The sequence below is a fragment of the Lolium rigidum genome, chromosome 4 (genome assembly GCF_022539505.1).
Source record: "Lolium rigidum isolate FL_2022 chromosome 4, APGP_CSIRO_Lrig_0.1, whole genome shotgun sequence".
NCBI lineage: Eukaryota > Viridiplantae > Streptophyta > Magnoliopsida > Poales > Poaceae > Lolium > Lolium rigidum.
In genome coordinates, this window is record NC_061511.1 from 226348460 (window position 1) to 226420548 (window position 72089).

The window sequence follows — 72089 nt, forward strand, 5'->3', positions numbered from 1 at the left end:
TATCGGCTACCACAAGGCAAAACCCCGGCAAAATCACCCCCCAAAAAAGGATTTTAGGCGGCAGAAGCCAAAAATCAAACACCGTGTGCGCGTAAACTCCAGAGATTGGTGGTGATTCCAACATTAGCTGCCTCTCTCTGCCGCTGGGTCCCTCCCGTATAAGCCTCAGGCTCAGAGAGAGGAGGAGGAGGGAAAGCACGAATTAGCAAGAGACAAAACGCGGTCCTAGGCGCCTAATTAGGATCCAGGTCGGAGCAATTAGCTTCATGACCACCCTCGCCAACAAGATTACCGCCACTCTCCTCGCGCGCTCCTCGACCCTCATGATGCCCTCCGGCTCCGCTCCGGCGCGCCGCTCATTGCGGATCCGGCAGGACGACCACCGCCGCCGGCCGGCAATGGTGTCTTCTTGCTCTTCAAGAGGAGGGTCGGGACGGCAGGAGGAGGAGGAGACTCCGCTGGTGGTGATCGTGGGCGCCACGGGCACCGGCAAGACGAAGCTGTCCATCGACGCGGCGCGCGCCGTGGGCGGCGAGGTGGTGAACGCCGACAAGATCCAGCTCTACGCCGGCCTCGACGTCACCACCAACAAGGTGTCCCTCGCGGACCGCCGCGGCGTCCCGCACCACCTCCTGGGCGCCCTCCGCCCCGACGCCGGCGCGCTCTCGCCAGCCTCCTACCGCGCCCTCGCCGCCGCCACGGCCGCCTCGGTGGCCGCCAGAGGCCGCGTCCCCGTCGTCGCCGGCGGGTCCAACTCCCTCGTCCACGCGCTCCTCGCCGACCGCCCCCTCGACGCCGCCGACCCCTTCTCCGAGGATCGGTTGCCGCGGTACCGCCCGGGCCTCCGCGTCCCGTGCTGCGTCCTGTGGGTGGACGTGGACGCGCCGCTGCTGGCCGAGTACCTGGACCGGCGCGTGGACGACATGGTGCGCGGCGGCATGGTGGAGGAGCTCCGCGAGTACTTCGCGGCGACCACCCCCGCCGAGCGCGCCGCGCACGCGCCCGGGCTGGGCAAGGCCATCGGCGTGCCGGAGCTGGGCGAGTACTTCGCGGGGCGGTGCAGCCTCCGCGCGGCCGTCGACGAGATCAAGGCCAACACGCGGGTCCTCGCCGCGGTGCAGGCGTCCAAGATCCGGCGCATGGCGGATGGGTGGGGCTGGCCCGTCCAGCGGCTCGACGCGTCCGCCACCGTCCGCGCGCGGCTGGCCGGCGCCGGACACGCCGCCGAGGCCGCCTCCTGGGAGCGCGACGTGCGCGGACCCGGCCTCGCCGCCATCCGGGCATTCCTCGACGACGAAGCATCCCTCGGCGATGACGCCAACACCAGCAACGCGAGGGTGGAGGAGCCGACGGCGCCGCCGCCGCTGCTGATGCGGTTGCCGCGGATGCAGTGCTGCGACATGGTGGTGTGAAGCAGCTGCTTTTCGTTCTTCTGGGGCAGAGAAAGAAAGAAGAAAGGGTGGGGGCTTTTGGACTGGAGGGTTTTTGGGAGGCTGCCCTCCGGCCGAGTCTGACACTGCCCGGTGGGGCCAGCCATGGACACCGTGATCGAGAGCACACAGGGAGATAGCCTAGCTAGTGTAAAAAGAGAGATGCCAGCCGGGGGTGCGTGTAACTTATATTTACTGAAGTGAAGAGAAGGGTGTGAGTGAATTCTTTTCTTCTTACGTAATGTGGTCTTCGTCTGTTTCCTAACTGCACCACCACTACACTGTATCTGTAAGTATGCAGTCGTCATGTAATGTACCATCACTAATCCACTCCACTCTGTTCAAATTTTGAAATGTAAACACTACACGCGTACAGTCTAGAACCTCCCACAAGTTTTGTCAATCTGCACCGCGCGCATCACCTGCTCCATCCACCCATGGTTTCTGAGCTCATATATGAAGAAGAAGAACATGAGGTGGCGATGCATACATGGCACGGTGGCGTACACTTGGCATGGGTGTTTGTTGGGATGATTGGACGGCCATGCTTAGTGTGTGATCACTGATTAGGGGGGGAGTGTACGTTGGGCGTGTGAGTTGGTGCGTGGCGCTCTTGCTGTTGCCAGCTAGGAAAACCCAGCCCGGTCTCCTGCTTCTTTTCCTTTCCCTCGCTTTTCTCGCGGGCCACGGCATCTGGAAGCCTACGTGTACTTTAGTTCGTAACTTCGTATCCCTGGCAAGGTGCTTGCGTACTGCTGTCCTGGTCCAGTCACCAACCCAGTGGCATGCACCCTAGCCTTCTCTTTTCTACACTTCCATACTACTCTAGCTCGTCTCCAACTTCATATTTTCGCCACTCCTAGGATCCTACCTCGTGAGAGCATCTGCACCGGCGAACCCTGATTAAACAATAGCTGACATCAATTTGGGTGTTCTAGTGAGAGAAAATGCTCACATCGACGCTTCTAATAGAAATCCACGTCATCTCGGGCCCAACAAAAGCACCAGCCCAAAGTAACGGCGATTTGCACAAAAATAACCCAAAAGTGGAAGAAAAGCACAGACTGACCCTCCGGCGAAACTATTTCACCCATCTAACCCTTTCGTGTGGCGCCCCTCTCAGGGGCGCCACACATGCCCATGTGGCGCCCCTGCTGCCGGCGCCGCAAACCCATCCGACGTGGCTCGTCGACGCTGAGCTGGCTAGCCGATCCGACGTGGCAGACCTTGTGGCGCCGCTCCTGCCGGCGCCACACATTGAATGTGTGGCGCCCGTGGCAAGGGCGCCGCACATCCACTTAAGTTTGGGCCGCGCCGGATTCGCCGGTGTGGTAGTGCACGCGGCACGCTGTGTCGTCGAACACCTTGACGATCATATCGCCGTCCCCCTCGTAGAGGAAGGTGAGCTGGCAGCCGGGCTCGAGCGCGAGGTCACGGGCGAACTTGTCCCACCCCGTGTGCGGGTACATCTTGCCCCGCCCGTCGAACGAGACCTCCACGGGCCGGCGGCGGGCTGCGCCTAGCCTCCCGTAGGCCGCAACTGCGCCGGCTCGACGCCATCAACGAACTCGGCGAACTTGTCCGGTAGCCGCTTGATGCCGAGTGGGTCGTTGTCGATGCGGAGGAGGAACTCGAAGCAACGTTCCTCATGCGAAGAAGAGGAGGATGCAGGTGACGGTGAGCGTGGAGCCGTTGCTGCTCCACCGCGGCGGCCCCTTCCCCGGCCCCGGGGGCGTCCAGGGCCGCGGCCTCGACCGCCTCGCCGGCCACCGGGACTGGCCATCCTACATGTTCACATGTTTGAACCATATTATGACCCATTCCACTAACAAATATGAGTTACTCCATCACAAATACTAGCCATATGTAACACATTTGAATGCATACATACATAGGGTTCATACACATACATGTAAAATTTCATATCTAGGTTTCAACAAATCTATGGTTCAACACATGCATACATGAGGCTACCATCTCCAACACAAGCACTACAATATAGAGTGCACAAAAAAAATTCCATGTCTAGGGTTCATGTCCAAATCTAGCAAGATCTATGAAATTAGTGGATGAATGGAGAAGATTCGAAGGGGATTACCTTGACAAATGGATGGGGAACGATCTACACGGACAGATCTGAAGATTTGGTGGTGGATTTGGTGGGGGGAGAGTGGGGGAGAGAGAGGGCCGGGCGCCTGTGGAGAGAGAGGAAGAACAGAGGGAGGAGGAAGAAGAAAGGGTCGGGCTGGGGGCGCGCGTGCGGCCCAAACTTAAGTGGATGTGTGGCGCCCTTGCCACGGGCGCCACACATTCAATGTGTGGCGCCGGCAGGAGCGGCGCCACAAGGTCTGCCACGTCGGATCGGCTAGCCAGCTCAGCGTCCACGAGCCACGTCGGATGGGTTTGCGGCGCCGGCAGCAGGGGCGCCACATGGGCATGTGTGGCGCCCTTGAGAGGGGCGCCACACAAAAGGGTTAGATGGGTGAAATAGTTTCGCCGGAGGGTCAGTCTGTGCTTTTCTTCCACTTTTGGGTTATTTTTGTGCAAATCGCCCAAAGTAACATTGTAGGAGGGGGGCTATCGGGCGCGCTGGCACCAACTCTATACCAACATGGTGTGTGAATGGCGACCCCAATACGTAGCCAACACGTGTGCTATCGGCTTGTATTTTTTGGGGGTCACTGGTGGAGATGCGCTGGCTGTAACATGCTCCAATACGATCACTAGCCCGGAGAGGAAGACAACGAGACCTTACGCCGAGATCGTTCGCGAGATCACGGAGCCGAAGAAGGAATTCAGAGACTTGGTTTTCTGCCATAAAGGTTCTAATGTAACTAAGCAAGAATCAAATGATGACAAACCAATTCAGTGATGACCATGCGTTAACCCAACTAACTGATGAAGATCGGGGGCAACATTAGCATTAATCCATATGCCTAGGAAATGAGAGGAATGGTAATACACAATTTAAATAGTTTCTTGCCCAAAGAGGAATTTACAAGATCTGGGGTAGGTGGTTCTAAAAAATGACGCTCGCTCTCGCGATTCCAATCGAGGGTACTATGCATTAATTAGAACTACTTAGTGACGAAATTTCAACTTCTTATCGGGGTCAGCTAGCCAAATCCTCTCAAGGTAGCTCCATTCATGTTTGCTGTGAGGTTATTGAACTGTTGTTTGTCACTGGTTGTTTCGGGAGAAAACCTACGAACACGGAGAGAAATGAACTCCATAAAATTCTAATAAATGAGTGAAGGTTGACATAAATAGTTTTTCAAAACAAAGATTCAATTTTGAGAAACGATTATAAAATCTTTAATTTTTGCAATGACATACGGTTGAAGGATGTAGCTAGAGCATTCAAATACTTAATATCCTATTTAAACTTGCTGAGTACGCTCCGTTCCTTCTCAGAATCCTTGCTTAGACTTGGCTGCCAAGTAGAAGCTTTAGAGAACCTGAAGATGGAGGGAATTTCTACTACGACGAGCCAAACTTATCTGCAGGAGTCAAATGCATAGACTACAGAATTGACTACGACATCAATGGAGATCAAGAATAGCATGAGCACTAGAAGGGCAATAGTAGCTTAGACGATCGGAGAAGCATACACATCTATTAAATAAGTTGTGGAGCTCCAATGGTTGTTTTCTTTTTTTTGAAATGCGGGAAATATCATCCCTGCTTCTGCATCCAAGCACGGCTTTTTTATTAAATTATTCACAACACCTTACAAGAACAGTTACAAAGATCGAACCGAAACCACCAAAATTAACAATAGCTCGCTAATCCTACATCACTGATGGGGGGGGGGGGTCAATGAACGGAGCCAACACCCTGACATCACACCAACGCGCATCATCAAAAAACCGAAGGCCTCGACAAGTAGCCCAATGGCGAGCACGTGGCACAACCAGTCCGGCAGTCGGCGCGTACCATCATACACACTCCAGAAGTCCTCGCCGCCACCTTCTTCCGCATACCCATCTTCAAGAGAGATCAATGCAATGACCTTGCGAGGCCAGCTACCAACGCCACCACGACGCCAGACGACACCACCATCCTGCGCACATCCATCACGATGCGTCCGTCTCCGAGGCTCCGCTGCACCATGCCGCCGAGACCCGCCAACATCGGCGCAGTAGATGGAACACTGCTCCACCAGATGACTTCCTCCAGGTATCACTTGTTCCAGAATGATGCCCTCATGAGGGAAAACATCACCAGAGGTGCCGCCATCATCTGATCCGTATCCAGATCTGGGGTTTCCCCCGGAACAATGAGGTTGAGGTCGGATTTGTAGCAACGATGCCTTCAACAAGGTGATGACGCCCGAGGACGCCACCATCGTCGGCTCCGACCGAATCGGAGCCCGATTCTCACCAGCCAGACCCCACCCCAACGCTGCAGATCAACCTGAAGAAGAGTCGATGCCGTCCGCCACACCGCCGATGTGGCGCCGTAGTACCCGGCTGCACCACGCCCAAGCCCTCCTTGCCGGTCAGCCGCCGCCAACGCCGGCCGCCAAAGCGGTTCGAAGGGGACAAGGGGACGAGGAGGGGCCCCGCCGGCGCCGGCGCTAGACAGACTTTGCCCGGGCGCGCCCCTTGGCGGCGGAGGAGGAGGGAGGAGGCAGGTGGATGGGGTGGGAGGCGCGGCGGCTAGGGTTTCCTCCCCTAGTTTAGGTATTCCTTTTACTTCTAGAATAGCTAGATTTATTTTTTGGTTACCACCGAATTCTCTGTAACTCTTGATGTGCCGGATCACTGTACGTAACTCTTGATGTAATTTTTGTTTACGAATTCTTGTGTGTTTTCAATTCCTTCAAATCAACCATTCATTTTGTAAAGTTGATGTATTTTCACAACCATCCGTTGTACTCATATAATCATTTCATATTCTTATTTTTTTTCCTACGTTTCCATAATCTGAGAATCAAATAGGCCTATTTTTTTTTTTTTGGTTACAAGCAAGTGCATAAAATAATCAGCTAAGAACACAGATGAAAATGAACGATTGTTCCACTTCCACCAATTGAGCCATCCATTTGGGAAAACCATTGACTCTCACAAGAAAAAAGACATGGAAAGATAATCGACGATTTACTAAGGAAGAGAAGAGGTCACATCGCGAGCATGTTAACGATATCTTATCAAGATGAGGACCCAATGTACAATATGGCTATTAACACTGATCTCAGCTGAGAGTGGAGGCAGCCGTCACCCCTGTTTCCTTTTCCTATCGAAGAAAAGTACTCACTTCTTATTATAGGACGTTAACTCAATTGTAGACTAAATTGAACTGAAGTCCCACCACTTATTATGGATCGGCGGGAGTATATGAACATTGCTAGTCGGCCGGTGGTATATATCGTCGGTAGTACTTGCGCGCTTCCCTACTACAAGGTTATATGTATAATACTCCTTCCGTTCCACCAAAGGTATCTCAGCTTTATCAAAATTTGGATGCATCTAGACACTGTCTAGTAGATAGATACATCCAAATTTTGACAAAGTTGAGATATTTTTTGTGGGACGGAGGGAGCATATGTGTCCGTAAAGAGTAAAATTATTATTCGGCCAGAAATTATCACAAACTTAATTAGTTCTTGATACGGTGTCCTAACCTATTCTCTCTTGACAAGAGCATGCTAATCTGGAAAAAAATGCACTCTCAACATAAAAACAGCAGGAATATTCTATTTGGCAGCAGCTACAATCAGTCGTTAGTAACTCCTTTGTGAATTGTGACGAACTAAACCTTGAAAAATATTAAAAGGATAACATCACTTCATGATCTGGCTGAAAAATCAACTCTTGTACCAAGTAATAATAGTCCCATCTCGAATCCACATCACAACCATAGTGTTACCAATCGCTCTGCCAAATGCATCGCTAACTCACACATTCATCTAAACAAAATGCTTGTATGCAACGATTCACTTATCTTCATATCTATCTATAGAATAATATGTAACTTTACTAATAAGATCTTGGGACAAAACATAAATATTCAATAAAAGCTGATGCATCTATTACCCTAGTAAGAGCCACCGAGGCGCGACATGAAGAAGGTCGGCCAATCTATCTCAATAGGCATAATAATCCCGTGATGAGCAGGACTAAGAAACTGGTCAGTTGCCTCTTGTAGTTTTCCAGTGTCCAGGTGAGCAATGTACAGGCGATCTCTCCCCTCCTTGATGAGCAAGGTCTCGCTCCTCTCTCCGGACCAAATGCATGACGGCCGTTTAAGGTGTATGATTAGCTCGGTCAGGTTTTGGTCAATCACCCTAGTCTTGCGCCAGTCTACGTCACCATCTGCACTCGTGTGTTGTTGAGTCCATATCTCTAGACGGCGGCCACTGTACACGAGGAGAGACAAGAGTCCCCCATCTGTCGTGGTGGCAAGATGGTCCGCATCATAGAGGTTATAGTATAAAGTCCGATGAGTGGCACGGCCAAGATGCCTGTAGTCAAGTACAAGATTGCCGTCATTACCTATGTTATCATCGGGATATTCAGTAACAACCGGTGCGGGGGTCCAATCTTTGGTCGGGCCAAGGGGTTTCGTCAGGGAGACGTGCCCTGTCTCAACGTCCACGTTGAGGACGTGGAAGTTGTCTGATTGGCTGACGAACAACCAGTGTGCATGGCCTCGGCACACGACGGCGTTCGTATTCTCCAGTGACCAAATCTGGCGCTCCATCATGTCGAAGCACTTTGTAGGCGCCCTCCAGCTCGCCTCTCCAGAGGAGAATATGTGGAGATTGAACTGTGGCTTCTCCTTGTCCTTGCCAATCATTAGCACTTTGAAGGCCGAGCTGCCGTCACCGGGTACGATGTCGCAGCCGTACTCATCGGATCTGCCGTCCAATCTGCTCTCGCAGTTTAGCTCGGGCAGCACGTCCCAAGTGCCGGCGAACAGGTTGCAGACGGCTAAGCCGACGATGGGGTTGCACACGGGCGCCAAGCTGAAGGTTTTGGGTTTCAGGTCGTCTTCTCGCAGCCGCAGATAGAGGCGCACGAGAAGGAGGCCGCCGCGCGTGGCGAGCGGCGTGGCAGCGTCGACGGCGGCCGCGGCAGCAGCATCGTCGGCACGGAGGAACGAGCTGAGGGCGCGGGGACGAGTAAGCACCGAAGACCCAGGCCACGGGACGCAGGCGAGCCTTGTGGAGGAGTCCGTCCCAGCGCCGCCGCCGAGGCATCGACGGGTGAAGAAGGCGACGAGGGAGGGCGGCCACTGGCGCCGGAGGATGAAGCTGGGCTTGGCTACAAGCCGGCGCCAGCGCTTGCAGGTGGTGGTGCAACGGAAGAGGGTGGCTACGTCGTCGACACGAAGGAGGATCTCGCCGACGACATCGTCCGACGGAGTCGTCGTCGTCGTCGACTCTGCCATCTCGATAGATCGATCTTGCTACATCCGTTGCCTAGGTTGTACCAACATATAAACACGATCCGTACCTGATGGGAACTTGAGCAAGCTAGCTAGAGTTTGCCTTGCCTACGACACGTTAGAGTTTGCTAGATAATCTACCCTTTCCTGTTCCTCAACCTCAACGGATATACCAACCCAAACTGCCAAAGCTAGCTAGAGCTTGTGGTTGATCGCGCCGGCGACTACCACTATTGATGATGTTGTCGCTTGCTTTTCGACAAGAAAAGTGCCCGTTTCTGCCACTAGACGTTTCTAAGAGGACGGACAAGTTGGTAGAAGAGATCATATAATCGCAAAATGCTTTTGGCTCCCGAGTTCCGGTGCTCAGGCCATTTAGGGAAAAAAATTAAAACTATTTTTATAAGTGATTGAAGAATCTGAAATAATTCTGGAAATTTTTATTTTGTGTTAGATAAAAACGACAAAATCGGATATGTTTGGAGATTTGAAAATATACTACTCGTATCTACACTTCTCATTTTTATGTGGCTCGGAATATAAAGTATTTGAAATTAATATTTTGCATGTTTGTGGGATATATCATTGACAATATGCTGATTTTTTAGAACTTTTTAAAACTCTAAAATATGATATCTTAAAAAAAAGCTAGATCACGGTTACCATGTGCACCAAATTTCCATCTATAATAGAGTAGTTTTTATGGCAGGGTATGCTGGGAGAGGTGCCCCACAAACACTCGGATGCCCCGAATGATCTTTTGGGGCGCACTCGAAAATGGGCTTCCACCGGCTGCCTGAAATTGATGTTGGTAATGAGTCATCCCCGAAAGTGTGTCCGCTAACCCCGTACCGGGCCCAACCCACAGGGGCTGGTTTGGGGGTGCCGGCAAGCAGGGCCACGTAGGCAATAGATGGGCGGGATCTACTCGCTAGCGCCCCACCCCTCCCCTCTCTCCTGTGACTTCGTTGATGATTCGCCGCCACACCATGCTTGCTTCTACGTCGCCTGGTCCGGCCATCACCGCTACCCGGAAACACCACATAACCACCATCGATTCGCCCCACCCACCCCATGGCATTAGGAAGCCACCCCATCTCCAGTTGAGCTATCTACAACCGCATGTCTGGCCGAGTCATCTGTTGTTGCCACCGTTTTGGGGACCCCTCACCTCAACTAGAATGCATGGGCGGACCCAGGTTAAAATTTTAGTGGGGGCAGAAATGTGCTAAGTAGTGCAAATATATTTGAGTGAGGGCAAACCAGTCTTTAGCCTAACTAATTACAAGGTGAGGGAAAATTGAGTGGGGGCAGCTGCCCCCCTTTACTATGTGTTGGATCCGCCCATGCTAGAATGTATAGCTCAGCGGCGCGGATCTCCGACAAGCCGGCGTCCAACATCGCCTCGTTTCCTAGATCGCGGCCACCCCGCTCACGACATGTTGGCAGAGTGTCGACGTAACGTTGACCAACAGGGAAATGATCCCTCCCTTGACTGTATGTTGTTAGGTAGGATGAGATTCTCCCAGCGGATTGATGCTAGGATAATAACCCGGTTTAAAGTTCGCCCCTCCCTGCGAAATTTTCGCGAGATGGGGATTCGAACGCGGATGGGCTAGCTGCGCAGTCGCTTGCCTTGCCACTAAGCTAGAACTCAGTTCTCGCCGAGTGTCTAGGTAAAGTTGAAGCTGATGTTGGGACAACTTTCTTCATTGTTCGGTGGAGCGATTATTGATTAACCTGTTTCATTGTTCGGCATAGGCTATTGATAGCGACGTTGAGACGATGATGATGCATCAACTAATTCAAGATGAAGCCCATGCTGCCACCGATGAAGAAGAGAGGTTGATAATCATATCTTCTCTTCTTCGTTTACAAGCGAAGATTAATGCCCCACTTTGGCGGGGAGGTTCTAGGCCGGGGAAGAAGAACAAATACAACAGATGCATGGTGTTGTGATGCTTGAGACCGAATATTTTTCCGACAATCCAACACATAAACCTAAAGTCCTTTGGCAACATTTCAGGATGAACAAAGAGTTAATCATGAAAATTGTGATTAGTGCGAGGAAGTACAGTGACTACTTGATCCCAGAAAAAGAACTGTATATGATTGCCTGAGTTCACCTCAGTTCTTTCAGGTGTCTTGCACATGGCTCTCCTCATACACATGATGACTTTGTACGCATGCCTGACTTAACATGCCACAGTACTGTGTACAACTCGGTTTGCTCTAGATGCTCAATGTAGTGATTTTGTTATTTGTCCATTTTTTCTGTGTGTTTCTTGTCGCCTAACAATCACTTGTTCACCAGTTTGAGATCACCACAAATAATTAATTACCAATTAAAAAGAAAAAATAAACACCACATCAGTTGTCAGCAATGTATATCGAAAGTACATATACAATCTCTGCATTTGGAAAAGGTGGATATTGCCTACATTATTCTGTACTACTACTACATATGTCTATTTACGCCGTGAGCTGCAGGTTTGTGTAATTCAAATGACACGCCACTGAGTAGACCTGGTCCAGCGGCCTGAAGTTCTGTTTCAGACCATCAACAGCAGTGACCTAGAATAAACAAAGAGGCGGTGACAGGACAAAAAAAATACTGCAATGTCTACATATCAAAACCAGAACAACAACCCCCTCTGAGAGTTTATGGATTTGAGTTCTTGTTCTACTTGCAATGACTTCAAAGTTTCTACCATAGCAACACGTATGAGCTATGGGAACACACCAATTATCTTGCAAAACAAACATCCATAAGAATGTACTCACAGAAGGAGTACTAGGAAATCACCATCTTAAAACTAAAAATAGAACATAAAAAACTGGTGTTGCAGTTCGACGACATGCAAGCAGGGTACTGAAAAAACAATGCTTAATATAACCAGCATATATGATGCTGGAAATGCTACCACTCAACGATGTATCAGCAGTATGGCAACCGTCTGCCTGTGTTGAATCCCTTTCCCGCAAGCATTAGCTTTGGCCTTCTGCTATGTTCCTATGCTCAGTGTACGACTTGATGAAGCTTTCACTATTGATCAACCTGAGCCACTGCTTGCAGATCAGTTTGGACTGTATGAGCGATTTAGCTGGGAGGCGGATTAGGATCTCTTTAACTGCCTTAACCGGAGCAGATGACAAGTCTAACTCTTCATCTGTTTTATGCAATGGAGCAAGGCAGTCTTCAAATAAACTGAATCCTGAAGCAGGTGGATTATAGGGAAGAGATCCGTATTTTGACTTGCTTGTCTCGGTGACCGAAAGAATGGTGTACAGCTCCTTAGTACTCAGGTCATAGGTGTGAACCTTTTTTTCAAATTTCTCGTGAACCTTGTGCTTGCAAGTAGTGATGACTATCTTCTTCCCTGATCTGCCATTATCAATAGAGCCAATAACTCTCACGGACTGTGGCTCACGCAATTCTCTCCTCATGATGTACCCTGATAAATCGATCTGATGATCCAACGACCAATCACCAGAGCTATAATCTAGCAGCCTCCAAATCTGCATGGTGCTATGATAAGGGTCATTCCGAAGGTCTCGAACTAGACACAGTTGGCTATCCATCTCCACTAGGTGCCCTGCTGGTGTTTGCGGAGAGCAGCACATGTAAAATCCTGATTGTGCTATGAACAGAGGTTTCTGCCCGAATTTTGATGCCGGGACGGGAGGTGATCGGACACATCTGAAGGTCTCTTCCGTGACAGAAAAGTATAAAATGGCACCTCTTATCCGTTCGAATTCATGGTATGGCTGGATCAACCAGTGCAGGAATCCGTTTGCAAACACGGGTGATAACCTCTTATCATCTGCGGCAGAGATTGCATATCCGCGCAGTCCAAAGGGCAACCCTCTGGCAGCCGGCCTCCAGCAATCCCCATGGCTGCCTCCAGGCACGTACACCTCACACCTGATTGTATCATGCTCATGGGACAGGCGCATCCCATTGATCAATCTCACCACTTTGTACTCCCTTGTACGGGCATCGAATCCCAGTCCGGTACTCATCCTATGGGCTGCCGCATCTCCAGAAGGTGGCAGACGCACGACTGTCCGTGTGGCTGCATTGCAAATGTAGTATGCCCTGGCGAGAGCATCGTACAGGAGGTTGAGGCCATGGCACGGTGCAGGTGTCAGCACTTCCACCCAGCTGCCGTGAGCGTAGTCAAGGGTGAACAACAGCTGGTTATCTCTGGGGCCTGGCGACAGCGAGCAGGAGTACGCCGCAGTTGTGTCAAACCTTTGGGTAGGGGAGAAGTACATCAGCTTCAACGGCACTCCCACCGCCTTGTTGATCAGCCGGTGTAGTCTGCAGAACTCCTCGGAGGAGAGCAACGTGGCCCAGGAGCGGCAGACGGCCCGGAAGCGGACAACGGATTTGATGGGAAGCCGCAACAGCACCTCTGTCACTATGTCCTCCGCAACCGACGCCCTGCGGCCAGGCACAACAGCCTTCTGACGCTTGCTGCTTGGCATGGCATTTTCCTTTTTCTCGCTGTTGCACACCATCATGCCTGTCGTCATCACCTCCACTCCCTCAATGTCTGCTGCTTCCAACCAATCAGGTAACTTGGAGAGAAGATACGGTCTGCAGCGAAAATTAACGCAGGTAAATGTTATCAATATTATTGCATCAAAGCTCAATTCATATGATCAGCAGGAGCAAACTTAAACTGAATTTTAGTTTTACTTTGAATCCATCGAGTTAACAAGCTACTGTCCGTTAGCTGAAGCTAATAGACACACCGAATTTCTATCTAAATAGGTATGCAAAATACACTGAAGGAACTTGGATAGTAGTAATATTGGTTACAAAATTAAGGCGGGGACCCTGCTCCCCTTGGTGATTACTACAACCTAGTACTATCGTTTGAAGGGGTCAGCCCACAAATAGATCGATCATGTAGACCTTCAACCCTAAATTTAGTTTAATTCCCATTCTTTTAGTAAACAACATGCTATTCATTCATTCATTAGTTGAAGTTAATAGATACACAAAATAGACTGGGAGAACTTTGATAGTACCAGGGGCCTGGATAGTACTACAGTATAATCAGTTACAAAATTAAGGGACGGAAACCCATCCCCTCAGTGATCGTTACACAAATTAGTACTACTATATCAGCTGGTTGATGAGGTCAACCTAGAATAGATCGATCTATAATAAGGCCAATTTGACGAATGTTCAGAGCAAGAAACAAATAAATCACCGGAGACTAATCTATGCAAGTAATAGAGGGCCGCCTTACCGAGGAAAAGAAGGAATCTACGTCGTCCGGGAAGAAATTGATATTCTCTACAGGTCCAGGTGGCTCCGGCTCCGGCCGGCGGAGGGGATCTTTATCGACGAGTAGAAGGAGTAACACGCAGCAAGGAAGAGAGAAAACAGGATCAAGAAAGAAAAACGAACAGACGGAGATCGATACCATACCGACGAACCGTGGCAGGAATCGGCGTCCGGGATAGCGGATGGATGGATTTTCTTCCGGCGAGTTCTTCGGCGGGCGGAGGAACGGCGGGCTCGCACGCACGGGCGATGAGTTCTTTTGTTATCTTTTCTCTCGGGATTAAAACAGGGGATCCTTTAAAACAGATCTGTCGCTGGTTGAGTCCTGATCTGCCACGTCGGGCCTAAACCCTAGACCCTTAAAGTTTGTATCTATTCCTCCAAATTGATCATTCTTTTTTATCCAAATTAATTGATTTCACTTTATCTAGATAAGGATGTACGAGATACGTTTGTTGATGTATTTAGAAAAAATGAAGTTACTTAATTTAGATAAGAGAGAGTATTATTTCTTCAAACAAAATACTGATTTTATCGACTATGATGCTCAAAATTCAAGCACGAGGGAGTGTGCCATTATTTTGAAGGATGAGATCTAACATACTATACAAACTAGAGACATAGGCGGATCTAGCATACATATTGCCCGGGCAGCCGCCCGGGCTTCCGGCCGGCAAGCCTATATTTCCCCTACTTTGTATGCATTTAACAAAAAAAATTAGCACGCTAAACTTGTTCTTCAAAATTCTCTTGGGTCCGCCTATGACTAGAGATATATTTCCATTCCATCATTATTTGATATCATTGTTCACCTTATGATACATATCCTCCTAAGAATACTCTCCCCTATGTCTTGTGTGTCTACACAACATGTTTGAAAAGGTACAATGGTGTCATGAACTTGTGAAGCGTTAAATTGATAGACCTCAAAGCCCAAAGGTACTTTCATCCAAGAGGCTATGGCACGAAGAGAGCATCAATAGAAGGCCAGTGATAAATGAACATGAATAGGTATGCAAAAGCTTGTCTAGAGAACTGGAGAGCGACATCCTAACATTTCATCGATACGATATCAATAAATACACATTCTACACATAGGCCCAAGAACGAGGACGTGTATAGCAGAATAGTGGGCCCATCCTTGATGTTAGATTCAGTAATTGAGGAAGAAGGCTAGGTACGTCAGCATGAACGAAGAGTAGGGTACTTCTACATGGTCAAAGACTCAGGTACTTCGACATGATCATATATATTTGGGAACGTAGCTACAACATATCTAGGATCCCCATGTTACGTGTACGATAGGTGAAATATGTCAAGGTCGAAGATCATAACTTCACTATGACGGTGCATCCTCCACCAACAATCTTTGAGTCAGTGAAGGTTAAATACTTCAAGCCCCAAGACGAGTCATGGATGTTTGTTAAACATGTCACACAATGTTTTAATGTAGGTGACCCATTGAACAAGGCTTGTCGAAGACGGCAAACCCTAGCTAAATTTAAGAGAAGCACTGTATTTTACTATTTCATATGAATGTACTTTCATGTACATTATTTTGTATGTGATATTTGTGGGGTTTAATAATCCTACCGGGGATCTAAAAAATTCTATGTGGCAACCAAGTGGCAAATTTACAAAGTCAAGATAGTCTGAGCGACAAGTCATTGTCAACAAAGTCAAAGCAAAGCGAAAAATAAAATGAAGAAATCAAAATATAAATGCCCAATCAAATGAGCCCATTAGGTGAAGGAATAGGTGTGGGCCAGTCCACGGTGGACTATACACCACGTCCCCTCACCCTAGTTCACCATAGACTACTGGACAAAAGATGAACCCATGACACCTCTCCCACCTACCAAATAAATAAGGGTTGTCTTGGTCCTTTATCAAGTAGCTATAAAAGACTGGAATGCGGTGTGTAATAAACCACTCTCTGATCAATGGATTCAAATGGGTGCCACTAGAGCCCAAGACTTGCTTCATGGAACTCTAAGGTCCAGTTTGGATTGATTTGTTCCAAATCAGACCTTGAGGAGAGTGTTTTGGGGCACACTGATAAGACTTGATTTGACTCTAGTCTCCTTCAATTTGCACACCATACGAGGCATCTAAACATACTCAAGAAAACATCATGGTGTCAATTTTGTCTTAGTGTATGCCAACCTTCTCCATAAGACTAGCATATAATCCCGAAATTTACATTGTTACTGCGTTTGAGTGATACACCTTATTGTTGTACTTTCAACAACTACAAAATGATGTATTGAACATTATTATGTTGTATATGACGCATTTTGAGAGAAATGTGGGATTATGCCACCAAACACTTGCTAAAACATTAATTCAATCGTAGTGTAAATAAATGACATGTACTTTAGCTGGATATTCTCCTTCAAAAATTACCATGCCGTATCCTTCAATTCATGTAGATATGATGCGTGTATTTTCAAGAGTTTAGGTCCTAAACCCTATTTAAATTTAAGTAGCAATGGCAGTGGGCGGTGCTCCGATCTTCGGGTGGTAAGTGCAATGGGTGGTACGAGCTTTGAGGCTGTCTAGCGGCAACCATGGTCTGTGTGGCTATGGGGCTTGTTGGGTTCTGATCTAGGCCGCAGCACCACGTTTGTCGTGCAAGTATGTCAAGATCTCTCGGTGGCTGCATCACAAACCAAGCAGTAGGGGTGCGAGGCTCACAACGGAAACCGACTCCTATCATGGCGGACGATGGAGGGGTCTTGTGTGCCGTTTCCTTGTTTAAGGCATCGTCCATGTAGTTCTTGCCACCTCGATCGGACTATTTTGATGGAAACCTTAGATCTGGGTCTGCCAGATCAGACGGTGGCGGCGCTACGCGTCATTCTCCCTCCCAGGGGGCGTCGTTTTTGAGTGGCTACCAGTCGAAGATGACAGAATGTAGAGTGTCACTTCTTCAACCGCTTAGACGTTATCGAGTTTCGGTGGCATGGTGCAGCGGGTCTTGACAACAGTTGCATATTTATGGATGCATGTAGGGGGCGGCAACGCGTGCGCAGTGGTGACATCGATGGTAGGTCTAGTGAAGAATTTACAGATATTTGCCCTTTAGATTAATCGGTGGTTCAACGGCAATGAAAACTTCTCCAGCATGTGGTTGAGGTGTTCATTGAGTGTCCGCTACACCGGATGAGCACTCCTATTTCACCTAGATGATGTCTCGGGGTAAGCGATTTTTCCAGTTGCTAGTTGATGGGGTTTGCATGTTTTCAGGGCATAAGGCCCTGATGACAAGATCTTCACTCATTGACGATGTTTGTTATGTCTTATGAGGTGGCTTTATTTTTTTTATGTATTTTCTTTGTCATATTTGTGTTGAATAATCTAATTAAGAAAGGATTATGCATAATATCTTCGATGCGGAGGCTGGCATATCGTCCTCCATTTTAAAAAAAAAAATCTGGATAAACCTACAAAACTGCACTAAAGTTTTCGAGTGAGAGTTGATACTACACATCATGGGATTTTTCAAGTGAGAGTTGATACTACACATCATGGGCTTGAGCTTGCGTTGCCACATTCATATTCGCCCATTGTTGTTCAACAATCTGATTTTTAGGATTAATTGTATATGTAGTCTGAAAAATAAAGTAATTGAGCGTGGGAAGCATTCTTTCATGTTGTCGGAAACAAAGAGCTTGTTCCTGCAGGGAAGATAGCTTATACTCGAAAATAAGCGAGAAAACCTAAGCCACCGAATCCCACCCATGCAAAGCCCAAGCGGCAGGATGATGGCGGCGGCCTTGGATCTTGAGCAGGCGCCTCGGGACGTCATGTGTGTGTGGCCATGAGGCCGGTCACGCAACGATGTGGCCTCCGCCACCTTCGGTTGTCTTCAATGTCGGTGCAAAGGGATCTGGTCACTGGTGGTGCTACCTCGCGGAGGCTCCCAGCGGTGATCTCTTGGCTCATGGGGAGCGGCGGTTCATGATGAGGAGGAGATGATGGTCCACCTGCTAATGCGGGTGAGGATGCCACCATCCCCGGCGTCGCCTGTGGGTGTCATATTCCTCGTTGGAGGCGATGGTGGGGGCGTCTCTCGTTCCATTTTTCCGAGGGAAACCTCAGATCTGTCGGCGGCCACCATTGATGGCAGAGCCCGTGGGCGTCGTAGCCCTTGTTGGAGGAATTATGGGGGGGCTCATGGATCGGATGATGGCGACATCTACGTCTTCACCCCCGTGGATGCATCATCTCTTTGGAGACATTCATCGGTTGAACGGACGTGTGGAGAGCTTGGTGGCTAGGCGTCAGTCTCCGCATGTTTCTCGCGTGGATACGAAGATGGAGCGGCGTGTCATCTACCATCTGCAATGACGAGTCTTGGCGGTATGGTGCAACGGGGTCTCGGCGGCTAGAATGTGACGATGGATGCACGTGGGGAGGTGGCGATGTCTAGCTTAGTGGTGGCGTCGACGGCATGAACGATGAAGTTTATGTCGATATTTACTTTGAAGATTGCTCAATGGTTTGGTGGAGGTGACGGCTTATGTAGCATGTGCATGAGGTACTCACTAAGAGTCTGCTATACCAGATGAGCACTCTCGTTTCACTTAGAGGGTATCTCGGGGTATACGATGTTCTCGGTTCCTAGTTGATGAGTGGTTTTCGTGATTTTAGGGCACAAGGCCTTATTGGCATGACTTTCACTCATTGTCTGGTATTTAAGTGTTTTTTGCTGGCTTTAGGTTTTTTGATGTATGATTATTGTTAGACTTTTATTGAAAATAAAATAACAAAGAAGGTCGTATGTAGGGGCATAGCCTCCATTTCGGAAAAAAACGTTGATCCAGTTAAACCACATCAAATTCATCGTGCTAACAATCACTCAACCAATTACCCCACATTCATAAACAAAATGCTATGCACGATTCATGTATCTCCGTGTCCATAGAAAAATATATAGCACTTTACACACAAGTTGTTGGACGAAAAAGAACGGATAGCCAACTTCAGTAACCGCCAGGTGCATCTATTTTACCCTACACAGAGCCACCAAGGCGTAACATGAAGTAGGTCGGCCAATCTATCTCCACAGGCATAATCCCGTTACGAGGCTGGTCAGGAAACTGGTCTGTTGCCTCTTCTAATGTTCCAGTGTCGAGATGAGCAACGAACACGCGTTCTCCGGGGCACTCCCTGATGAGCATCGTGCCGCTCCTCTCTCCCGACCAAATGCATGACGGCCGTTCAAGCTCTTGGATTAGCTCACTCAGTTTCTGGTCGGTCTCCCCTGCAGTGTGGCGCCACTCTGCCTCACCATCTCCTCTCTCATGTCCATCGTCTTGGTGCCGAGTCCAGATCTCCAGACGGCGGCCACGGTACGTGCAGAGCGACAAGCGTGTGCCGTTTGATGTGGTGACAAGACGGTTCGCGTCCGTAAGGTCATGCAGCACGCGCTCATTGTGCTCCATTGCAGCGTCGTAGTCATCCAGATCCACCTGGCAGAACAACCCATCGATATCTCTTGTCGGGCTAAGGAGCTTCGTCAGGGAGACATGCCCTGTCTCGACATCAACGTTGAGGACGTGGAAGTGGTTCGACCCGCTCGCAAACAGCCAGTGCGCATAGCCTCCGCACACGACGGCTCCTCCTGTGTTCTCCATTGACAAGTACATACCGCCCTCCATCATGTCGAAGCACTTCGTAGGCGCCCTCCAGCTCGCCTCGCCGGACACAAAAGTGTGGAGGTTGAACTCGTCCTTGTCCTCGCCGACCATTAGCACTTTGAAGGCCGGGCTACCGGCGCCGGCGACGCCCGGTATGATGTCGCAGCCGTATCTGTTGCCGGGACGGAACCGGGTTTGGCAGTTTAGCTCCGGCAGCACGTCCCACGTGCCGGCAAGCAGGTTGCACACGGCCAGGCGGACGATAGGGTTGAACACGGGCGGGAAGCTGAACGTTCTGCGATTCAGGTCGTCGTCGATTGAGTACAGGCGCACGAGGAGGAGGCCGCCGCGCGTGGCGAGCGGCGTGGCACCGTCGATGACAGCCGCGGCAGCGGCATCATCGGCATGGATGAAGGAGCTGAGGGCACGGGGACGATCGCCGAGCAGCGAAGGCCCAGGTAACGGAACAAAGGCGAGCTGGCTGGAGGAGTCCGTGGGGCTCGTCTCTGTGCCGGGGCGTCGCTTGGTGAAGAAGCCGACGACGGGGGAGGGCGGCCACTGGCGCCGGAGGAGGAAGTACGGACTGACAATGCGGCAGCTCTTGCAGGTAGCGGCGCAACGAAAGAGGGTGGCTACGTCGTTGATGCGTACGAGGATCTCGCCGACGACATCGTCCGAGGGAGTTGTCGACGACTCTTCCATCACGATGGATAGATCGATCTAGGAACTAAGGAGCATCCCTATATATATTATTGGCGTGGGCATATACTGATATACATCGAATACGTAACAAGGTAGGATTAGGAATAGGACGCGCGCGGCCGGGCCCAAGGCTACAGCTTATATGGATTCGGAGTCGGACATATTTTTGTTAAGCCGTCCTTTCCTTTTTCGTCTACCCCAATTCCCCAAAGCTAGCTAGCTTCTGATCGATGGACGTCATGGATGTTGTGTGCATCATTTTGAAGCCGAGGCTCAGGCGAGAAGGAGGAGAATGGCCTCATTCTGATTTCCGAAGGGGAGGCACACTCGGACGGTAACCACGGCAGGTGTGACCAATAGGTACACCGCAGTGTCGCCTTAACCCTCTACTACACTGCATATTGGTATTTTTTCCCACTCTAGCTAGAAATATATTTGCATATATACTCGGAGGCGGATCCAGCAATTTGTCGAAGCCTGGGCGGGCCGCAAAGAAACTAAAACTTTCCAGTCAAATATAAGCATTACTACATGGAGCTGATCGTGCGGAAACACCGATACAATACATTACACGTTCACAACATATTCCAATGTTCACAAGTTTATAACACATTCGAATATTTGCAAGTTAACAACCCATTCAAATGTCCTAATAGGCGGTAGTATGAGGTAGGATAGGAGGTAATACTTTTTCTTTGCAAGAGTGAGGTAATACTTATCTAAAAACAAATTTTGTTCATGTTTAATTTCTGTATGCTCCCATTGACTAGGAGCACGGCAGCCGGCGAAGGATCTCGGTGAGTAGGAGCACGGTGGCGGGCGACGCGCTTCGGCGAGGAGCACGACCGACGGTGATGCTAACTAGACCATGTTTGTTTGCTCCCACATATTTTGGGCATGTTGGGACCACTAAAGGTAAAACCAAAGGTACCTACTAAAGATCTTCCTTATCCTGATAGAATGAAGGTTGATCATAGCCAACACCTTTATGATGCTTTTGCTGATGCTCTTGGTAAATTTTGTCTAGAACTTCCGTTAGCAGACGTTATATTAGTTCCTACATACCTACCATTAGGTGATGACTAGCTATGGAGATAATTAGGTGATCCTGGCATGCCTACCATTACATGTGCAATAGGAAAGACTATAATACATAATGCTCTGTGTGACCTAGGTGGAGGTGTTTGTGTCATGTCATGTGACCTTTACAAGAAACTAGGCCTAAGAGATTACTCTCCTACATCCATTACTTTGCAAATGGCAGTTAAGACAACTAAGAAGCCTCTAGTAATGATAGAAGATGTTTTACTCAGAATTGATAAACATGTCATACCAACTGACTTCATAATCCTAAATATATCTCATGATGATAAACTGTATGTTATATTAGGGAGACTATTTTTAAGTATTGCAGGAGCAAATGTTTATTTGCAATGGGGGAAGATCGTTTTCAGTATTTATGATGATCAAATTCATCGGTACTTCCCTAAAAAGTTAGAAGAGGAAAAGTATGTACCACATGATAAGAGCACCCAAGAGGTAAATGTTTTTGATAGTGGACAACTAACAAGAGGTTCCACTCTTCGAAAATATACTTAGAACAACGGGTGATCTTTTGATAAAATGCTCGATGGGAGTCAACCCATCCTTTTCTTTTATCGTAATTTAAATATCTTATAGTATTTTGATTATTCTTTTTAGACATTAGGATTTCGCTCATAAATTTTACCTAGTTTTGATGATCTCGATGGAAAAGGCCAAAATGTGAGACTAGAAAGAAAAGAGAAACAAGATAAGTGAAACAGTAGTTTAACGGACATCGCCTCGCCCGTACCATCCACCCGTACCGGATAAAAATCATCGATCGTGGTTTTTTTGAAACTTATCGAAACATTACCGGACATCGGTACAGGTAAACCCGTCCGTACCTTCTGCATGCCAGTTTCATCACAAAACTTCGGAACACAGCGAAAAGTTACTGATACTTTAACGGACATTGGTACGGGTAAATCCGCCTGTACCGTCCGCCCGTACCAGTTCAGCAGTAAAACTTTAAACAACTCGTCCGAGGAACAATGTTTTTGGCGGGCATCGGTACGGGGGCACACGCCCGTACCGTCCGCATGTACCAGATCCAAGTGTGGTCATACGCGAACCGACACATCCAATGGTGGCGACCATCGGTACGGGCGGGTTTGCCCCGTACCATCGGCCCATACCGCGTGGACGGCTTCGTCAAGGAGTCGGGCTGATCGGGGGAAACTCCCCAACCAGCCATTCTTTCTCTCCTTCTCTCTCTCTCTGTAAAAAAACTCAAACATCAATCCCCTAGAATCATCGATTTTTTGTTGATTTCGTTCGTTTGAGTTGGGCACTAGTAGGAAAAGCCTCATCAGTGGCGCACCAAAAAATGATTCTGTGGCGCATGGGCGGTGCGCCACAGAATTCTCGCCACAAAAATAAGGTTTCTGTGGCGCACCGGCCCATGCGCCACAGAAAGTCTTATTTCTGTGGCGCACCGACGGTGCTGCGCCACAGAATTTTTTTTTGAAATTCAAAAAAAATGGCGGCCAGATCTAGATCTAGATCTAGATCCGGGGATACCGATTTTTTTAAATTTTTTTTGATATTGGTGGGTGGACGGAGGTGGTAGTAGTGGTGGTGGTGGTGGTGGTGGTGGTGGAGAAGGTGGTGGTGGAGGTGGTGGTGGATGTGGAGGAGGAGGTGGTGGTGGAGGAGGTGCTGGAGGAGGAGGAGAAGGTGGTCGTCGCCGGAGTAGGTCACCGGAGTAGGAGGAGGAGGAGGCCGGCCGGAGGAGGAGGAGGAGGAGGAGAAGGTGGTCGTCATCGCCGGAGTAGGAGGAGGAGGAGGCCGGCCGGAGGAGGAGGTCGCCGGAGTAGGAGGCCGGCCCCGGAGGAGGAGGTGGTGGTGGAGGAGGAGGAGGGGGCCGGCCGGAGGAGGTGGTGGTGGTGGAGGAGGAGGAGGCCGGACGGAGGAGGTGGTGGTGGTGGTGGTGGTGGTGGTGGTGGTGGTGGAGGAGGAGGAGGAGAAGTGGAGGAGAAGTGAGGAGAACTGAGAAGAAGTGGAGGAGTAGTGAGAAGTGGAGGAGAGGAGGGCGGTAGAAAATTCAAATTTTGGACGTTAATTCTGTGGCGCATGGGCACTTGGTGCGCCACAGAATTTTTTTTCTTTTTTTGTATTTTGCAGCAAAAAAAACTTTAACTGGCCGTAACTTTTTACTCTTTTCGAATTTGGGGATTCTAAGGGTGAATTCGGATGTAGAATTTTCGTGGGATCATTTTGATATATTGTGCGTCTTTTTTCGAATTCGTATGCAACCAGAAATCCAGTTTGATGATTTTCCCACACAATTTTGCAAAAAAAAGTCGAAATTTATGTTTGTTAATTTTCAGTGGTAAAAGATGGCATCATACATGGGCATCTTGATGGAATTTTTTTTTTGAAATTTCTATCTATTTCTTTCATTTTTTACAGAGGTAAAAAAGGCGATCCACGGGGGGGGGGGGGGTGGAGTTGCGTGGGGAGGCAGAAAAACTTCTGCGGCGCATGGAACTCATGTGCGCCACAGAAACTGGCGCACCAGGACCAGTGCGCCACTGAATGTCTTATTTCTGTGGCGCACGTGGTCCTATGCGCCACAGAAATAGTGAAACCAATGATTGGGGCTAGCCCCACCTCATTTCTGTGGCGCATGGATTGTTGGTGCGCCACAAAATTAAGCTATTTCTGTGGCGCACCGTGCCTGGTGCACCACAAAATAACTTTCTGTGGCGCATTTTTAGTGGTGCGCCACAGAACTAAGCTCCACCTATAAGCGTTTTCCTACTAGTGGGGGATTCTTCACATCGGTACGTTTCTCACCCGATCCATGTGTTATTTGCAGCAATGAAGGGTTGAATCTCTCATGTTGACTATCTAGATGAGTTCATAGTTTTTTGAAATTTCTTTTTGATTCTACACGTTTGAATTCAAAGTTTGTGCCTGTAATTGTTGTACAATACCATAGAAACCTAATGCCTATACTTTTGCTATGAACTTTTTTGCAGCACAATGAGTTTTATCGGTGCGTTCCGTAAGAGCTCGAGCAGTGGAGTTGGTGGCTCGAGCAGCCATCACGATTCGTGGAAGAAGCCATGGAAGGGTAAGGAAGTGCTCGGGACCGACTTCAGCAAGGAATACAAGCGGTTATCCGCTCGCAAAGTACTCCTGGCGAAGTGGGTCGATGAGGATTTTCTCACCGCCCAAGGCCTCAGCATCGATTTTGCCACGCGTGTGATGAACGCCGGTATGGAGGTCTTCTCGTCACTCAACAGTGACACTTACAAGCGTGCCACACTCGATTTTCTCGCGACCTTCCACGACGATCTCACCACCCTAGGTCGAGACACCACTATGAGCTTTTCATTGAACAGTACCCCGCATTGCCCTACTTTTGAGGAGTTTTGTGATTGCTTCGGGTTCTCCACTACTGGGGAGCTCGAGCTTACTGAGGAGGTCGTCTTAGAGGCAGCAGAACCCTGGCGACATATTTTTGTGCACAGGAACTTGAAATATATGCGGAAAAATTCCGCCACCATCCAGAACCCCACCATTCGCTACTTCACCACCTTCTTGGCGAACTCCATCTTCGCGAAGGGAGACACCGGGGCCATGGCTAACCCCGAGATGAGCGTCATATGCAGCGCGCTCTACCCCAACATGCAAAATAGGATGAACCTTGGCGTGCTGCTCAACCAACACTTCCGTCGACAGAGGTCGGCAAACTCAGGTGATATCCGCTGTGGTGGCTAAGTTACCTGACGAGGCGGTTCCTCAGCAATGCCCACCATGAGGGGCTTAGGGTTGACGGAAGGCGACGATGGAGATTCCGGGAGGGAGAGAAGACACGACGTATCCAGGTTCATGTCCCCACGGTGGAGGATCTCTACGTCCTGCTAGCAATCCACTATATGAATATATGTGTACAGGGGGCGCCATATGCGGAGTTGTTGTATCTACTCTAGTTCTAATCTGCGGGTTGCGATGTCTAGGCGTATCGCCTCTATGTTTTCTGTTTCTGAATCTGTGTCCTAAGGGGTGCCCCTGCCTAGCTTTATATATCAGCCATGTTAGGGTTTACAAGAGTCCTAGTAGAATTCATATTGGAGTCTTCTTTCTTATAATCCAAGTTGATATTCCTTGTTGATCTAGTTTGTCGAGTCGTTGTGCTGGTCCATCTTCATAATCTGTACCGGGTATAGCAATGTCGGGTACCCGAAGGGTAATGCCCACATCATTACCCTTAGGTTCATGCTCTCGCGATGCCTCCAGGTAATCAGATCATGGGCAGTAAGTATTTTGATACTAACCATATGGCTAGTACCAAGTTTCTTTGGGTTTACAGGGAGAACCCCCACTTACATGCATATCAGTTTTATTTTGAGGCTAACGGCGAAGTGGTCCAAGAGTTGTTGCATTTCTCTGGTGATTTTGGTCTTCAGGGGAAGAACACTTGGGTGCTTTTGCCGGAAGAGTTCCAAGCTTTGAGGGTGGCGGCTTGACGAGCACCGGCCCCCGGAGGAGACGCTGCCTGGGAGAAACAAAATGATCAAGATGAGGATGAGGAACATAAGGGGGAGGGCTGGGCTGGGATGACTACGGTCAATCTCACCAACATCAGCAGTACCAGTATCCAACACAGTAGACCTACATGCAGCCACAACCGGGATACGACTACGTCCCGAGGGAGGAGTGCGACACCTTGGTGAGTCGCATCGGCGACATTGAAAGCATGTTGCGTGACGTGAATGCTGATGTCTGCGCACACTTCTATTCTTGTAGACAGTGTTGGGCCTCCAAGTGCAGAGGTTTGTAGAAGAGCAGCCAGTTTCCCTTAAGTGAATCACTTAAGGTTTATCGAACTAAGGGAGGTAGAGGTCAAAGATATCCCTCGCAAGCAACCCTGCAATTAAGATACAAGAAGTATCTTGTGTCCCAACACACTCAATACACTTGTCAGGTATATAGGTGCACTAGTTTAGTGAAATACAAGTAATATGGATGATTATAAGTGGTAATTGCAATCTGAAATAAAAATAGCAGAAAGCAAACATGTAGTAGAACTGGTTGTAAACGGTGTTTCAATGCTTAGAAACAAGGCCTAGGGATCTTACTTTCAGTAGTGGACACTCTCAACAATGATATCATAATTAAGTACATAAGTATTATCTCTTCACTATGTTGAACTACTCTCCGGTTGGATAACGAACACCAATTCACTGCGTAGGGCTATAAAAACACTCCTTAAAGTTCGCATTCCACCCTAGGGATACCCCACTCCGTCACTTTGAGCATCCATAGATAGTACTAACAAACACCACAATTTCATAGAGACATCCAACTCAAATTATAACTCATGATAAGTATTTATGTAAAATTTAGCCTAAGAGACACACAGGTGCGCACGTTGTGACCTTCACACCGTGGGACAAGGTGTCTCCGGAGATTACATAATAAAACCACTTGAGTAGCATAATAGATGAAGAGTAACATCTACTTATTCAACTAGATTATAAAACTCATGATCACATAAAGATCACACCATGGGAGAGAGAGATAAACCACTTAGCTACTGGTAAAGCCCTCAACATCGGGGGAGAACTACTCCCTCATCATCATGGGAGTCAGCAACAGTGATGAAGATGGCGGTGGAGTCGATGGAGATGGCTCCGGGGACAATTCTTCGTCCCGGCAGGGCGTCGGAACAGAGACTTCTATCCCCTGAAACTTGTCTTCAATGGCGGCGGAGCTACGAAACTTTTCGTGCATGGAGGCTGATTCTTTAGGGTTTTTGCGTCGGGAGGCAATTTATAGGCGGAAGGGCGAGGTCGGTGGGCGCCGAGGGGCTCACACCACCCCTAGGCATGGTGTGGCCACCTCCAGCACTTCTCCGTCTCTCTGCTTTGGACTCCGTCTTTGGGTCGGGAAAAATAGGAGGTTTGGCGTTTGTTTCATCCAATTCCGAGAATATTTCCTGTACAATTTTTCTGAAATACAAAAACAACAGAAAACAGGAACTGATACTGTGGCATCTTGTTAATAGGTTAGTTCCCGAAAATGCATAAAAATACCACGAAGTTTAAACAAAACATATAACAATTGGTGTAAAACAAGCATGGAGCATCAAAAAATATAGATACGTTTGCAACGTATCACCATCCCCAAGCTTAACTCCTGCTCATCCTCGAGTAGGTAAGTGATAACAAAAATAATGTTTGAGGTGACATGCAGCCAACACAATGTTGATCAAGTTATTGTAAAAGCATTGTGAGCTGGGATCAAAGTACTCTAAACATAGGCATGGTAGATATAATTCTAACAATAGAACTTAGCAACTATGTTACAACATGAAAAGTAACTCAAACAAAAGATCATGAATAATAGTGCATCGAAAGCTATTTATTTGTTTCGAGCATAGAGAAAACATAGCAAAGTGGTATTCAGCTCGTCCTTCATGGAATATCAAAACATAAATGCTAGGACACCTTTAAAGTTTAAAGGGTGACTATAAAGTTCAAAGGGTGACTAGATACAGATAATTTGAAAACAAGTAATAACATAATTATGAATCAATCAATAATAAATCTTGGGACTATGCACAATATACTCAGAATGACAACTATGCTCTCTTAATTGGTGCATAAAGTTAGAATATGAAGACTCAACATAAAAGTAAAAGAAATGTCCTGCGCAGAGGGAAGCAAGATTACTCATGTGCTAGAGCTTTTTTATTTTGAATAAAATAGAGGTATTGGAAATGTAATTTTGAGAAGTATGTATGTCTATGTCAACGAATGGCATCAAATGATTCATCATCATTTCATGCTAATGGCTTCAAGAGCGGCTCCCATAGAGATAACAATAAATTTCCTCTTCTCCTTTGTTTAAACAAGCTAAGTTCATGATTTCTCAAGTCCATAGTGTTAGGATATTTATTTGTTTATTTTATATTTTTTGGGCTGGGCACCCAGTTGTCTGCTCTTTTTGCAATATTAAGTACTAGCAAATTATGCATGCTAGTCAAAGTGTGAAGCCAAATAAACATGAAAGAGACAATAAAGCACAACACTTCCTCATGAGTTAAAATAGGAACACAAAATAGGTAATAGCTTTTGAAGGTTTAAAGGTAGCACACACGCAATTTTACTTTGGAGTGGCGGTGAAATACCACATATAGGTAGGTATGGTGGACACATTTGGCAAACTTTGGTTTTTGGGAGTTGGATGCATGACTAGAGCTCATACTCGGTACAGGTGAAGGCTAGCAAAAGATTGAGAGCAATCAACTAAGAGAGCAATAATGGCCATAATCATGCATATCGACAAAAAATTATTAATCAAAGCATAAAGTGATATTACAAGTTAAAAAAAGTAAATGATCATAGAGGCTTGAGACGATTGGTTTGTAGTCATAACATGGTGTAAGCATGTGCCAAGTCAATGCAAATAAAGCATCAAAGGAGAATACCACAATATTATGCTTTTGCATGATGGAAACAACACATGATTTTTTCAATGGCACATTAAGCACTCTCAGCTATTTGAGACAAGTCATGCTACAACAGTAACTACTAACCATATAATTAAAATAACATCTAACATGACATGCTAAAGTCTAAGCCACAATCTAAAGAAGCTTCCTTTTGCACCACTATAAGCATGAAATATTTTATTCGTCTCCAACATCAATCAATTTATTTGAAACAAACCTCATAGATAATAATCAATAAAGACCAGAGAGCTAAATCATACCTAAATAAATAAAACTATCAAGCTCTGAACAAGAGATACATGAAAAATAGGAGCTAAAAGCATTGCAGTAGCTAGACAAAAATACTCAACAAATATAAGTGAAGAATACGAGTATTCACATGAAAAAGTGGAGCGTGTCTCTCTCCCACACAAGAATTCTAGGACCTAACCAAGTTTATTACAGCAAACAAAACAAAATAAAACAAAAAAATAAAGACGCTCCAAGAACAATATATAGTATATGAAGCAATAGCAATATAGTGTCTTGAAAGATGACCTAATATTTTTATTGATGAATAAGGGGATGCCTTGGGCATCCCCAAGCTTTGACGCTTGTACTTCTAGGATATTTCTTGGGGTGACATGGGAATCCTCAAGCTTGAGCTTTTTTCCATCCTTCATCTCATCACATTATTCTTCTCTTCCTACACTTGAAAACTTCGTTCATACAGAACTTCACACAATTTTTATTAGCAACATTAGTGCAATCAAAATAAAAATCCACTTTGGTTCAATTCTAACATAAGTCAAACATCCATTAAAACAGTAGCTACTGTAGCAATTTCTTTTAAAAGTTCTTTCTCTCAAAAGAACTCAAAAAGAAAAACATCAAGAGGCAAATACAAATAGTGGCAGAAATCTGACAAAACAGAACAGCAGGTAAAGATCAATTTTTTCAAAAATCTTCTGTTGATCAAATTGAAAAGTGCCAAACTAATGAAAGTTAGATAATAACCTGGGGCAGGTGCTCAAAACTTTTCAGATAAATCTGACATTCTAGCTGAGAGTAATAATTGTTTTGGTGGCCGCACAGAATCTGTTTCACGACAACAACTTCCTCAAATCTTACCTTCTTCCTATTAGAGGCTATCCTTGGCACAAAAACGAAATAAAAAGGATAAGGATAGGTTATTACAGAGGTAACAACTTCCAAGACTCAACAAAAGAAAAATAACATGGGTTATCTCCCAAGAGTGCTTTTATTTAACGCCTTTCAGCTAGGCACAATAGTTTGAGAAGATGCTCACATAAGAAATATGAATTGAAATAAAAGAGAGCATCAAGAAGTAAATATAAAACAAATTTAAGTCTAACCCACTTCCTATGAAAATAATCTTGTAAAAAACAAATCATGAAAGCACAAAGCAACAAGCATAGGAAAGCAAAACAAGTGCAACTTCAAAAAAATTAACATAAAGAGGTGAAACTTAATATTGTTGAGATACATAAAACCATGTTTCCCTCTCTCATAATAACTTTCAGTAGCATAATGAATAAAATTAACAATATAATTGTCACATAAAACATTTGTATCATGAGCCACATGCATAAAATAATTACTACTCTCCACATAAGAATAGCCATTCTTATTAATTGTAGTGGGAGCAAATTCAATAAAATAGCTATCATTATTATTCTATCACCATAATCATCAAATATAGGAGGCATATTGTAATCATAATTAATTTTCTCCTCAATATTAGGTGGACTGAAAATATCATATTCATCATTGTAATCATCATATATTGGAGGTATAGTATCATCATAGAAAATTTTCTCCTCTAAAGCTGGGGAACTAAAAAGATCATTTTCATAAAAACTAGCTTCCCCAAGCTTAGACTTTTCCATAGCATTAGCAATAATGGTTTTCAAAGAATTTATACTAATAACATTGCTATTAGCATACAAATAAAGTTTCATAGGTTTTTTAATTCCCTCTTCAAACACCTCATGTCCTAACTCAAGATAAATACTATAAAGCTCTCTATTTTTTTTCCATTAATCCTAACTAGTGAAAATAAAAACAAGAAACAAAAAGATATAATTGCAGAATCTAAAGGAAATAACTTTGAACACTCACACACCAGCAACAGTACTAGAAAATAGCTTAGTAGCCAGAGGATGTGAGTACCTTTTACCTTGATGTCGATGCACACTTCTATTATTGTAGACAATGTTGGGCTGCCAAGTGTAGAGGTTTGTAGAACAGCAACAAGTTTCCCTTAAGTGAATCACCCAAGGTTTATCAAACTCAGGGAGGTAGAGGTCAAAGATATCCCTCTCAAGCAACCCTGCAATTAAGATACAAGAAGTCTCTTGTGTCCCCAACACACCCAATACACTTGTCAGGTGTATAGGTGCACTAGTTCAGCGAAGAGATAGTGAAATAGAAGTAATATGGATGATTATAAGTGGTAATTACAATCTGAAATAAAAATAGCAGCAAGCAAACATGTAGCAGAACTGGTTGTAAACGGTATTTCAATGCTTAGAAACAAGGCTTAGGGATCTTACTTTCACTAGTGGACACTCTCAACAATGATATCATAATTGAATACATAAGCTTCTCTTCACTATGCTACTCTGAACTACTCTCCGGTTGGATAACGAATGTCAATTCACTGTGTAGGGCTATAAAAGCTCTCCTTAAAGTTCGCATTCCACACTAGGGACACCCCACTCCGTCACTTTGAGCATCCAAAGATAGTACTAACAAACACCACAATTTCATTGAGACATCTAACTCAAATTATAACTCATGATAAGTATTTCTGTAAAATTTAGCCTAAGAGACACACACGATGCGCACACTGTCACCTTCACACCGTGAGTGACAAGGGATTAACTTGTCAATGCCTACGTGTTGTAGACTTAGGGTTTCGTAAGAAGTAGAGGGCAAGTAGATCTCGAAGGTTCAGCCGAACAAAGGTGCTCAACTCAAAACTATGGTGGCTAGGTTACAATGATTTCGATCCCTTCTTTCTCCCTTGGCTTCTCCTTTATATAGGAGGCGAAGCCGAGGGTTTTCTGTGTCGTACAAGTTCTAAACTGTCGGGCCACGTTGGTCCTTTCCGAACAAGTTTCCTATAATAACTCTACTTTCCTAATTCGAAAGCTTCCAACCTTCTGGGCCCCCAAAGCTTCGAGTCCATAGGCTTCCTTCCTTCTTGTAGACCTATGGTACTCATCCGACATGTCCGGTAGGCACACTTATGTCAGTGGGACAAAGGTGTCTCCGGAGATTATATAATAAAACTAGTTGAGTAGCATAAAAGATGAAGAGTAACATCTACTTATTAAACTAGATTACAAAGCTCATGATCACATAAAGATCATCACACCATGGGAGAGAGATAAACCACTTAGCTACCGGTAAAGCCCTCAGCCTCGGGGGAGAACTACTCCCTCCTCATCATGGGAGTCAGCAACATCGATGAAGATGTCGGTCGAGTCGATGGAGATGGCTCTGGGGGCAATTCCCTGTCCCGGCAGGGTGCCGGAACAGAGACTTCTAACCCCCGAAACTTGTCTTCAATGGCGGCAGAGCTACGGAACTTTTCGTGGATCAAGGCTGATTCATTTAGGGTTTTCGCGTCAGGAGGCAATTTATAGGTGGAAGGGCGAGGTCGATGGGTGCCCGAGGAGCCCACAACACCCCTAGGCGCAGCCAGGGGTGGTCCGCACCTAGGCATTGTGTGGCCACCTCCTAGCACTTCTTTGTCTCTGCTTCGGACTCCGTCTTTCGGTCGGGTGATGGCGTGTAACTCACACGTTCGTTGGGAACCCCAAGAGGAAGGTATGATGCGCACAGCAGCAAGTTTTCCCTCAGAAAGAAACCAAGGTTTATCGAACCAGGAGGAGCCAAGAAGCACGTTGAAGGTTGATGGCGGCTACTTCTCAAAGATATAATTTTAGCGGGAGGATAATATCTACCAATAAAAGCATCCTTACATTTAGTCCATGAATCAATACTATTCTTAGGCAAAGATAGCAACCAATCTTTAGCTCTTCCTCTTAATGAGAAAGGAAACAATTTCAATTTAATAATATCACCATCTACATCCTTATACTTTTGCATTTCACATAGTTCAACAAAATTATTAAGATGGGCAGCAAGCATCATCGAACTAATACCAGTAAAATTGCTCTCTCATGACAAGATTCGAGTAAAGCAGGTTTAATTTCAAAGAATTCTCGCTGTAGTAGCAGGTGGAGCAATATGTGTGCATAAGAAATCATTATTATTTGTGGTTGTGAAGTCACACAACTTAGTATTTTCAGGGGTAGCCATTTTAGCAGTAGTAAATAAAGCAAACTAGATAAAGTAAATGCAAGTAACTAATTTTTTTGTGTTTTTGATATAGAAAGCAAGACAGTAAATAAAGTAAAGCTAGCAACTAATTTTTTTGTGTTTTATTTAAGTGCAGCAAACAAAGTAGTAAATAAAATAAAGCAAGACAAAAACAAAGTAAAGAGATTGGGAAGTGGAGACTCCCCTTGCAGCGTGTCTTGATCTCCCCGGCAACGGCGCCAGAAAATATGCTTGATGGCGTGTAACTCACACGTTCGTTGGGAACCCCAAGAGGAAGGTATGATGCGCACAGCAGCAAGTTTTCCCTCAGAAAGAAACCAAGCTTTATCGAACCAGGAGGAGCCAAGAAGCACGTTGAAGGTTGATGGCGGCGGGATGTAGTGCGGCGCAACACCAGAGATTCCGGCGCCAACGTGGAACCTGCACAACACAACCAAAGTACTTTGCCCCAACGAAACAGTGATGTTGTCAATCTCACCGGCTTGCTGTAACAAAGGATTAGACGTATCGTGTGGATGATGATTGTTTGCAGAAAACAGTAGAACAATAGCAGCAGATTGTATTTCGGTGTAAAAGAATGGACCGGGGTCCACAGTTCACTAGAGGTGTCTCTCCCATAAGATAGCATGTTGGGTGAACAAATTACAGTCGGGCAATTGACAAATAGAGAGAGCATAACAATGCACATACATGACATGATGAATATTGTGAGATTTAATTGGGCATTACGACAAAGTACATAGACCGCTATCCAGCATGCATCTATGCCTAAAAAGTCCACCTTCAGGTTATCATCCGAACCCCTTCCAGCATTAAGTTGCAAAACAACGGACAATTGCATTAAGTATGGTGCGTAATGTAATCAATAACTACATCCTTAGACATAGCATCAATGTTTTATCCCTAGTGGCAACAAGCACATCCACAACCTTAGAACTTTCTCATCACCGTCCCGCATTTAATGGAGGCATGAACCCACTATCGAGCATAAATACTCCCTCTTGGAGTTAAGAGCAAAAACTTGGCCGAGCCTCTACTAATAACGGAGAGCATGCAAGATCATAAACAACACATAGGTAATAGATTGATAATCAACATAACATAGTATTCTCTATCCATCGGATCCCGACAAACACAACATATAGAATTACAGATAGATGATCTTGATCATGTTAGGCAGCTCACAAGATCCAACAATGAAGCACATGAGGAGAAGACAACCATCTAGCTACTGCTATGGACCCATAGTCCAGGGGTGAACTACTCACTCATCACTCCGGAGGCGACCATGGCGGTGAAGAGTCCTCCGGGAGATGAATCCCCTCTCCGGCAGGGTGCCGGAGGTGATCTCCGTGAATCCCCCGAGATGGGATTGGCGGCGGCGGCGTCTCGGCAAGGTTTTCCGTATCGTGGCTCTCGGCATCGGGGGTTTCGCGACGGAGGCTTTAAGTAGGCGGAAGGGCAGGTAAAGAGGCGGCACGAGGGGCCCACACCACAGGCCGGCGCGGCCGGGGCCCGGGCCGCGCCGCCCTGGTGTGTCGCCACCTCGTGGCCCCACTTCGACTCTCCCTCGGTCTTCCGGAAGCTTCGTGGCAAAATAGGACCCCGGGCGTTGATTTCGTCCAATTCCGAGAATATTTCTTTACTAGGATTTCTGAAACCAAAAACAACGAAAACAAAGAATCGGCTCTTCGGCATCTCGTTAATAGGTTAGTGCCGGAAAATGCATAAATACGACATATAATGTGTATAAAACATGTAGATATCATCAATAATGTGGCATGGAACATAAGAAATTATCGATACATCGGAGACGTATCAGCATCCCCAAGCTTAGTTCTGCTCGTCCCGAGCAGGTAAACGATAACAAAGATAATTTCTGGAGTGACATGCCATCATAACCTTGATCATACTATTGTAAGCATATGTAATGAATGCAGCGATCAAAACAATGGTAATGACATGAGTAAACAAATGAATCATAAAGCAAAGACTTTTCATGAATAGTACTTCAAGACAAGCATCAATAAGTCTTGCATAAGAGTTAACTCATAAAGCAATAAATCAAAGTAAAGGTATTGAAACAACACAAAGGAAGATTAAGTTTCAGCGGTTGCTTTCAACTTATAACATGTATATCTCATGGATAGTGTCAATGTAAAGTAATATAACAAGTGCAATATGCAAGTATGTAGGAATCAATGCACAGCTCACACAAGTGTTTGCTTCTTGAGGTGGAGAGAGATAGGTGAACTGACTCAACATAAAAGTAAAAGAAAGGTCCTTCAAAGAGGAAAGCATCGATTGCTATATTTGTGCTAGAGCTTTGGTTTTGAAAACATGAAACAATTTTGTCAACGGTAGTAATAAAGCATATGAGTTATGTAAATTATATCTTACAAGTTGCAAGCCTCATGCATAGTATACTAATAGTGCCCGCACCTTGTCCTAATTAGCTTGGACTACCGGATCATCGCAATACACATGTTTTAACCAAGTGTCACAAAGGGGTACCTCCATGCCGCCTGTACAAAGGTCTAAGGAGAAAGCTCGCATTTTGGATTTCTCGCTTTTGATTATTCTCAACTTAGACATCCATACCGGGACAACATGGACAACAGATAATGGAATCCTCTTTAATGCATAAGCATGTGGCAACAATTAGTGTTCTCATATGAGATTGAGGATATATGTCCAAAACTGAAACTTCCACCATGATTCATGGTTTTAGTTAGCGGCCCAATGTTCTTCTCTAACAATATGCATGCTCTAACCATTAAAGTGGTAGATCTCTCTTACTTCATACAAGACGGACATGCATAGCAACTCACATGATATTCAACAAAGAGTTGATGGCGTCCCCAGGAACATGGTTATCGCACAACAAGCAACTTAATAAGAGATAAAGTGCATAAGTACATATTCAATACCACAATAGTTTTTAGGCTATTTTGTCCCATGAGCTATATATTGTAAAGGCGAATGATGGAATTTTAAAGGTAGCACTCAAGCAATTTACTTTGGAATGGCGGAGAAATACCATGTAGTAGGTAGGTATGGTGGACACAAATGGCATAGTGGTTGGCTCAAGGATTTTGGATGCATGAGAAGTATTCCCTCTCGATACAAGGTTTAGGCTAGCAAGGTTTATTTGAAACAAACACAAGGATGAACGGTGTAGCAAAACTCACATAAAAGACATATTATAAACATTATAAGACTCTACACCGTCTTCCTTGTTGTTCAAAACTCAATACTAGAAATTATCTAGACTTTAGAGAGACCAAATATGCAAACCAAATTTTAGCAAGCTTTATGTATTTCTTCATTAATGGGTGCAAAGTATATGATGCAAGAGCTTAAACATGAGCACAACAATTGCCAAGTATCACATTATCCAAGACATTTTTAGAATTACTACATGTAGCATTTCCCGATTCCAACCATATAACAATTTAACGAAGAAGATTCAACCTTCGCCTTGAACATTATGAGTAAAGCCTAAGGACATATTTGTCCATATGCAACAGCGGAGCGTGTCTCTCTCCCACACAATGAATACTAGGATCCATTTTATTCAAACAAAACAAAAATAAAAACAAACCGACGCTCCAAGCAAAGTACATAAGATGTGACTGAATAAAAATATAGTTTCAGGGGAGGAACCTGATAATGTTGTCGATGAAGAAGGGAATGCCTTGGGCATCCCCAAGCTTAGACGCTTGAGTCATCTTAAAATATGCAGGGGTGAACCACCGGGGCATCTCCAAGCTTAGAGCTTTCACTCTCCTTGATCATATTGTATCATACTCCTCTCTTGATCCTTGAAAACTTCCTCCACACCAAACTCGAAACAACTCATTAGAGGGTTAGTGCACAATAAAAATTAACATGTTCAGAGGTGACATAATCATTCTTAACACTTCTGGACATTGCATAAAGCTACTGGACATTAATGGATCAAAGAAATTCATCCAACATAGCAAAAGAGGCAATGCGAAATAAAAGGCAGAATCTGTCAAAACAGAACAGTCCGTAAAGATGGATTTTATTGAGGCACCAGGCTTGCTCAAATGAAAATGCCCAAATTGAATGAAAGTTGCGTACATATCTGAGGATCACTCACGTAAATTGGCATATTTTTCTGAGCTACCTACAGAGAATTAGGCCCAGATTCGTGACAGCAAAGAAATCAGAATCGCGCAAGTAATCCAAATCTAGTATGAACCTTACTATCAAAGACTTTACTTGGCACAACAAAACACAAAACTAAGATAAGGAGAGGTTGCTACAGTAGTAAACAACTTCCAAGACTCAAATATAAAACAAAAATACTGTAGTAAAAACATGGGTTGTCTCCCATAAGCGCTTTTCTTTAACGCCTTTCAGCTAGGCGCAGAAAGTGTATATCAAGTGTTATCAAAAGATGAAGCATCAACATCATAATTTGCTCTAATAATAGAATCATAAGGTAACTTCATTCTTTTTCTAGGGAAGTGTTCCATACCTTTCTTGAGAGGAAATTGATATTTAATATTACCTTCCTTCATATCAATAGTAGCACCAACGGTTCGAAGAAAAGGTCTTCCCAATATAATGGGGCAAGATGCATTGCATTCAATATCCAAGACAACAAAATCAACGGGGACAAGGTTATTGTTAACCATAATATGAACATTATCAACTCTCCCCAAAGGTTTCTTTATAGCATTATCAACAAGATTAACATCCAAATAACAATTCTTCAATGGTGGCAAGTCAAGCATATTATAAATCTTCTTAGGCATAACGGAAATACTTGCACCAAGATCACATAAAGCATTACAATCAAAGTCATTGACCTTCATTTTAATGATGGGCTCCCAACCATCTTCTAACTTCCTAGGAATAGAGGTTTCAAGTTTTAGTTTCTCTTCTCTAGCTTTTATGCGAGCATTTGTAATATGTTTTGTAAAGGCCAAATTTATAGCACTAGCATTAGGACTCTTAGCAAATTTTTGTAAGAACTTTATAACTTCAGAGATGTGACAATCATCAAAATCTAAATCATTATGAGCTACAGCAATGGGATCATTGTCCCCAAGGTTGGAAAAAATTTCAGCAGCTTTATCACAGGCAGTTTCAGCAGTTTTAGCAATTTCAGGCAGTTTTGTACGCTTTGCACTAGGAGCAGAAACATTGCCAACACCAATTATTTTACCATTGATAGTAGGAGGTGCAGCAACATGTGAGGAATCAACATTACTTGTGGTGGTAATAGTCCAAACTTTAGCTACATTATTCTCTTTAGCTAGTTTTTCATTTTCTTCTCTATCCCACCTAGCACGCAATTCAGCCATTAATCTTATATTCTCATTAATTCTAACTTGGATGGCATTTGCTGTAGTAGTAATCTTATTATCAATATCCCTATTAGGCATAACTTTCAATTTTAAAAGATCAACATCAGAGGCAAGTCTATCAACTCTAGAAGCAAGAATATCAATTTTATCAAGCTTTTTCTCAACAGATTTGTTAAAAGCAGTTTGTGTACTAATAAATTCTTTAAGCATGGCTTCAAGACCAGGGGGTACACTCCTATTATTGTTGTAAGAATTCCCATAAGAATTACCATAACCATTACCATTAGCAAAAGGATATGGCCTATAGTTATTACCAGAATTGTTCCTATAAGCATTGTTGTTGAAATTATTGTTTTTAATGAAATTCACATCAACATTTTCTTTTTGAGCAACCAATGAAGCTAAAGGAACATTATTTGGATCAACATTAGATCTACCATTCACAAGCATAGACATAATCACATCAATCTTATCACTCAAGGAGGAGGTTTCTTCAACAGAATTTACCTTCTTACCTTGTGGAGCTCTTTCCGTGTGCCATTCGTAGTAATTTATCATCATATCATCAAGAAGCTTTATAGCCGCCCCCAAAGTGATGGACATAAAGGTACCTCCAGCTGCTGAATCCAATAAATTCCGCGAAGAAAAATTTAGTCCTGCATAGAAGGTTTGGATGATCATCCAAGTAGTCGACTCCATGGGTTGGGCAATTCTTTACCAAAGATTTCATTCTCTCCCATGCTTGAGCAACATGTTCATTATCTAATTGCTTGAAATTCATTATGCTACTTCTCAAAGATATAATTTTAGCGGGAGGATAATATCTACCAATAAAAGCATCCTTACATTTAGTCCATGAATCAATACTATTCTTAGGCAAAGATAGCAACCAATCTTTAGCTCTTCCTCTTAATGAGAAAGGAAACAATTTCAATTTAATAATATCACCATCTACATCCTTATACTTTTGCATTTCACATAGTTCAACAAAATTATTAAGATGGGCAGCAAGCATCATCGAACTAATACCGTAAAATTGCTCTCTCATGACAAGATTCAAGAAAGCAGTGTTTAATTTCAAAGAATTCTGCTCGTAGTAGCAGTGTGGAGCAATATGTGTGCATAAGAAATCATTATTATTTGTGGTTGTGAAGTCACACAACTTAGTATTTTCAGGGGTAGCCATTTTAGCAAGTAGTAAATAAAGCAAACTAGATAAAGTAAATGCAAGTAACTAATTTTTTTGTGTTTTTGATATAGAAAGCAAGACAGTAAATAAAGTAAAGCTAGCAACTAATTTTTTTGTGTTTTATTTAAGTGCAGCAAACAAAGTAGTAAATAAAATAAAGCAAGACAAAAACAAAGTAAAGAGATTGGGAAGTGGAGACTCCCCTTGCAGCGTGTCTTGATCTCCCCGCAACGGCGCCGTAAAATATGCTTGATGGCGTGTAACTCACACGTTCGTTGGGAACCCCAAGAGGAAGGTATGATGCGCACAGCAGCAAGTTTTCCCTCGAAAGAAACCAAGGTTTATCGAACCAGGAGGAGCCAAGAAGCACGTTGAAGGTTGATGGCGGCGGGATGTAGTGCGGCGCAACACCGGAGATTCCGGCGCCAACGTGGAACCTGCACAACACAACCAAAGTACTTTGCCCCAACGAAACAGTGAGGTTGTCAATCTCACCGGCTTGCTGTAACAAAGGATTAGACGTATCGTGTGGATGATGATTGTTTGCAGAAAACAGTAGAACAATAGCAGCAGATTGTATTTCAGTGTAAAAGAATGGACCGGGGTCCACAGTTCAATAGAGGTGTCTCTCCCATAAGATAGCATGTTGGGTGAACAAATTACAGTCGGGCAATTGATAAATAGAGAGAGCATAACAATGCACATACATGACATGATGAATATTGTGAGATTTAATTGGGCATTACGACAAAGTACATAGACCGCTATCCAGCATGCATCTATGCCTAAAAAGTCCACCTTCGAGTTATCATCCGAACCCCTTCCAAGTATTAAGTTGCAAAACAACGGACAATTGCATTAAGTATGGTGCGTAATGTAATCAATAACTACATCCTTAGACATAGCATCAATGTTTTATCCCTAGTGGCAACAAGACATCCACAACCTTAGAACTTTCGTCACTCGTCCCGCATTTAATGGAGGCATGAACCCACTATCGAGCATAAATACTCCCTCTTGGAGTTAAGAGCAAAAACTTGGCCGAGCCTCTACTAATAACGGAGAGCATGCAAGATCATAAACAACACATAGGTAATAGATTGATAATCAACATAACATAGTATTCTCTATCCATCGGATCCCGACAAACACAACATATAGAATTACAGATAGATGATCTTGATCATGTTAGGCAGCTCACAAGATCCAACAATGAAGCACATGAGGAGAAGACAACCATCTAGCTACCGCTATGGACCCATAGTCTAGGGGTGAACTACTCACTCATCACTCCGAGGCGACCATGGCGGTGAAGAGTCCTCCGGGAGATGAATCCCCTCTCCGGCAGGGTGCCGGAGGTGATCTCCGAATCCCCCGAGATGGGATTGGCGGCGGCGGCGTCTCGGCAAGGTTTTCCGTATCGTGGCTCTCGGCACCGGGGGTTTCACGACGGAGGCTTTAAGTAGGCGGAAGGGCAGGTAAGAGGCGGCACGAGGGGCCCACACCACAGGCCGGCGCGGCCGGGGCCTGGGCCGCGCCGCCCTGGTGTGTCGCCACCTCGTGGCCCCACTTCGACTCTCCTCGGTCTTCCGGAAGCTTCGTGGCAAAATAGGACCCCGGGCGTTGATTTCGTCCAATTCCGAGAATATTTCTTTACTAGGATTTCTGAAACCAAAAACAACGAAAACAAAGAATCGGCTCTTCGGCATCTCGTTAATAGGTTAGTGCCGGAAAATGCATAAATACGACATATAATGTGTATAAAACATGTAGATATCATCAATAATGTGGCATGGAACATAAGAAATTATCGATACGTCGGAGACGTATCATCGGGAAAAATAGGAGGTTTGATTTTTGTTTCGTCTAGTTCCGAGAATATTTCCTGTACAACTTTTCTGAAATACAAAAACAACAGAAAATAGGAACGGGCACTGTGGCATCTTGTTAATAGGTTAGTTCCTGAAAATGCATAAAAATGCCACGAGGTGTAAACAAAATATATAGAAATTGGTGTAAAACAAGCATGGAGCATAAAAAATATAGATACGTTTACAACGTATGAAATTCCAACGTGTTGTCTCTCACCCAGAGCTTCAGCGAGTTCTCCACCAGCTTACAGACTTACTTCCCGCCACCGCAAGGTGGTGATGGTGGGCAATGATCCAAGTTATGCTAAACACCTAAGCTTGGGGAGGTTAAGTACTCTGCCTTTGCATTCATATTTTAGTTTGTTCTTTTCATTTATTTCTTTTCTTGATTATTTGCATGTTTAATTAATTTTTTTGCATTTGCAACCAAAAAACACAAAAAATTAGGTAAAATTTCTTGTTATTCGTGTGCTTATTTTTAGTTTCGCATTCTTATTTGAAAACACACAAAAATTAGTTAACTTTCCTTGTTTTTATTTGTGTGAAGCTCTCTTTATTTTTTGTTTGAAATTTCTTTCAGTTATTCATTTCAGGGTGGCTTTGTGATGGGAATGAAAGGGAGGAAGACTTGGGTATAAGTCAAGCAAGCGAGATGAGGTATTATTTCCCATCTTCACTCTCGTTGTAATTCCATTCATGATCATATGATTATTTACTTGGTTGCACTCTAGTCTCACTCCCACTTAGCTCGTCATCATATAAATTTCATACCCATGCTGGTGTCACTACTTTGGTTTTGCTTCACAATCATTGATTGAGGTATGAAAAACAGCCGCAATTGGATTTAACTCCAATCTTTTTATAACAAGAACAAACATCTCTTGATGACTTTCGTGCCATGTGTTTGTCTTAAGGCTTTAATCTTGGGAATGCTTAACCACATGTCTCGATGAATTGATTTGATATCACTCATGAAAGGAATTTTTTGATTGAACTCAAATCTATTAGTGGCTGAGATACATGATAAACTTTAATGTTGTGAATCAATGATGACCCACAAGTATAGGGGGTGTATCGTAGTATCTTCGATAAGTAAGAATGTCGATCCCAACGAGGAGCAGAAGGTGTTGACAGGCAGTTTTGATGAAGGATTCACTGTAAATGCTCACAAACAAGTATTCAGGGGGTTTTGATGTAACGGATGAATAAAGTACGAGTAAGTAAAATGCGAGAGAAATAATTGCAGCGAGTGGCCCAATCCTTTTTAGCACAAAGGACAAGCCGGTTTGTTTACTTATAATGACCAAACGTTCTCGAGGACACACGGGATTTTAGTCTAGTGCTTTCGCTACATACAGCTTGATTAATCTTCATTGTTTTGATAAGTGTTGTGTGGGTGAACCTATGCTAATGTACCGCCCTTCCTAGGACTAATACATACTTGTGATTATACCCCTTGCAAGCATCCGCAACTACAAGAAAGTAATTAAGATAAATCTAACCACAGCCTTAAACTCGAGATCCTCGCGATCCCTCCCGCATCGATATACCAACGGGGTTTAGGTTTCGTCACTCCGGCAACCCCGCAATTGGCAAACGAGTACAAGATGCATTCCCCTAGGCCCATAAATGGTGAAGTGTCGTGTAGTCGACGTTCACACGACACCACTAGAAGAATAACACCACAACTTAAATATCATAACATTGAATATTACTCAACCATAGTTCACTACTAACATTTAGACTTCACCCATGTCCTCAAGAACTAAACGAACTACTCACGAGACATCATATGGAACATGATCAGAGGTGATATGATGATGAATAACAATCTGAACATAGACCTTGGTTCAATGGTTTCACTCAATAGCATCAACAACAAGTAGAAATCGATATCGGGAGAGTTTCCCCTATCAAACAATCAAGATCAAACCCAAATTGCTACAGCGGTGACGATGTCCAGCGGTGGAGATGGCGGTGATGATGGTGGAGATGATGATGATGGTGATGGAGATGATGTCCAGCTCGATGGCGGTGACGATGGCGTCGATTTCCCCTCCGGGAGGGAATTTCCCCGGCGGATTCCTCGCCCGCCGGAGAGCTCTTTTCTCTCTCGGTGTTCTCCGCCCCGCGAGGCGGCCGTAACCCTTCGTGAGGATTCCTCTCGTGGCTTAGGTCTTCGGGACGAAGGGTTTCGCGAAGAAAAGGAGGCGAAAGAGGCCGAGGGGGCCCCACACCACATGGTGGCGCGGCCAGGCCTTGGGCCGCGCCACCCTATGGTGTGGGCCCACCCCGGGTCCACCTGGCTCCCCCTTCTGGCTTCCTCCGTCATCTGGAAAAATAGGATTTTCTGTAAAACTTCCTTCCACAGCTGATCTTCCGAAATATTGCATCCTGACGGTGCTTTTTCCAGCAGAATCCTGGCTCCGGTGCTCGATCTCCAAATAATCATGAAACATGCAAAATAGATGAAATAACATAAGTATTGTGTTCCAATATGAAATATATCAATGAATAACAAGCAAATTATGATATAAAATAGTGATGCAAATTGGACGTATCAACTCCCCCAAGCTTAGACTTCGCTTGTCCCCAAGCGAAACCGAACTCGTAAACAGGTCCACATGTTTATGGAGTGAAGAGTCGATAAATAAAATACGGACAAGAAGCATCATATTCATTCACACAAGACATTATAGTAAACAACTTCCTCATATAACTCAATCTTGAAACAAGTATAAGGTAGTCACAAATAAAGGTGCATAAGGAATCATAATTGGTGATGGCAAACTTTGTTCTTGGTCAGAGAACATTTAACAGATTATATTCATCTATTGAGCAGCGCTCTCATATCAAAAGCTTATGGTAAACTTGCATACTCAATCGTATTAATCATTGATGACTTCAAAGCTCTATTCATTCAAGGTAAAACTTGTACTAAACAAGAAAGAGTAAAAACATGATGAAGCAAATCACAATATAATAGTTTGATCACAACAACTCAAATGCTTGCTTGAGATGGAGGGAAATAGGTTTACTGACTCAACATAAAGTAAAAGACAGGCCCTTCGCAGAGGGAAGCAGAGATTAAATCATGTGCTAGAGCTTTTTCAGTTTTGAAATCATATAAAGAGAATAAAAGTAAAGTTTTGAGAGGTGTTTGTTGTTGTCAACGACCGGTAGCGGGTACTCTAACTCCCTTGCCAAACAAACCTCCAAAGAGCGGCTCCCATGAAGGACGTTATCTCTACCAAGCAAGGTAGATCATCCCTCTTCTCTTTTGTTTACACATGTATTTTAGTTTATTTAAGGGTGACACTCCCCCCAACCTTTGCTTACACAAGCCATGGCTAACCGAATCCTCGGGTGCCTTCCAACAATCTCATACCATGGAGGAGTGTCTATTGCAAAATTAAGTTGCTTACTGATGAATCAGGGCAAAACATGTGAAGAGGATTATTAATGAAAGTTGATTAATTGGGGCTGGGAACCCCGTTGCCGCCTCTTATTGCAAAATTATAGGATAAGTGGATGAAGCCACTAGTCCTTTAGTGGAGGCTGCCTAACAAGACTGAAAGATAAAACACCACATACTTCCTCATGAGCTATAAAACATTGACACAAATAAAGAGTAATAAGTTTTGAATTGTTTAAAGGTAGCACATGAAGTATTTACTTGGAATGGCAAACAATACCATGCAGTAGGTAGATATGGTGGACACAAATGGCATAGGTTTGGGTTCAGGTTTGGATGCACGAGAAGTATTCCCTCTCAAGTACGTGTCTTTGGCTAGCAAGGTTAAATAGCAAGCATAAGAGTTGAGGGAAACAAACAAATATACATGTGATAGAAACAATCATGCATCTTACTTGTAAGCACAAACAGTTTTAACTTTAGAATACTAAGCTAAGAACCGATAAGAAAGATAATAATATCTTCTACATGTACTTCCTCTATTCATCTAAAACTCAAAGTGTTGTTGCTATTGACCATTGCTAAGTTTGCCAAAACCAAATAGATTAACTCAATGCTCCCAAAGTGGTACCAATACTAAAATCAAGATCAATCATATAGCAGAAATTGCAAACTAAAATAAGATGTGCAATACGTAAATGATAAGACTTCTCATTAATATTCCATAACGATAACTCACACCAAGGGATACATAGACAAACTAAAGGAGAGATACTTCCACACTGCAACCCATCTCATACGATAACTTCCCTACTCATGATATGACACTACTTGATAGTAAAAAGTAAAAGGTAATGATAATGTGATACCGCGGCACTCCCCCAAGCTTGGAACAAACCAAGGGGATGCCAATACCGATGATGGATTACTCCTTAGGCGATGGTGGTGATGAATTCTCGACAAGCTTCTCAATAAGCTCCCGAAGCTCATCAATCCCGTATATGAGGTTGCGAATCATCTCCGAATTGTGCTCGACGCGGTTAAGAAGTCCGTCCGACGACGAGTCCCAACTCTTGGAGTTATTTCCCCAACCTTCAGCCTTCGGGCTCCGTCTTCCCCGCATTGTTAGAACGATCTATATCCCAATTGCTAGGCAGTGCTGCCTTGGGAGTCCTTTCAATTTGATTATTGTAGATTAGATTGTGGAAAGGATGGTGAATGCCCGAAGAAGATGTCCTTGGAGCTAGGTAATGGCGGGGAAGTCCTCCTCCGGTCCTAATCCGTGCGCTCTTCTTGGCGTTGAGCGAGTTTGTCACCACTTCGACGCTTGCAATGGTGGTGCGTGGGTGCTCTTGCGGAACTTCTTCGACTTCCTCTTCATCCTCCTTTGCTTCTTCCTTGACGCTCTTGTCCTCTTCTTTCCACTCACGATCCCGATTATCTTCATCCGGAAGCTCCTTGCCCTTGTTCTTGGAGACCATGGTGCCTCTAAACTGAAAACAGATCCTGGCAGAAACAGCTCGAAACAAAACACGTCGAGAAAACGATATACGGACCTCCAGGGGTCCGGGGGATTTTATAATAATTTTTTTAGAACAAACGGAAAGTACCAGATCGAACTAGAGTCGGAAAGGGGCGACGAGGCGGCCAGACCACAGGGCGGCGCGGGCCCAGGCCAGGCCGCGCCGGCCTGTGGTGCCACGCCCTCGTGCGTCCTTTCCACTCCGTTTCGAACTCGTAATTTTTCATATTTTCCAAAAACAACAAAAATAATGTTCGGAAAGTAAATCGCGAACTTTTCGTTACCAGTTATTGTTACCTATTCAAAGTTGAGTTCCGCGGACTCGTCAATTTGTCCTTTGATGAAAGCCTCCGGCGTTTCCACTCGAATAATATCAACATCAACATTATAAGAATCACCTGAGATATAATGCTTGAGTCTTTGTCCATTCACCACTTGCGTAGCATTGCCTTGGAGAGAGCTAATCTTAATTGCTCCTGAACGATACACCTCCTCAACAACATACGGTCCTTCCCATTTCGAGAGTAATTTTCCTGCAAAGAATCTGAGACGAGACCGATATAATAGGACTTTATCCCCAATATTAAACTCTCTTTTGATGATCCTTCTATCATGCCATTTTTTAACTTTTTCTTTAAAGAGTTTAGCATTTTCATAAGCTTCACTTCTCCATTCATCTAGAGAACTTAATTGTAGCAACCTCTTATCACCAGCAAGTTTAGGATCTTTATTTAATTCTCTAACAGACTCGATAAGCTTTGTGTTCTAGTTCTAAAGGTAAATGACAAGCTTTTCCGTAAACCATTTTATAAGGTGACATTCCCATGGGGTTTTTATAAGCAGCTCTATAAGCCCATAGTGCGTCTTTCAATTTACTAGCCCAATTCTTTCTAGATTTATTAACGGTTTTCTCGCAAGATAGATTTAATTTCTCTATTTGATAATTCTACTTGACCACTACTTTGAGGATGATAAGCGAAGCAATTCTATGATTAATACCATACTTAGCAAGAGTTTTTCTAAAACCTCCATGAATAAAATGAGAACCTCCATCAGTCATAATATATCTAGGTACTCCAAATCTAGGAAAAATAATATCTAAAAGCATTTTTAAAGAGGTCTCACCATCAAGCACTTTTTGTAGGTATGGCTTCCACCCATTTAGTAACGTAATCAACAAGCAACAAGTATATGAGTGTTACCTTTTGAAGAGGGAAAAGGTCCCATGAAGTCAAATCCCCAACAATCAAACGGTTCAATAACAAGAGTATAATTCATAGGCATTTCATTGCGTCCGGAGATATTACCAACCCTTTGACATTCATCACAAGATAAAATAAACTTCCTTGCATCTTTGAAGAGAGTTGGCCAATAAAAACCTGATTGTAGAACCTTTTGCGCGGTTCTATCTCCGGCGTGATGTCCTCCATAAGCACCGCCATGACATTTACTCAATATCTCTTGTTGTTCATATTCGGGAACACACCTTCGCATAATACCATCCACTCCTTCTTTATATAAGTGTGGGTCATCCCGAAATAATGTCTCAAGTCATAAAAGAATTTCCTCCTCTCGCTGAGCTGAAAAGGTTGGAGGCAAGTACTTGGAAACAATAAAGTTAGCATAATCAAGCATACCAAGGACTCGTCTCGCGAGCTCACCTTTATTACAGCCAATTGTTCATTTGGAAAACTATCATTAACAGGAACAGGATCATAAGCAATATTTTCCAATCTAGACAAATTATCAACAACAGGATTATCAGCACCTTTCCTATCTACAATATGTAAATCAAATTCTTGCAAAAGAAGTACCCATCTAATAAGCCTCGGCTTAGCATCTTTCTTTGTCATAAGGTATCTAATTGCAGAATGATCAGTATGAATCGTAACTTTTGAATCAACAATATAAGATCTAAATTTATCACAAGCAAAGACTACAACTAATAATTCTTTTTCAGTAGTAGCATAATTTCTTTGAGCAGCATCAAGAGTCTTGCTAGCATAATGAATAACATTTAATTTTTTATCTACTCGCTGTCCAAGAACAAGCACCTACAAAGAAAATCACTAGCATCACACATAATTTCACATGGTAAATTCCAATCAGGTGGTTCAACTATAGGAGCAGTTGTTAATGCTTTCTTTAGAGTTTCAAAAGCTTCCTTACAATCATCATCAAAAACAAAAGGTACATCTTTTTGAAGAAGATTAGTAAGAGGTTTTGAAATCTTGGAGAAATCTTTAATAAATCTCCTATAAAACCCAAGCATGTCCAAGAACACTACGAATACCTTTAACATCCCTTGGATAAGGCATCTTCTCAATAGCTTCAACTTTAGCTCTATCAACTTCAATACCTCTCTCGTAAATTTTATGTCCCAATACAATTCCTTCATTAACCATAAAGTGGCATTTCTCCCAATTAAGAACAAGGTTAGTTTCTTCACATCTCTGCAAAACTTTATCAAGGTTTCGCAAGCAACTATAAAAAGAATTCCCGTAGACAGAAAAATCATCCATGAATACTTCCACAATACTCTCACAAAAACCATGAAAAATAGCAGACATGCATCTTTGAAAAGTAGCAGGAGCATTACATAAACCAAAAGGCATACGCCTATAAGCATAAGTTCCATAGGGACAAGTAAAAGTGGTTTTCTCTTGATCTTTAGCTTTAACAAAGCAATTTGTGAAAACCCGTAATAACCATCAAGAAAGCAAAAATGAGTATTTTTAGATAACCTTTCTAGCATTTGATCAATAAATGGTAAAGGGTAATGATCTTTCTTAGTAACTTTATTAACTTTTCGATAATCAATGCACATTCTATACCCTACAACTACTCTTTGAGGTATGAGCTCATCATTATCATTAGGCACAACGATCATTCCTCCTTTCTTAGGAACGCAATGCACAGGACTAACCCACCTACTATCAGCAATAGGATATATAATACCAGCTTCAAGAAGTCGTAATACCTCATTTCTTACCACATCCTTCATCTTAGGAATTAGACGACGCCGAGGTTCAACAACAGGCTTCGCATCATCTTCCATATTAATGGCGTGTTGGCAAATAGAGGGAGAAATCCCCTTCAAGTCATCAAGAGTATAGCCAATAGCACTTCGGTGTTTCTTCAATATTTGCAATAATCTTTCTTCTTCAAACTCTGTAAGTTTAGAACTAATAATAATAGGATATATTTTCTTATCATCAATATGAGCATATTTAAGATTATCAGGCAAAGGCTTTAAATCAAAAACAGGATCTTCCTTTGGTGGCGGTGTTGTACCCAAGTCTTCCACCGGTAAATCATGTTTGAGAATAGGTTGGCGAAGAAAAATCTCCTCAAGCTCCTCTCTTTCTTTCCTAAAAACTTCACTCTCGCTATCCTCCAAATGTTGCTGCAAGGGATTGTTAGGAACAAGAACAATAGATGCACACTGTGCTCCATTTTAAAATCATTACTAGGCAAATCAGCTTTATAAGGAGTTTTAGTAAATTTAGAGAAGTTAAACTCATAAGATTCACCAGCAAATTTAGTTAAAATTTTCTCTTTCTTGCAATCTATAATAGCTCCACAAGTATTTAGAAAAGGTCTACCAAAAATGATAGGACAATAATCACTAGCAGCAGAACCAAGTACCAAAAAGTCAGCATGATATTTAATCTTACCACATAGAACTTCCACATCTCGAACAATACCAATTGGAGAAATAGTTTCTCTATTAGCCAGCTGAATAACCATATCAATATCTTCAAGTTCACAAGAATCAATTTCGTGCATAATCTCCGTGTAAAGCTCATAAGGTATAGCACTAACACTTGCACCAATATCACATAAACCATAATAGCAATGATCACCAATTTTAACAGATAGCATAGGAACACTAGCTTGATTGGGTTTATTAGGATGTGAAACAATATTAGAAGCATCTTCACGTAAAATAATATGACCATCCTCTACATTTTCAGATCACAAGATCTTTAACAATTGCAACATAGCAGGTTCAACTTTTATTTGTTCTTCAGGTTCTCTAGGTTTCTTTTCACTTTTATGAACCGCACTATTTATAACAGAGTACTCTTTCATTTTAGCAGGAAAAGGAGTTTTTTCAATATAAGCTTCAGGAACAACACGATCAGCAGTTTCAATTACAACACACTTATTAATAGATGAATCAATTTTATCTTTATATGGTTCATGATACTTATCAAACCTCTTCTTAGGCAATTCATAATGAGAGGCAAAAGCTTTATAAAGGTTTGCAGCAACTTGAGAATCAAGACCATATATAGCACTAATATTACGAAATTTATCAGTATCCATAAAAGCTTCAATGCATTTATAATCATAAATTATACCTGATTCTCTATCCTTGTCGTTCTCCCATCCTTCAGTATTTTCTTGGATCCGATCAAGAAGGTCCCTTTTAAACTCTTCTTTGTTGCGTGTAAATGATCCAGAACAAGAAGTATCCGAGCAAGGTCTTATCTTGAAAAGAAAGTCTTGCATAGAAATTATCAATAATAATATTACCAGGAAGCTCATGAATGGGGCATTTGAGCATTAAAGACTTCAATCTCCCCCAAGCTTGGGCAATACTCTCTCCATCATGAGGCCAGAAATTATATATGCGGTTCCGATCTTTGTGAATTTCACTTGGAGGATAAAATTTGGAATAGAATAAAGGCACAATGTCCTCCCAATCAAGAGAATCACCATTCTTCAGCAATTTATACCAATGCGCCGCTTTACCAGACAGCGATATAGAGAATAGTTTCTTCCTAACTTCATTCATAGCAATACCTGCACATTTGAATAACCCGCATAATTCATGCAAAAAATAGTAAATGATCACCTGGATGGACAGTTCCATCCCCTTCATAGCGGTTATCCATAACATGTTCAATAATTTTCGTAGGTATTTTATATGGTATTACTTCCTCACTAGCGCCTCATCCACTACCGTTGCAGTAGTAGTAGATTTCCCAAATAGAAATTGAAGAGAAGATCTCTCCATAATGACTTATAGCAGCGAGCGGAAATAAAATCAGCACAAACGAGTAAAGGTTTTCCTTACCAATTCCGCTTACCAATAGCGCTTCACTCCCGGCAACGGCGCCGGAAAATAGTCTTGATGACCCACAAGTATAGGGGTGTATCGTAGTATCTTCGATAAGTAAGAATGTCGATCCCAACGAGGAGCAGAAGGTGTTGACGAGCAGTTTTGATGAAGGATTCACCGTAAATGCTCACAAACAAGTATTCGGGGGTTTTGATGTAACAGATGAATAAAGTACGAGTAAGTAAAATGCGAGAGAAATAATTGCAGCGAGTGGCCCAATCCTTTTTAGCACAAAGGACAAGCCGGTTTGTTTACTTATAATGACCAAACGTTCTCGAGGACACACGGGATTTTAGTCTAGTGCTTTCGCTACATACGAGTTGATTAATCTTCATTGTTTTGATAAGTGTTGTGTGGGTGAACCTATGCTAATGTACCGCCCTTCCTAGGACTAATACATACTTGTGATTATACCCCTTGCAAGCATCCGCAACTACAAGAAAGTAATTAAGATAAATCTAACCACGACCTTAAACTCCGAGATCCTCGCGATCCCTCCCGCATCGATATACCAACGGGGGTTTAGGTTTCGTCACTCCGGCAACCCCGCAATTGGCAAACGAGTACAAGATGCATTCCCCTAGGCCCATAAATGGTGAAGTGTCGTGTAGTCGACGTTCACACGACACCACTAGAAGAATAACACCACAACTTAAATATCATAACATTGAATATTACTCAACCATAGTTCACTACTAACATTTAGACTTCACCCATGTCCTCAAGAACTAAACGAACTACTCACGAGACATCATATGGAACATGATCAGAGGTGATATGATGATGAATAACAATCTGAACATAGACCTTGGTTCAATGGTTTCACTCAATAGCATCAACAACAAGTAGAAATCAGTATCGGGAGAGTTTCCCCTATCAAACAATCAAGATCAAACCCAAATTGCTACAGCGGTGACGATGTCCAGCGGTGGAGATGGCGGTGATGATGGTGGAGATGATGATGATGGTGATGGAGATGATGTCCAGCTCGATGGCGGTGACGATGGCGTCGATTTCCCCCTCCGGGAGGGAATTTCCCGGCGGATTCCCGCCCGCCGGAGAGCTCTTTCTCTCTCGGTGTTCTCCGCCCCGCGAGGCGGCTGTAACCCTTCGTGAGGATTCCTCCGTGGCTTAGGTCTTCGGGACGAAGGGTTTCGCGAAGAAAAGGAGGCGAAAGAGGCCGAGGGGGCCCCACACCACATGGTGGCGCGGCCGGGCCTTGGGCCGCGCCACCCTATGGTGTGGGCCCACCCCGGGTCCACCTGGCTCCCCCTTCCGGCTTCCTCCGTCATCCGGAAAAATAGGATTTTCCGTAAAACTTCCTTCCACAGTTGATCTTCCGAAATATTGCATCCTGACGGTGCTTTTTCCAGCAGAATCCTGGCTCCGGTGCTCGATCTCCAAATAATCATGAAACATGCAAAATAGATGAAATAACATAAGTATTGTGTTCCAATATGAAATATATCAATGAATAACAGCAAATTATGATATAAAATAGTGATGCAAATTGGACGTATCAATCAATGTGAGATATTGCTTTACGCATGTCACCACTTGAATCAATGTTTGATATAGCTTTACGCGTGTCATCGTGTTGTTTGCACACTCTTGGAACACTAGCAACTTCACTAGCCCCATGGTTGTCACAACTTTACCAAAGAGTCACTCATGGCCCTTGCCTGGAAACTTTCATCAGAATCCAATTTATTACTTCAAGGTCTTGTCATGAGCTCGTTACTATTAGGTGGATTTTCTTGAAAAACAATGGGGGATTGGGTGTTGGAGAGTCATGATTCTTGATGTGGAGGTCAACGATTTGCTCTAACATTAATTCTCTTTTGACTTATACATGTGCACCCTTAATTTGATGAAAACATTCATTGCTTAAAACCCAATTTTACTCTCGATAAAGAAGAGAGGCACCAAAATAATGCATTGGCAATCTTAGCTAAACTTTTGACACCTTCTATGGGGTTAGAATTTATTTTGATTGATGAACTACACGTGGCTAGGACGCGACATTAGGTGCAACCATTTGAATATATTATGATCATGTTTGAAGTTGCAAGGTTTTTGAAGATGAATTTAATATTGCTTCGGACTTGTGAGCTCTTCTACTCAAGGTTTATTTCTCGCTATTATTCTTTTATCACTTTGTCACTCAAGGGCAAGTAACAGCTAAGCTTGGGGTGTTGATAGCTCCAAATTTCGATGCTTTTTACTACGGATTTTCCATCACCTATCTATTGGTTTCATTCAGTTTTCATTGGATTTTGTGTTTCAACTAACGCTAATATCGCAATCCAAGCGATACCTTGCTTTTAAATAATGTATTTCAGGAAACCATCATATCTGGAGGATCTGGGGTCATTTATGGGCTAATTGCAACGAAATAAAGACATTTCCTTTGAGGTACAATCCATCCTGGAGACCCAGGAGCTTTAACGGGCTTTGGTACGGGCGGGGGTGACCGCACCATCCGCCCGTACTGACAGGCACCGCCTTCCTCTTATCAAACAATACATTTTCTGTGAAGGAACAAGGACGAAAAACAGAACACAACAGCCACCATTCGCACAAGACGAGAAGAGATCAGATATGAAGAAGGAGAAGACCATCCTCGACTCCACCAAAGATCAATCTCATCAAGATCGCCACCTCATCCATTACACCCCACTTGTATTGAGAGAGAGAGAGAGAGAGAGATTCATACTTGTAAGATTAGGGATTGAAACCTCTACTCCATCTTGGTTTGTATTTGATTTGATCTTCAACTATTGTGGCTTGCTACGGTAATCAAGATGAACACCATTTACTTTGCTATGATATCATTATGCTATTCTCCTCTCATGTGTGAGTAGATCCCATTGGCGTGGGAGAAGTAGGGATTGGTGAGATGTGATGTGCCAATTTTATTTCATCCATTTCTGAACTTATGTTTAAGATTATTATTTATATGAGTATGAATGTTTATGTGCGCCTAATATTGTTATCTAATTTAAGGGCGCAGATAGCATGATCTCAAGAACTCATAAACATGAACTTGTTTGCTAGTGAATCGGCGACCCCCGAGTGACACAGCCGATATCAAAGAGGATCTAGCAGTACTCGTGGAATCACAAGGAACCACCGAGCTTAAAGCTTACTCCAGTTTAACCACCTTAATAGATGCGCTGACCATGACTTTGGTAATAGGCAGAAAGATTACTAGAGAAAGATGAAATCTACCAAGAGGAGTCTTTCTCTCTAATGGTTTGCTTGCCTTCTCAGATATAGATAAGAAGAATCATATTCACTTATCACATTTATTCCACCCGACACATTCACTATCACCATGAACCGAATCACCCCGCGCCTACCTTTACACCTGCAGAAAACCTTTTGTTTCTTATTAGTTGTTTACTTCTATGCACGTTACTTATTGCATTATCAATACTGCAAAATCCTATCATTTACATTCATCACTTTCCATTTCAATTCTTATAGTCAATTCACCTAAGACTTGTGACACCTTGGGTGTGACTGAAACACCGCAGATAGACATCTTCCTACACTCCTTGTTGGGATACGGTATAAAAACTGGAAATGATACTTCCATGAAAATGTGCACGAATGATCTTGTGTTCTTGCAGGTCATCAATGTCCTCCTCCTTGTCTCCTCCCCTGTTTAAATAGGCACTCTGGAGGTCGGTTTCGCGAACTGATGGAGCTAGAGGCCGAATATGCCTATCGTCCTTCACAAATGTTGTTCCATTTGATGAAAACGGAGACGGCAGAGGCATGTACGGCCGTATGGTACGAACGGGGTCTGCCCATACCGATGGTCGCTATTCCCTCTGATGCTTTCGTATTTTGGTCGTCATTTCTTCATAAGGACTCCGATTTAGGTATTCTTTGGCTCGTTGAACTCGTATGGATGAGGGATACAATACCATGGATTTAGATCTTAAATAAAAAATGTTGGAAAAATATCACTTTTCCCACACCTCATATGGCTAAGTCTGGTGCTTGTAACTCTCCCATATTGTATCCTCTTGGTCCCTTATGCCTTCCTTTACCCATGATTGTCCATAACACCTATGCACATGTCAAAGACAAGGGAACAATAATAAAATCCTGCTCATTACTGATTTTGATAAATTTCCTTCCAAGATTGCATCGGGTTTTCCCCACATTTCAATATCCTATGTTACTGAATAATAATTCCAAATATCTGACATCTCAAATTCCCCTTTCTCATTTATTCAATTTCATACAAGTTCTTTTTGTGTCTTATATATACAAAATTTGTTTCTTGCAATTTAATATTGTTTTAATCAGTCCAGGTCAACTTCTTACTAATATAGCTGATTCTTGCGAAGCAAATTGGGATTTTATAAATTATAAAGTTCTCGGAGTTCTTCAACTTTTTCGTGCCCCGCAATTATATGGAAGACGTCATTGCCTAAACAACCAGTAAGGTAATGAGTATCCTATGTTACTGAACAATAATTCCAAATACATGGCATTTGAAATCCACTACTCTCATTTATTCCTTCATATAAGTTACTTTTTTTTGTCTTATATATATTCAAAAGTTTTTGCCCTATCATTTAACATTGTTTTAATCTGTCAAGGTCAACTTCTTACTAATATAACTGATTTTTGTGGGGCAAATTGGGATTTTAGATATTAGGGAGTTCTCAGAGTCCATCTACTTTTTGTGCGCCGCAATTATAGGGAAGAATTCAATACTTAAACAACCAGTAAGGTATTAATTCTATATTTATTTCACTTATGATTTTCCCTTTTTGTTCTACTTGCTTGCAAAAGACTAAAAATATTTTATGGATCGCTAAATTGAGCAATGACTATGCTACAAAACTAGAAGTATGTATCTTTGTCAATCCCATATGTGTTACTCAGTGAAAACTCCACAAAGAATATGAAAGAATAACATCACTTTGTGTAATCTGGCAGAAAGACCATTACTTGAGCCCAGTAATAATCAGAAAATTATGTCTATCTAGGCGTATTTGTTGATCCAGTTAGTCCACAGCAATTCCGAAGAAAAAAATGATACCAATATGACCAGCCTTTGGTGGCATACATAATTTATAATCCCTCCGTCCTAAGTGTAAGTACATTCAAATTTTAAAATCCACGGCATACGTTTTAGAACAGAGGCTGTAGAAGAAAATTCGTTGAGCACCCCGCCGAGCCTAACACTCGGACCTGGCTGGGCTGCTTGGGCACTCACATGGCTTGACAAAAGTGCAACGCTCCTTCTCAGCCCACATAGAATCCATCTCGTTAAAAACCACTCAACTAAATGCAAGAATAACTCAGGCAACAAAATGCATATAGGCACGATTCATGAATCTCCATATGTATAGAACGATATATAGCACTTTACATAAGTTCTTGGACAAAATATATGAATAGGAAAATTGAGTAAATACCGTTCATCTGTTTTATAACCTACAAAGAGAATAAATCGCGTGCATCTATTTTACCCTATTAAGGCAGTACATGAAGAATGTCGGCCAATCTATCTCCATAGGCATAATACCGTTACGAGCATAGTCACAAAACTGGTCGGTTGCCTCTTCCAACGCCCCAGTGTCGAGATGAGCAATGTATAGGCTTTTTCTCTCTAGGATGCGCTCCTTGATGAGCAACATGCCGCTCCTCTCTGCTGACCAAATGCATGATGGCTTTTCAAGCTTTTGGATTAGCTCGGTCAGTTTGTGATCAATCTCCCTTGTGTGCCGCCACTCTGCATCACCATCTCCACTCTTGTTTCCATCCTCTTGGTGACGAGTCCAGATCTCTAGACGGCGGTCACGGTACGTGCAGAGCGACAAACATGCACCATTTGATGTGGTCTGAAGACAGTTCGCGTACCAAAGGTCATCTAGTAGGCACTGATTATGCGCCAATGCAGCTTCAAAGTCATCAATATTCGACTTAATGATCCAATCTTTTGTCGGACTAACGAGTTTCGTCAAGGAGACATGCCCTGTCTCAATCTCAACGTTGAGGACGTGAAACTGGTTTAACTCGCTGATAAATAGCCAGTGTGCATAACCTCGGCACACGATGGCTTTTCTATCCTCCATTGACCAAATCTGGTACTCCATCATGTCGAAGCACTTTGTAGGCGCCCTCCAGCTCTCCTCGCCGGAGACAAAAGTGTGGAGATTGTATTGTGCCTTGTCCTTGTCCTTGCCAATCATCAGGACTTTGAAGGCCGGACTGCCGTCACGGGCAATGCTCGGTAGGATGTCACAGCCATAGTCGATGGAACTGCTTAATCTGCTTTGGCAGTCTAGCTCGGGCAGCACGTCCCACGTGCCGGCGAACGGGTTGCACACGGCTAAGCCGACGATGGGGTTGCTCACCGGCGCCAAGCAGAAGGTTTTGGGTTTCAGCTCGTCGTCGCGCAGCCGCAGATAGAGGCGCACGAGAAGGAGGCCGCCGCGCGTGGCGAGCGGCGTGGCAGCGTCGACGACGGCCGCGGCAGCAGCATCGTCGGCACGGAGGAAGGAGCTGAGGGCACGGGGACGAGTGCCGAGCAGCGTGGACCCAGGCCAAGGGACGCAGGCGAGCTGGGTGGAGGAGTCCGTGGCAGTCGTCGTCCCAGCGCCGCCGCCGAGGCATCGACGGGTGAAGAAGCCGACGAGGGAGGGCGGCCACTTGCGCCGGAGGATGAAGTAGGGTTCGGCTACGAGCCGCCGCCAGCGCTTGCAGGTGATGGCGCAACGGAAGAGGGTGGCTACTGTTAGCAATAAGCCATGTCCGGCGTGGTGGTGACCGGTGTCTGTGCACCAGGTCGAAGTCCACGTCGGGTAGGGCACGTAGGTGTGCGTGAGTATGTGCTTGTGTTTAGTGAGTTTGGTTCGTGTGTGTGTGCATGCGTTGGATTAGCAGGGAGCGGACCGGGTCCAGGCATGGCGAGCTGGCCGCGTTGATCGCGTACGTGCGCGTCAAGGGCGCGAGCCGGAGCATGCAGATCCTGGCGAAGTGGAGGCGTTGAGCGCGTACGTGCGCGTCGTGGGCGCAGCTGTGGCATCGTGTGTGCGAGCCCGAGCAGCTATAAAACCACACCCTGTACTCCATTGTTGATCACCGAGTTGGAGCTGAAGAGAAATAAGGATTCGGGCGTTGGTGCGCCCACGGCGGCGCTCCGTGCGCCGGCCGGCAAAACTCCCTGTGTCTCCACTCTCTACTCGCGTCGTTGTCTCCCACCTCCTGTCCTTGTTCGTGCGAGAGCATAGGTTGAAGCGAGAGAGAGAGGGTGCAGCCGAGGTGCTGCACCAACATGTGGTATCAGAGCCTCGTGCTCGGGCCGTGGTGCGGTGAAGCTGCGGCGGACGTGGCGGCAGCGGCCGTGGCCGTGGCGCGTAGGTGAAGCTGTTCGTGCGGCGAGGTGAAGCAGCTCGAGCGGCCGCGTCGATCGGCGTTGGAGCGCGATCGGGTGCGCGAGCTGAGGGCGTGCGGATCCTGGACAAGAAGACCGGCGTGCGGGGCAGGTGACCGCGTCGCCGCACTGGAAACGGCCGCGTCGTTCGCGTCGGAGCGCGACGGGTGCGCTGGCCGGGGAGTGCGGAGCGTGACGAATGCCGCGGAGGAGCGAGGCGTCAAGACCGCGGCGAGGGCACGCAGGGCCGGCCGTGCTGATCGCGTTGGTGCGCAAGGTGGACACGAGCTGGGGCGTGCTGGAGCGCGGCGATGAACGCCGAGGAAGAAGATGATGGCATCATCAAGCGAAGGTGGAGGCCGTTGCAGCGGTGAAGCCGACGTCGACGACGAGCCCTGAGCATGGCTTAGGGCGTGAATGTTAGCAATAAGCCATGTCCGGCGTGGTGGTGACCGGTGTCTGTGCACCAGGTCGAAGTCCACGTCGGGTAGGGCACGTAGGTGTGCGTGAGTATGTGCTTGTGTTTAGTGAGTTTGGTTCGTGTGTGTGTGCATGCGTTGGATTAGCAGGGAGCGGACCGGGTCCAGGCATGGCGAGCTGGCCGCGTTGATCGCGTACGTGCGCGTCAAGGGCGCGAGCCGGAGCATGCAGATCCTGGCGAAGTGGAGGCGTTGAGCGCGTACGTGCGCGTCGTGGGCGCAGCTGTGGCATCGTGTGTGCGAGCCCGAGCAGCTATAAAACCACACCCTGTACTCCATTGTTGATCACCGAGTTGGAGCTGAAGAGAAATAAGGATTCGGGCGTTGGTGCGCCCACGGCGGCGCTCCGTGCGCCGGCCGGCAAAACTCCCTGTGTCTCCACTCTCTACTCGCGTCGTTGTCTCCCACCTCCTGTCCTTGTTCGTGCGAGAGCATAGGTTGAAGCGAGAGAGAGAGGGTGCAGCCGAGGTGCTGCACCAACAGCTACGTCGTCGAGACGAAGGAGGACCTCGCCGACGACATCGTCCGATGGAGTCGTCGTCGTCGTCGTCGAGTCTCCCATCTCGATCGGTAGATCGATCTTGCTAGTAGCTTTGTTGCCCTTCTATGAACTAAGGAATATATAAGTATATACGATCGAATACGTAACTAGGTAGGACTGTAAGAGTAGGAATAGCACACGGCCGGGCCCATGGCGTATGAATGCGTAGCTAGCTAGAGTTTGCCTTGCCTACGAGGCTACGACACGACAGTTCGGGCAGATTTTAGATTACTCGGTGTTGTATAGCTTTCTTTAGGGCATCTCCAACCGCGCGACCCAAATCGAACGCGCTGGGCTGTCCGTTTTAGGCCGTTTGCGTGGCCGAGCGGACGCACGGACGGAGCCCCGCGTCCGCGCGTCCGTTTGGGTCGCGCGGTGCGCCCAACGCGCGAACGCAGCGCATAATCGAGGAAATAGAAAAAGTAAAGTAAAAATGCGAATTTGAACGAAATTTGATTAAACATATGCCCTATTTTGGGCAAATTTGTACATAGCCCTATTTTGGGCAAATAACTAACAAAAGAAAGCCTCTATATGGGCTTTAAAATTTAAACTAAAAACCCTCTATTAGGGTTTGGTCGACGGCGCGGTGGCCACCGGTGCGCCGCCTAGCCCCTGTGAGCGTCGTCGGCGTCGACGAGGTCCCCGGGCGGCGAGGCACTGTTGTGGCTCGACCGCGCCGGGGACTCCGGCCACGGAGACCACATGGCCTCCTCCCAGGCCGAGTGGGGGTCCGGAGCCGCCCGAGGAAGCGGCGGCGCACGGAGCAGCGTCTCCTCCCTCTCCTGCCAGGCGCGGCGCCTGGCCTTCTGGCGCCGCTCCTCCTCGGCGCAGCGCCCGGCCTCCTGCCGCCGCTGCTCCTCGCGCCGCTCCTCGTCGGCGCGGCGCCTGGCCTCCTCCCGCCGCGCCGCTTCCTCCTCCTCCCGTCGCGCCTGGCGGGCCTGGGTGTACAGCTCCCAGCCCTCGGCTTCCTCGACCTCCCGCCGGGCCGCTTCCTCCATCTCGGAGGTGCGAATGGCCACATGGAGGTGCGGCCATTTCGCGTCCTCCTCCGCCGCCGAGATGAGCAGCGCGGCGCGGAGGTCAGGGTCCTCCTCCGAGGACTCGGGCTTCGGCTCGAGCAGCGGCGGCGGTTGGGGCAATGCCGCGCCGCCGCGGGCGGCCTCTCCGATGTGGAGGCCGCCTCGGTTGCCTCCGGATGACCGCAGCGCCGGCGGACGACGGCGGCTGCTGCTCGCCTCGTCGTCGTTGGCTCCGGGAGCGAACCGTCGCTTCGGGGCCATGGCGGCGGTTTCGCTCGGGGAGTGGAGTGGGGACTGGAGTGGAGGGACAGATCCCCTCCAGTCCCCATTTAATAGCCTCCCCGGCCACCGACAGGTGGGCCCAAGGGAGACGAGGCGACAAGCGCCCGGACACGAGCGGACGCCGCGTGCCATCCGCGGCCACGCAAACCTAGCCCACATTTGGGCCGGGTTTGTGTCGTTCCGGACGCCGCGGCCGTCCGCTTTTGCAGTGCGTCCCTGCGTTGGACCGCTTTTTTGTCCGGCTCGACCCATCCGGACGCGCGGGCGCGGGATGGGTCGCCCTGTTGGAGATGCCCTTATATCCTTTCCTTTTCCTCAGACGAATCGACCACCCAAACGGCCAAAGCTAGTTTCCTGTTTACGAAACACATTATAGACATAGGCATTCGCAAATAACAACCTACATTTATCTCCAGGAACGCGTGCATACCTTACCCCTAATTTAGTGGGTCTTAAGAATGAATAAGTTACCATAGGTCATAGGTGCCTCGCTACTCGGCGATGAAGATCTAGTCGATGACGAGCTAGCGGTGAAGGGGCCACAGGTGAACACCGCGCCTTGACTTCGTTCTTGGCGGATGATGGCGGCGGCTATTGGCGTCGTTCCCCTGCGAAGGCATCATCTTTGCTGGCCTCTCCGTTTGCTCTTGCCCAGTTGGGGATTCGCGACTGTCGATGAAAACCGTGTCACGATTGACGGGCGATAGCGGCGTTAAGCGTCGCTTCCTTCTTGAAGGCATCGTCGTCGCAGTCCGCGGGTACTCACTCGTGCTGCTCCGGGGGAAACCATAGATCCAGCCAGGATCGACGATGACGGCGCTCCCTGCGTCGTGCTACCTCTTGGGGCATCGTTTTTGGAGCAGCGGCTGGATGGAGGTGGTTTTTGGTGGAGTGGTGTTCATCTACCACGTTGTTGTTGATGATTCTCAGTGGCGTGGAGCTGCGGGGTATCGAAGACGGGCGAGGACTGCTGGACGCGTGCATGATGGTGGAGCTACCTGGTGTTATGGTGACATCGACGGCAGGCCTGACACGGTCAATGCGTTGATCTCACTTGGAGATGGGTTCGAGATAGATGGCGGTTGCGAACTCTGCGATGTGTGCAATGGCACACCCTCAGGGTTTTGCTTTTTGGATGATGTGCGTGTGCGTTGGTGTATCGTCAAGGAGTATGGCCTTGTTCATGGTCACCCACTTCATCGTAGGTATAGCGAGTTGTCGCTAGGAAGGAGGCTTCAAATTGATCTTTGTATTTTCCTTGTAAGGCACTGCGAATAATTTAATAAAGAAAAAAGTTGTGTGCATCCTTTGGATGCAGAGGCAGGGGCTATGCTCCTTGATCGAAAAAAATAGGTGCCTTGCTACCGACAAAAATATCTCACCTCTCACTTAAGCATATTTCTCCTTTTAAACCCGAGGTTTAAACTCTGGTGGGATAGGGTGTCACTACTCTCCTAAACATCCAACCGTAGGATGGTTCTTAACTGCCGAAGCTAGCTGGAACCTTAGACAAGATGGCGTTTAGTGGGAGGTGACGTTTTCGTCGATAGCGAGATGTATGTGGTGACTTCTCAATCCAAGACCCGTCGAATCAATTTTTTTAACGCAATCTCTCGGAGGTGCTCATAGAGGTAAGGTGTGCGAGGTGAGTGTTGCAAAAAAAAAAAGATGATGTGGGCGTTATATTTCTTGCTTTTTGAGAAGATAAATTTCTTCTCGATCTGTTGAATTCTCTGAAGAACTTTCATTGAATGATGCCAAGAGGGCAGACAAGTTACTAGAAGAGATGGTGTAGCTTTCAACTTCCAAGCCAAAGTATGCGGTCAGGAGCGATGGTGCGCTTAATGTTGGTGCCTGTAAGATGCAACTCACAGTTGCTTGGCCTATTTTGTCTCATCAATCTAGTAAAGGATACATGTTGAATTGCTCGGTCTGTCTACAGGCTCAACGTAGGGATGCACATGAATAATTAGGCTGGGGCCTGCGGGAGATACCGGTCGAACCATTAGAGATCAAGAGTATCTTGCCTCGCTCGCTCAGTTTGACACGGTGCGTGCTCGATCTTGGCACAAGCACAAGCATAATCTGGAATGAAGTCACTGGTGTCTGGCAGATAGTAGGCCAGTGCTTCACAAAACAGACTGTTTCCATTACTCCTTATGAGTACATCTGGTTCAGCACAATGTTCTGTCAGATAAGTATCTTTCGACTACAAATTCTACTTCAGACCACTGAAAACAAAACCACAAAACAACAAGAAAGATGCTGCCATGTTTAAATATAAATACCGTAGAAATAATCCCCTCAACTTTATGAATTCAGTTGTTCTGCCAGTGGCATTTGCACTGCAGAATTTGCCATAACAAATAGCTATCACACTATACTCGGAGAATGAATATTAGGCAGTCACCACTTCTACACTATCACATTACCAAGAAGACGATGTTGCCCCTGGCATCGTGCTAGGAGCGAGGGGTGAAAACCCTCGCGCGGCTAGCAAGTCCTGCTTCATCCACCGCTGCTGCTGGATAGCGCCATGGTGGCGGACCCCGGTTCCAAAGGTGGTGACGGTTCATATCACCGGTAGCATGGAAGTACTGGAGTACTAGAGATCCTATAAAATCACTGGAGTACTAGAGTTCCTAGAAAATCATCAGTAATGGTAGAGGAGCCAGGAATCCATGATGACTGAGCTCAGGCAGATAGCAGCCGCAATATCTAAAAAGATACTAACAGGATTGGATGGCAAATAAACTGTCCAAACGTATCACCGTCTAATGCTGTGATCCTGCTTAACGTTCATCATTTCAGTTTCTTCCATAGAACAGCAGCAGTCTGTATCACAAATATCACAAGATCAGCCAGCAGTACAGCTACATGAGCTGAACAAACAAATGCTAACACACGATAAATGGATTTTTTCGCACATATGAAGAAAATTCACATACTGGGCCATTAAATAGTTTCAGGCTGCAGAATATACCTGACTAATCGAATGTCAAGACCACCAATAGGAAATCAAGAGCAGCAGCTAGCCTCTCTCAATCAGTTTGAGGCGGCGAAGCTGAATCTGACTCATGTACACAAATAATCCTGAAGGAAGCCACCAATGTCTGACAGGTAATAGTAGTAGTGCTCCACAAATCAATTTGTGAGTCTATGACTCCATATGAGTTCTCTTTTGACTGCAAATTCTACTTCAGACCATCTGCATCAGTAACCTGACCAAAAATCAACACATCACAAGAAAATATACTGCAATGTTTATATATGTATACTATGTTTATATATGTATATTAATACTGCAGCAATATAATCCCTCAAATTAACAAATTTCAGTTCTCCCGCCAGCGGCATTGGACTGCAAAGATTGCAATAACTAGTGTAAATCATAATAATTAGTAACACACCATTATTATATCTTAAAATAAAATAGCAATAACATTTGTACTCCGAGAAGGGATAACAGTAACCACTTCTACACCAAAAGATCACACTATTACATTACCAAAAAGAGGTGTTGCGGTTCGAACTTAATATAACCAGCCTAGATGATGATGGAAATGCTACCACTTGACGATGAATCAGCAGAATGACAACCATCTTCCTAGGCCCACACGGGGATAACAAGCCAAGCTCTCCTCATACACCATAGGAACAAGCGGCAGAATCTCGCTGTCCAATGCTGAATTATCCTCCGATGAAGTAAACTTGGATCGTTGAGGGACTCCTAGGTATGGCGCACTTGTGGCAAGCGGTAACTGATCTTGTGAATACAGACTCTGAATTGTTTGCTTGAGCGGATCATAGACACCTAGGTTTCTGCCAGTATTCAGCAGGATTCCCCCGTCTTTGGGATCAACAGCCAATGGCACCACAACATTTGTCACAAGAGAATAGTCAGGCGACGCTTCCAAACGAATCACCCATGCTCTGCCCCATATGCAACGCCCACGCTCTAGCCTCCATACGTCTAAGCTGTTTGTCACTGGATCTGCAAGAACAGCGCATAATGCTCCCTGAAGCTCTACCACAAATGCACTGCATGGGCTCCTCTTACTCCATACCGTGATGCACGAAGGGCAATGGATGGTATCGAACAGTCTCGTAGAGATATCGAAAGAGACGATGGCTCGTTCGTAGCTCCGACCCAGCCTTGGGTCACTCATCCAGTACAGCACACCTCCGACATAGGCGGGTGGCATGTCATTCACGGGCAGAGGCGGCAGCGGCACCAAGTATTCATGGGCAAGTTCCGCGGAGTTACACCACCGCAGCTCGCAAACCGACCTATATCCACGAGAATGGAAGTTCTTCTGGTGATAGACGATTTCAACAATAACATGCTCACGAGACAAAGGGTCGAAAGTCAGGCCAACATTCTTGCCGCTGACTGCAAATGCATGTTTTTCTGCCGCATTAATTCTTTGGCTTCCCAATGCTAGGTACATCTGCGGTCCTGGGTTACGATAGACCCTGTGGAAACCTGTGCCTGGGTTGTAGAGATAGTCATTTGTAGAGGTGCTCACTAGGTTCATCCCATGGCAAGGCTTGGAGCAAACCACCTTTGTATCAAGCAACGCACAATGATTAGAAGCATCACTAAGCCATGTATCCAAGGGAGCAAAACAGAAGGCTGATTGTCCAGTGCCCTTACCCACAAGCATGAGCTTTGGCCTTCTGCCTGTATTCTTATGCTCAAAGTATGACCGCATGAAGCTTTCACTCTTGATCAACCCGAGCCACTGCTTGCAGATCAATTTGGACTGTTCTACTGATTTAGCTGGGAGGCGGAGTAGGATCTGTTTTACCGCCTTAGACAGGGTAGACGACAAGGCTATCTCTTCATCTGTTTTATGTATTGGAGTAAGGCAGTCTTCAAATAAACCAAATCTTGAAGGAAGTGGTTTATCATAGATAAATTCATACACCAATGGGCTTGTCTCAGTGACAGAAAGAATGGTCTCCAGATCATGAGAACTGAGGTCGTAAGTGTGAACCTTTTTTTCAAACTTCTCGTGAACCTTGTGCTTGCAAGTAGTGATGATTAACTTCTTCCCTGATCTGCCACTGTCAATAAAACCAATAACTCTCACGGTCTGTGGCTCGCGTAATTCCCTCCCCATGGCGTGCCCTGATAAATCGATTCTGTGATCTAGCGACCAGTTGCCAGAGCTATATTCCAGCAGTCTCCAAATCTCCATAGTGCTACCATGAGGGTTACTGCGACGGTCTCGGACCAGACATAGCTGGTTATCCATCTCCACTAGGTGCCCCGCTGGTGGTGCCTGGTGAGCAAATGGCAGGTCGAATCCCGGTGCTGAGAATGGAGGATTTTGCCCAAAATCTGGTGACAGGAAGGGAGGTGATTGGACACATCTGAATGTCTCCTCCATGACAGAAAAGTATACGATGGCCCCTCTTGGCCGTTTGAAGAGAAGGTAAGGCTGAATCAACCAGTGCAGGAACCCTTTCGCAAACACAGGAGCTAACCTCTGTTCGACAGCGTTACACACGGCAGAGTCTGTAAATCTTCGCAACCCAAAGGGTACCCCTCCGGCAGCCGGCCTCCAGCAATCCCCATGGCTTCCTCCAGGCGTGTACACCTCACACCTGATCGTATCCTGCTCAGGGGACCGGTGTGCCCCATTGATCAACCTCACCACCTTGTGCTCCCTTGTGTGTGCATCAAATCCCAGTCCGGTACTAATCCTGTGTGGCGCCACCGTGGCAGAATGTGGCAGACGCGTCACTGCCCGTGTGGCCGCATTGCAGATGTAGTAAGCCTTGGCAAGAGCATCATACAGGAGGGTGAGGCCATGGCACGATGCAGGTGTCAACACTTCTACCCACTTCCCACGGGCATAGTCAAGGGTGAACAGAAGCTCGTCGTCTCTGGGGCCTTGCGCCAGCGAGCATGAGTACGCCGTCATGGTGCGGAACATTGCGGTGGGGGAGAAGTGCAGAAGCTTCAGTGGCACCCCCGCAGCCCTGGTGATCGCCCGGTGGAGTCTGCAGAACTCCTCGGAGGAGAGCAGCGTGGCCCAGGAGCGGCAGACGGCCCGGAAGCGGACAATGGATTTGATGGGAAGCCTCAGCAGCACCTCCGTCATGATGTCCTCTGCAACTGTCGCCCTGCGTACGGGTAGGGCGGCCTTCAGACGCTTGCTGCTTGGCATGGCAGCCTTCTTCTCACTGCTACACATCATGCCTGTCACCCCAATGTCTGCTGCTCCCAACCGATCAGGTAACTTGGAGAGACAAGGTCTGCAACGAAGTTAACGAATAGTTCCATGTCAGTATAGCAAAGATCGATTCATGAGATCAGCAGGAGCGTATTTAAACATATTTTTACTTTTACTTTCAATTCTTCACTAATTATTACTAACATGGTGCTGTTCTGCACTACTGATAGATAGGCAAAAAACACTGGAGGGACTTGGATAGTACTACTCACTATCAATTACGAAATTAAAGTGGGGATCCTCCCCACGGTGATTATATATACAGATTAAGTAGTACTATCAGTTGGTTGGGCCAACCTAGAATAGATCAGTCTTGTATAAGACCAATGTGGCAGGATACGATTTGTTCCCCCAATGTGATTACTGTTCAGGAAAAAAAGAAAATAACTGCAGAGTAATCCAAGCAAGCGAGGGCCTCCTTACCACCTTTCAGTACAAATCTACGGCGTCCAGGAAGAAATCGATCTTCACTCGAGGTCCAGGCGAGGGCGGCGGACGGCGGCGGCAATCTTTATCGACGAGAAGCCGTAACACACAGCAAGAAAAAAGGAAAAGGAGATCAAGAAAGAAAAACGAACAAGTAGGGACCGGTGCCATACCAACGGACCGGGGGAATCGGCGTCCAAGACAGCGGATGGATCTCCTTCCGGCGAGTTCTACGGCGGGAGGAAGAGCGGCGGGTTCGCAGGCGCGGGCGGAGAGTTGTTTTGTTTTCTTTCTCGCGGGATTTATTTATTAATTATAAGAAAATAAAAGGAGAGATGTCCTTGGATTTGGACGGAAGTCCTAATCTGCCACGACGAGGCTAAACCCTAGATTGGCGAATTTGGAGTAGAAGAGACTTTTTTTTTTTGCGAATGAGACTATGAAGAATCCGTATCTACTCCAAATTGCTCTTTCAAAAGAAAACCATTTCTTTTAAAGAATAAAATGATATTTCTACATTAATTAGGAACAATACTCAATTTGGTGGAGACGTGTCTACCTAGACCCATTTTAAAAAAATCGAAAAAAGGACATTTTAAAGTTTTAGAAAAACTTGAAATGATTCACGCATGTACATATTACCTTGAAACTTACTTTTTTTCGAGAATACACTCTGGAAGGTGTATCAATCACATAGAAGAAAGGCCAAGATGGCCGGTACAAAGCCAAGAAGGCTACAACTCCACTCCACGATACAACGCTACACCACGATACAACGTCAAGCGGCAAACAACACACCCTCAACAAAGTACTCCTGACGAAGTGGGTCGATGAGGATTTTCTCACCGCCCAAGGCCTCAGCATCGATTTTGCCACGCGTGTGATGAACGCCGGTATGGAGGTCTTCTCGTCACTCAACAGTGACACTTACAAGCGTGCCACACTCGATTTTCTCGCGACCTTCCACGACGATCTCACCACCCTAGGTCGAGACACCACTATGAGCTTTTCATTGAACAGTACCCCGCATTGCCCTACTTTTGAGGAGTTTTGTGATTGCTTCGGGTTCTCCACTACTGGGAAGCTCGAGCTTACTGAGGAGGTCGTCTTAGAGGCAGCAGAACCCTGGCGACATATTTTTGTGCACAGGAACTTGAAATATATGCGGAAAAATTCCGCCACCATCCAGAACCCCACCATTCGCTACTTCACCACCTTCTTGGCGAACTCCATCTTCGCGAAGGGAGACACCGGGGCCATGGCTAACCCCGAGATGAGCGTCATATGCAGCGCGCTCTACCCCAACATGCAAAATAGGATGAACCTTGGCGTGCTGCTCAACCAACTCATTCATTTGTTGTAAAAAGTTCAGTGAGACCATGAGCACATGAATCAGTAAGAAGCCTACTTCATAGATCTTTGGATCATAAATTTGCAAAGTCGTGATTTAATAGTCAGGCGACGCTTCCAAACGAATCACCCATATGCAACGCCCACGCTCTAGCCTCCATACTGGTAAAACCAAAGAGGCAAAGAGCCCAGCATCACCAGCTCGCAACGCAACAGAATCAGTCATAAACAAGTAAACATTCTGAAGATACAAACAAAAAAAAGATAAAATTATATTTGTTAGGCTGCTGGCCGCGCCGTCGCCGGGCGTCCAAAGTCTTAAGTCGCGAATATTCACGCGAGCGCACGCGCTATGTGTGCATACTTCATGGGGTGGTCCTGCTATTTTAGAAGACAACAAGAAGCTCTCCTTATAAGGTGCTCTCAACTTTCTTGGACTAGCAAGGTGGGACTAAACATTTGCCACAACTTGTGTTGAGTCATCCACACATATAATGGGCCACAAGTTCCCAGATAGTAACAACCAGGCCGGCTGCACTCTTGGGCCGGATGGTGGACGAGATGCATGTTGGGAGAATATGGTCCATTACCTAATAGAATGAAAACAATACTTGTGGTCCTTGTGATCCTTCAGGACATGAGCAGTTTTAATGAATTGGTCCCACCTAGAACTTCATCATTTCACCCCTTCAAGGCTCATTTCCTGCCAAATTTCCCAACCCACTCTAAACCTGAATCCATGAGTCCCTTTGAGATGTCTAGATGTCGTACCATAGCTATTTACAGTTAACTACTATCAAATTATATGGCGCCAATAATGTAGCTGCGGGTTCCTATTGTATTACCTATAGCTCTGTATCACTTGAAATGTTCTCACGATTCCTAGCTAGCCGCTTTGTCCTAGTCACATTACTTGTGGCATGCATCGTGCCTCTTTCCTCAATTGTCGATACCAATACATCCTCTCTCTCTCTCCCTCTCTCTCTCTCTCTCTCTCTCCCTCCCTCCCTCCCTCCCTCTCTCTCTCTCTCTCTCTCTCTCTCTCTCCCTCCCTCTCCGCCTAAACTCGGCGTTGGAAGCGGCCATGGTCCACGATGTTTGCACCCAATTTCCCAAGAGCAGCTCCACCATCTACCATCATCTGCTCCGGTGACGCCATGGTCATACACTGCTTATCTTGGCTCCCCTGGTTCTCGTCGGAGAGCCAATCACCCGCCAAGTCGCCTCGGAGACATGCATATGATGTCGAAAGTGGTCAGCGGCGACATGGCCTGGAATACGAGGCCGCGCTATTTCCCACCGCCAAGGAGGCTGCCGAGCTCCAAGCCGAGGTTGAGCGACCATTTGAACCACGTGTTGCTAGAGATCTTGGCAATGGTAGAGCTAGCGGGTAGCTGTAGGTTCGGGTTGAGCAGGCGGCGCGCTGGCTATTACAACCATGTCAGAAAGCACATACTCACGGTAGTGAGCCTTCTTGCACCTCTTGGCAATGTTGTCGAACGGCAAGCAGCCAACAAGGAGGTTGAATAGGACCGCCATGACCCGACATCGACGTAGACACCGTTGTATGCCTTGCGGCAGAGGAAGTCGGGCCTCATGCAGGCGATTAGTTGTCCTTTGTGCGGCAAGGCCATGCCGAACTTCCAGACCTTAATTAGGTTGCCGTTGGCATCATGGCCAGGGGCGGATTTTACCGTCCGAGCACCCTGGGCACGTGCCCGGGCTCGGCGGTGTTGCTTTCATGGACTCCGACGAGCTCCCTGGAGGATGTATATAGCTGGAACAACATGCTTCAGCTGAAAAAATTGTGTTTCAGAGAAGAAGCAGCTGAATATTAGGGTCAGTGAGTTTAACTTGGCGAACTTGGACCTGCTCGGCTGTTCCCTAGCAGCAGCTAGCACTTGGCCTACTGTGTTTCATAGCCTATACTTGGGCAACTGCTCACGTTGAGGAAGCGACGGAAGTGAAATGGATTCGCTCGATCTGTCGGTCTATTCGTTTTTCTTGCTAACCGAGACAGTGTGCCCATGCTCTGAAATTTGTCTAGGTCCGTCATTGATCATGGCGGACGTTATTGAGCTTGATGTTGCAGTAGGAGAACCCCACACACGTGGCATTAGATGAGCGCAAACACGACCTGTCGGTAGCGTGCTCGAAGACGTAGCGCTTTGGCGTTGAGGACATGGAAGGCGCACGTACAAAGAAACACGAATGTAAGCGCCGGCCATGGTGTCCAACACGAAGCAGATCGATGACTGGATGAACCGATGGAAAGGGGGTCGGCCACCGGCCGAAGGAGGCGAAGAAAGGAGATTATTCTTTTTAGTTCCATGATGTGCGTTCATTACGGGAGGGTGATTATTATGATCGGTATTTGGATGAAAAATTTGTAGAGTAAAAAGAGCAAGGTGCATCCGAAGCAGCTACGGTTCAATGCAGGACCTACCGTCGGGCGTAGGCAAGCCACACCCTGTTAGTAATGGACAAAGCCACC

At 45.5% G+C, this 72089-nt stretch overlaps 3 protein-coding genes across 3 annotated transcripts; 1 reads left to right on the forward strand and 2 right to left on the reverse strand.

The window, feature by feature from the left end:
- Positions 1-266: 266 nt before the first annotated feature.
- Positions 267-1753, forward strand: LOC124648335 (adenylate isopentenyltransferase-like). The gene has a single exon (XM_047188119.1). The coding sequence runs from the start codon at positions 267-269 to the stop codon at positions 1410-1412; it is 1146 nt and encodes a 381-aa protein (XP_047044075.1). The 3' UTR covers positions 1413-1753.
- A 9939-nt stretch (positions 1754-11692) lies between these two features.
- LOC124649661 (putative F-box/kelch-repeat protein At1g15680) lies at positions 11693-14379 on the reverse strand. Its single transcript, XM_047189256.1, has 2 exons — positions 14087-14379; positions 11693-13425 (listed from the first exon to the last, which is right to left on the reverse strand). Exon 2 carries the CDS (start codon positions 13359-13361, stop codon positions 11811-11813), a length of 1551 nt encoding a protein of 516 aa, XP_047045212.1. The 5' UTR covers positions 13362-13425; positions 14087-14379; the 3' UTR covers positions 11693-11810.
- Positions 14380-65061: 50682 nt separating this feature from the next.
- LOC124649662 lies at positions 65062-68513 on the reverse strand. Its single transcript, XM_047189257.1, has 2 exons — positions 68246-68513; positions 65062-67841 (listed from the first exon to the last, which is right to left on the reverse strand). Exon 2 carries the CDS (start codon positions 67781-67783, stop codon positions 65159-65161), a length of 2625 nt encoding a protein of 874 aa, XP_047045213.1. The 5' UTR covers positions 67784-67841; positions 68246-68513; the 3' UTR covers positions 65062-65158.
- Between the last annotated feature and the right edge of the window lie 3576 nt (positions 68514-72089).

Coding starts and splice junctions, on each gene's coding strand:
- LOC124649662 (XM_047189257.1), bottom strand. CDS start 67,783: ATGATGTGTAGCAGTGAGAAGAAGGCTGCCATGCCAAGCAGCAAGCGT.
- LOC124649661 (XM_047189256.1), bottom strand. CDS start 13,361: ATGACGACAGGCATGATGGTGTGCAACAGCGAGAAAAAGGAAAATGCC.
- LOC124648335 (XM_047188119.1), top strand. CDS start 267: ATGACCACCCTCGCCAACAAGATTACCGCCACTCTCCTCGCGCGCTCC.